This window comes from Sapajus apella, unplaced genomic scaffold (genome assembly GCF_009761245.1).
Source record: "Sapajus apella isolate SASKATOON/1434 unplaced genomic scaffold, GSC_monkey_1.0 scaffold9, whole genome shotgun sequence".
In the NCBI taxonomy this organism is placed as follows: Eukaryota; Metazoa; Chordata; class Mammalia; order Primates; family Cebidae; genus Sapajus; species Sapajus apella.
Genome location: NW_022436949.1, coordinates 2,098,394 through 2,170,482, shown reverse-complemented (window position 1 = coordinate 2,170,482; position 72,089 = coordinate 2,098,394). Strand labels below are relative to the sequence as shown.

General features: G+C 36.1%; 1 long non-coding RNA gene across 1 annotated transcript; it reads left to right on the top strand.

The window, feature by feature from the left end:
• The first annotated feature begins 39,971 nt into the window (after positions 1 to 39,971).
• LOC116551184 lies at positions 39,972 to 69,218 on the top strand. Its single transcript, XR_004268756.1, has 4 exons — positions 39,972 to 40,109; positions 56,092 to 56,158; positions 68,796 to 68,906; positions 69,094 to 69,218. It is a non-coding gene; the product is annotated as an uncharacterized LOC116551184 (long non-coding RNA).
• Positions 69,219 to 72,089: the final 2,871 nt, after the last annotated feature.

Genomic DNA, 72,089 nt, shown 5'->3' with positions numbered 1-72,089 from the left:
ACTGAATATAAATTATACCCCATTGGATTGTACTTTATTTTAAAATACTAAATTTATGAAATGTTAATTCTACCTCAATATCCTGTCTCATATAATTAGAATGAATGAAGAAAGAAGAGGAGGAGAAAGAGGAAAAGGGAGAAGGAAGAGGAAAAGGAAACAAGGAAGAGGAAGAGAAAATGTGATAAACATTGAAGTATGGAAAGTAAGAGCCAACATATGAATAATAGGTTGTTTTAAGGAAGGAACCCAAAGTAATAAAATGAGTACTAAAAAAAAAATAGTAATTCAAGAGAGCTTTCAGAGTAGAGTAGAAACTACATATTGAAAGATGGCAATGTGTACCTGAAAATACTGAACCAGAAAAATCCTTACCAAGAAATATGCTAGTGAAATTACTGGATATTAAAGTGATATTTTATAAAATCAACTGTACATCCAGGAAAAAATAGTATTCAACTTTTAATTCAAATAAAGTATTTTATCCTCAGACTTTATGAAAACAGTTTAAGATCAGAATGAATTGAATATACATATATAAGTTACCCAGGGGGAAAATTGTGAGCCAACAATTTTATGCATAAAAAAGAAATGACTTACAGGTATAAGGGTAAAGACAAACTGCTATTAATGTGTAAGGAATCAGGGAATATTGCTCCTATGAGCTCCTCCTGAGACTTTTACCAGTGTGAGATCTTTAGATAACATGACAAGATAATGAGCATTAAAATTAAAGTTATTTGTGAAACTAAGACTAAATAAGGGATTAAAAAGGACAGAATATAGTATATAATGGCTATATGTTCTAATAATGTACAGCTATAAAAAACCGAGTGGACAATACAAAGAACATATGCAAAAAATATTCAACTCTTCTCAGTAATTCTGTTGGGAAAATCATGTTAAGTTTTATCTGTCTAATACTATTGTGCAATATTACAGAAAAAAGTAGTAATTATAGGACATTCTATCTGTGCCATCTTTTCTGTCCTTGAGAGACAGAATGTATAGTGTGGAATAATGGGGAAATAGATGGAATACAAAAGTGGTTGTTGTAATGAGCTTGGTAGTTCTAACAGTATACTGTAGATTGGGTAGATGAAACAATTTAAGGTTACTTCTCACAGTTCTAGAGTCTCAGAAGTCTAAGATCAAGATATAAGTAGGTCCAGTGTCTGGCGAGGGTATTTTTCCTGGTTTGCAGATGGTCCTCTATTTGTTGTGTCTTTACAGGGCAAAGAGTAAAGTGAGAACACCCTAGTCTGTTGGTCTTCTTATAAGGACACTAATCCCATTGATGAGGACTTGACCTTCATGATCTAACTGCTTCTCAAAGGCCCAACCTCCAAATGCCATAACATTGGGGATTAAGCTTCAAATTACAAATTTTGAGGGGAAACAAACATTCTGTTTATAGGCCCAATTAAACAAAAACCTAATAGTCCTAACTGTGAATGGGAAGTTACCAAATAAACTCGAGGTATTTTAACATATATAAAATACATATAAATAAATATAGCAATATTATATGTGTAATTAACATCTCTATGCATGTTTATTTACATATACTGTTTTATCATATATAATATATATTATAGATCCCAACTTTCTTAAACAAAAAGTACAACAAACAATGCCGACAGAGCAATTAGACTGTGATTTCAAAACATCAATTTCAATCAAAAGCACTCCAGAATTTCTAGAAAAAATACTGACTTCATAACTGAAGCTGGAAATATACAATTTGAACCTGGACCATCATGTCATCATAACAAATAGGAAGTCATCAGAACTATCAGGTTATGTCAAAAGGACTTGAGAGCCAACATGATGAATCCAGAATTAGTCAGAAATGGGACCACCTGAGCTTCAGAACACATACAATTACAATTGATTAAAACGTATAAAATATGTTTAAATCAATACGTTTATAATTATACCTCTAAAAATTTTGGATAGTATTAGGGAGTAATTCATTATCTTAACTGGTAAATAAAGGGTAATTATTAAGCACTTATTCTTCCTTTCTTATATGAAGTATACATCCAATCTTAAGTGACTCACATTGAAGAAACACATCACCTATATGACTTCCAAAGAGATTAAACCCCAGTTCAGGAGTCAGTTGCCAGCACCTAGGAAATACAGATGTCAGTAGAACATATTGAAGCAGGTAAAGAGTGTGAAATCAGCAAGCCCCAGACTGTGAGACACTCTGCAGGTCCAAGAGCCTAGGTTCTTCAGCAGATAAACTATGGTGAGAAGAGTAGGATAAAGGAGGAAAGTATAAGCAAAGAGACTCAAAAGCTCTATCATGTATTATGGGGACAACTGAGTTACAGGTCTAGAGTTGCACACTTGACAGATAAAACAAAAACACACAGAGAATTATTTACTACAGAAGTTCAGAGAGGTGGCTACCCTTTTTCGAAGAGAGAGGATTATAATTGGGATGGGATACATGGAAAAAGTTCTGGGGTTGTTAGCAAATTCTTTTCTCCTTATCTGGTTAAAAAGATATTTGCCTTACAGAACTCAATAATCTTTACAGCTGTTTGGTTTGCTTTACTGGATCTATGTATTATCTTTTAAAAGAAGAAATAAAAATGCCTAAGATATATCTATCATAATTAATAACTCCATAAAAATATTACATTCTTCCTGGTATTTCGGTTACCCACTTATCCTACTCTGCTCCCTAGTAAATATAGTTCACAAGATCAAGTGCTGAGCTGTATGCTGCAGACCATACCCTGGTGTTATATTCTCTTGAGTAGAATTGCAAGATATTACACCAAAGTGTCACACTGAAACTATCTAATGACAAACTGAAAAGGCACCATAGTTTCCAAATATTTTTTTCTTGGTTTCTTCACCTATTTGGAAACAAATATTTATCTTTTTTACACAGCAACAGACCATCTATATTACTTTTGGCTGCTTAATCCTTTTTGTGAACTCTAAAAGAGAATTAAAACACCTTTTCAGCTCTTTCCACCAGTGGGCTAATATTCATTGAAAGCTATGTTAGCCCACAAATAAATTTAAAAATTAGAAAATTGTCCAACCTCAAGAGCAAAGTAAAACAGTCAAAGAGATACAAAAATGCAATATGCCTGACAAATTCTAACCTCTATTGAGAACCCATAATGAAAACTGATTTTAGCTTTAAGCTGCTTTAAACAGAAGCTACATCAAGTGTAACTGTATGTCAGAATTCCTTTAAATTTAATTTTTTTCTTTAAATATAATGTTTCACTACAAACTATACAACCATAAGGATGAATGCAAACAGAAAGTACTATTTTAGACTGATATATATCCATAATAATATTCTGCATAAAATGTCCAAGATACTCAATACTGTGATTATTTGGATAATAGTAAGCACATTTATGGCAATAAGTTATTAGGTCTATAGTGAACGATTCTTATTTGGTTTCAAAATTTACAGATACCGGAAAAGATTCCTTTCCCTAAGAAGTCTTTATAGTACTAAGTGAGGGGTGGGAGGACATACTTCATAACAGAAATTGTCTTATGTTCTTAAATTACATTCACTTGTGCAATATAATCAAATGGACATATTAAATGTATTAAAAATGTCAATTAAATATCACAATAGACTGAATTCTGAAGAATTAATTATAAAACAATTCAAATTACAAAACCAAAGTGTGTATTTCTCACCCCAAACTATTTTTATGCTAAACTAGTAACTCATTTATAGCTAGTTATAAGGAGAAAAAAAGAGCTGTCAGTGTTTTGTAGGTGCCATTTCCTTAAGGGATTAAATTTAGTGCAAAGAAGTTGGTTTGCTAAAATTTCTAATTTAAACACTTGAACAACCATATTGTTGTTAGCACAACTTTGCCTTTTACCATTTCCATCTGCAATGTTAATCACAATTCTGGGACCCTTATCAGTTAAACATGCCAAGTTCTATCAATTTGTGAAGAAATTGAGGATTGCAGCAAGATTTTCTCAGAAAGAGAGATGAATTGGAATTTTCTAAAATCTTATGAAATTTAACATGTATCTCAACTGAAATATCTCACATATGCAGCAAAATGTAGACATATATGATATTTAGATTTCATGAGATAATAGCATAAAAAAGCACTATCCCAATATACATGCCCACAATCAAATCAGCAACAATTAAAGAATATAATCTCTCCACAGGAATTACAATAAATTAAATCCTTAATTTTGACATTTTTTCTAAGTATCAAAATGCCTCTGTACATTTTCAAAGAAAGATAAACATGTATTTGTGCTTTATGTCTCTATAATAAAGATCTTCAAAAATAGGCTAATACTGCATACCTTTTTTTCACTGTATCTTAAGATTTCATCATTTCTCAGTGGTATTTTATATTTATGATGAAAGTTTATATTTAAGTTTCCATGATCCAATGTTCTGTTAGTGTCCAAATATACTATATACCAAGTCTGAGGTCCATTTGAAAAATGATGAAAATATTGCAGTAAGAATAGCGGAATTCAATTTCCCTGGGCGGTCTCCATATCTAAATATCAGTTCAAATGAATGAAAGCAACAGCAAGCACTATAAATCAGTTAGGCTAATGATGAGTTAAAGAAAAGTTTCAGTGAAGAAAAATGTACATACACCATCATTTCTACCAAGGTCAAAGATTCATTCAAACTTCAATTCTTACTTAAAGCACCAATATTACAGTGAATTTTGGAAGACAGTTTTGTCTTTTAGAAAAACCTTAGATTGGCAAATAAAGGAAACAATAAACTAAAAAATTTATATCCAAATGCCCTGTAGCCTTGCTATTACATGACCTATTATAACATGAATTTCTGTCTGAGGCATTACTGTCTTAGGCTTCCTCCAGGAGGATTCATTAGAGTAAGTAGCACAAGAATATAGTTGTAACATGTTTTAACCTATAACAGACTAATGTGATGTTGACCATGTTATATACTCCAGTGTCCTTTTTGAAAAAGAAAATATCAGATCAAGGAGCAGTGTAAAGTTACACTCAAAATAATTATGAGTGTCATGTAAGATGTATTTGTTCATTAATTTATTCCTTTCCAACTAGTCAAATGATACATTTTTAGTTGCTACACATACTTTGAAAAACATGAAAAATTCTAATAAGGATTCTTAATGAAGGGATACTGATTTACAAAATAAAATATAAAATGAAAAAACATCCATCTTTTATAAACACAGATCTAGTTTTCTCTAATCTTCAATGAATGTAATGAATTTATACTGTGTCATATGAACTATTATCCCTGCAATATTGAGAATTAGCAAAAAGTATTTATTGAAAACCCCAATAATGAATATAGTACATATTAGTCCCTGAGATAGTTATAGGAATAGAACACAAGAAACATTAAAATATTATATGTGAAGCACAAAAAAAAAATGGTAAATAACTGTTTACATTGACAGATAACAGAAAGACAAATACACATGTAGATTGTGCAAGGTGGTCTGCCTAAACCCACAAACAAATCATTTAACAAGATGAAAATGCTTTTTTTTCAGGCTGGGTGAGGTGGCTCACTCCTGTAATCCCAGCACTTTGGGAGGCCAAGGCAGGTGGATCACCTGAGGTCAGAAGTTCAAGACCAGTCTGGCCAACAAGGTGAAACCCCATCTCTACTAAAAATACAAAAATTAGCTGGGTGTGGTGGCAAACACCTTTAATTCCAGCTACTCTACTCGGGAGGCTGAGGCAGGAGAATTGCTTGAACCCCAGGAGGTGGAGGTTGCAATGAGCTGAGATTGCACCACTACACTCCAGCACGGGCAACAGAGTGAGACTTTGTCTCAAAACAAAAAAAAAAAAAGGAAAGAAAATGTTCTTTTTCCATTCCTTTGTTACAAAGTAGTATTAAAGATTATTAATTCTTTTCTGATAAAAAGTTCACAGATTCACACAACCCTGCCCAGTAGCGCCTGTTTGTCTTTTAGTACATTGCCTTTAATTGTATAGCCACTCGACTCCACACTATATTAAAAAGTATGTGATTACTTTCAAATTTCTGACTCCATAAAAAAAGTTATTATTCTGCACCTGTTCCCTAGATTTTATAGTTTTGTCATTCTTCTGTAACAATCAAGTAAAATCTTACCTGTTTCATTTATTTGCAAGAGATTTCATGACACCATCACAGAAAAAGCATTGTATCATGACTTATGACACTTTCAGGATAAAATGCATTAATTGGTGGATATTTTTTCATGTTTTTCATACCTGAGACACTACCAGATGTTACTGTGCTAGTCTCAGGTTAATCATTACGTGAGAGAACTGGGCTCACAGCCAGACCCAACACACTGTTGACAGCGAAAACAATGTAATGCTGAACCATACCTAGAAATCACAAGTGGCACTTTTGTACTTTAAACAGACATCTGCTTTCACATGTCATGTTTATCTGATATGCACATTTCAAATATTATAAGTATTAGCATATATAGATGTCAGCTATTCCTACTTCTCATACACACATAAATATATACATTAGAATTTTTAAAAATTTAGGCATTTTTCTGTGCTCTCCTTCTATGTTTTTTCTCCTACAACTTCCCTGATCTTTCCTGAGGGTGCTGTTATTGTACTTACCCAGGAAAGTTCCCAGCTTAACAAAGTCATCAGCTACACACAGTGCCTGGGTGAACTCCCTGCTTTTTCTGAGAGAGGATTCTTCTATTTGTTTTGGGAACAACAGCCACAGATATATTTTCTCATTTGATTTTTTTTTAAGTACAAATGTTTGTATTTCTTTTGATAAGCAAAAAGAAAGCCTAGTTTTCTCCTACCTTTCTTCTCTTTGCTTTTATCTTTGTGTGTGTGTGTGCGTGTTTTTTTTTTTTTTTTTTTTTGCCAATATTCTCAACAGCATCTCTGCTTCTTTTTACTTATATATGTAATCATTCCATTTACTGTAATTGTCTTCCAAATAGCAAAGCCCCAGCTAACTTGAATTTCCAGTACCAGAGCAGCTAGCAACACTGCCCTAATGAGAAACGAAGGTGAGCTGGTTATGGGTGTTTACAGATTGCCTTTCATGAGATACTTCTTTTACCTGGGGGAGGGCCAGGTAATTTGCTTATTTGTATAAATAAATAATAAATGTTACATATTTGCTTATTTGTATAAAGAAATAATATATAATTATTTACATATAAAGAAATAAAATTTGCTAATTTGTATAAGCCAATACCTAGTTGCCCAACTTTCAACCAGTGACCCCCACACAGAAAACTTGGTTACACTGGCCAGTGCTCTTGTGGCTCTTGTCTGACCTGTGTCTGACCATCACTCTGGTGCTGCAAGGCTGACCTTGGGTTTCCCCTCCCCGCATCCACATCCTCCAGAATATCTGGCCTTGGGCAGCCCTTAGTATTTCCCATGAAAGTTGCAGATTCAATATACTACCACAATAGAAAACAAGCTCAAAGACTTTTACTTACAGGTCCTGGGCGAGAAGGGTGCAGTGAGTCAGCAGGATAGTCCTCTATCCCCAGTCACAGGAGCGCAGAGAGAAAGAGAGAAAGAGAGAAGAAAGAGAATGTGACAATTAGCAATACGTATAAGTGAACTCGATGCAAGTCACTTTAAGTTCCCGGGCAAATGCTTGAAAGGTCCCTTTGAAGAAAGCAGAAGGAAAGGCTGGAGCACGGTGTGCTAGACAGGAGAGATGCTGCTAATTTCTTATCTCTGGCCACTGGCTTGAGCCATTTATGTGTGGTGTGTGGTGCAGACCTGGAAATGTGTCAAGGGTGGCTGAATCTTGTTTCTTATATAAGAAAGTTAAGCTTGTATGCAAAACAGATGCCAAGACAACATAAAATTTTAAGAATTCATTATAATCTTCTAGTCTCTCTTGAATTTTTGATCATCAATAACACAACTGTGAGAACACGGTTAGTGTTTCAGATAATAACTGCTAGGCAGATTTTATAGCTCAGGGAAGACATTTAACAAGAATGAAAGTATCACCAGAGAATTTTAGCTTCATTTTGACTAGTTTATTATGTAGAGCTCCTTTTCTTTGGAAAATATTACACAAATGATTTGATTAACTTGGTAAAACTTAAACCTCTCAATTACAAATATTCTTAATTACCCTCGTAAGCTCAGTTTTATAACTAGAACAAATCAGAAAAACATATATTATTAGAGTTTTACAGGGGGCACAAAAATAATTATCAGTAATAAAGACAATATTAACATGATAGCTTAAGTATGACTTAAAAAGGTAATTAATCTTTAGGTAAGCACAATCTGTTCCAAAGACGTTAAGCTTATAAGGGCTGATTGCAAGAGCAAATAAGCTAGGCTTGTTTCTCAGGATCTCTGTTTTTATTAGCTTTTACTTTGTGTAGTTTACCTTAACAGGTGTATTTTACTTGCAAATGTATATATTATGTGCATGTCTTATCATATATTTGCATATACTAAATTATACATATGTGTGTGTATGTATATACGCATGTATATTACAAAGTATATGTACATACTATTCCAGCCACTTGGAATTTTTATTTATGTGATTAGGAGTAGAAAATACACCCCTCCCTCTCTCTCTCTCTCTATGTATATACACACACACACACACACACACACATATATATATATATACACACATATATACATACAGAGAGAGAGAGAAGGAGGGATGTATATATGTACATACAGAGAGAGAGGGATGTATATATATACTACAGATATATATATATGTGTATATGTGTGTATGTATATATATACTACAGATATATATATATGTGTATAGTGTGTATGTATATATATACTACAGATATATATATGTGTATATGTATATATATGTTACACACACATATATATACATATGTATATATGTGTATATGTGTGTATGTATATATATATATGTCACACACATTTATATACATATGTACATATATGTGTATGTGTGTGTGTGTGTATATATATATATATACACACACACACATATACACATATATATGCCCCCCTACACACATATAAGTAAATGCTTTATACATGTAGATGACTTTTTTATGGAGGTAATTTAAAAGTTTTTTATCATAGAAAACGCATTTAACATGAGATCTACCTTCTTAAGAAATTTGTAAGTGGGCCGGGCGCGGTGGCTCACGCCTGTAATCCCAGCACTTTGGGAGGCCGAGGCGGGTGGATCACAAGGTCAAGAGATGGAGACCATCCTGGTCAACATGGTGAAACCCCGTCTCTACTAAAAAAAAATACAAAAATTCAGCTGGGCATGGTGGCGTGTGCCTGTAATCCCAGCTACTCAGGAGGCTGAGGCAGGAGAATTGCCTGAACCCAGGAGGCGGAGGTTGCGGTGAGCCGAGATCGCGCCATTGCACTCCAGCCTGGGCAACAAGAGCGAAACTCCGTCTCAAAAAAAAAAAAAAAAAAAAAAAGAAATTTGTAAGTGAACAATATACTACTGTTAAGTATAAGCCTACTAGATAGGCTCTTAAAATTAATCTTACATGTACACTGTCTGAAAATTTCACTTATCACAGCTAAGATTTAACTTTTACAATTAGCTAATGAAGTTCTTTTCAGTAAATAAAATTTTCATTAGCTTCAAGATGTAAAATTGGAATAGTAAATCTTAAAATGCAAAAAAAAAAAAGTAGAAACTCGGCCTTTATGATGGAATTGTCATTCGCAGACTTCTTTTACTGTTCCTTTTGCAAAAATCTGAAAAGTAGTTCCTAATTTCTTAGGTTCAAAGTGAAGGAATAACAGTAGAACTCAATATAAACAGCAATGAAAGCATACATTGTGTCTCATCAAGAGGACTACAGATCTCTAAAATATAAAATTCTAACCACTTGGTCAGATCTATCTTTCTTTCTAAACCGATGTCTAAGGCTACTACTACTAGGCTATCCAGTACATCATTTTTTGGGGGAATTAGTATTTATTCCCACTAAATCTAAATCTGATTGTTTCTGTGTTATTACTTCTAGGGAAATAAAATACAAATGTTTAACTGTTGGGGAAAAGTGGTTATTTATGTGTTGATAAGTTTCAACACTAAATGATAGCAAAGAAAATGACATATTATCTTCTAAATGTACTTGAAGCAATGAAACCCATGCTTAGAAATCATGTGCAAACAGTAGGTTCCAGGAAATATTTTCCATTAAATGCCAAGTTAACTTTGTACTAGAAAGAAATAAGCGTTGGGCCTGTCTTCTTAGATTGCTAGTAATAAATAATAAACAATAATGATTGCTAATAATAATAGCAACTATAGGTAGATTTACGAAAATTAGTAGCAAGTCAGATTTCCCTGTTTTATTCTGTGGGTTTAGACTGGAGACAAGATGGAAAGTCAAGGAAGAATACACTGAAAGATCAAACAACAGAAAAGAGGAAGCAGCAATGCAACCTCAAAATCCTTTGATGGACAGGCCTGGATAAAGTCATCTAGATTCAAAGATTCTGTGGTTTTATTTTCAGGTTTTTTTTTCCCAAATGCTATTACAATATTAATACCATACTTCTTAGGATCATAGAAGCTAAGAATTTGTATATCTTAGATGAGATATAAATATTTTCTAGGCAATTAAAATAAAATTCCGAGAGGTCTCCAGGGTTCTAAGTCAGCTACTGACAGAGCTTGTTTAGGCCCAGAATACAAATTTAGGGTCTTTTTCATTATGACAGAGTCTTTTCAAATAATTCTAGCTTATTTTAATAAAAAATAAAATCTATATTTCAATCTATCTGTAATAGAGTAATTTCTAATGAAATAATAAATTTAGTTTTAGATATCCTCATGGTGCTGTTTGTATGCAGAAATAATATAGGAAGTTAGAAATATCATTTTAATTTCAGAATTGAGGTCTGGCACCAAAGATATAAACATACATAATATTGGAAACATACATAATATTGGAAACCACAGACACAAATAAGGGGGTCTGGAAACGGAGATAGTGTAAGGAGAAAGATTACAACAGACCCTTTAAAAAAACCTCTTCATTATTACCTTTTGCCTCTGAATCCATAGAACCTGCATGAGTGATAAACCAATGGATTAAATAAATGTAATTTGTTGGAGGAGGAAGTAGCAACAAATGAAGGTAAGTAAGAAGACAGAGATGGTAAAAAATACCGGAAAAACCTAGTGCCAAAGAATCCAAAGGAAGGAAAGATTTTCAAGAGTGAATCAGTAGGATAGGATGCTACCGATATCAAAGTTGGTAAAGTTGAACAAATTGCACTGGATATGTGGTTCTCTTATATCCTAAGTAATATAGGTTTGAGTAAAATGTAGGAGATAAAAACAAGATTATAGAAAGAAGTCTTAATCCTCCTTTGAAGGTATCCGTAGTGTAACAGGGGAGGGGAAAGAAGACAGAAAAATAAATAAATCACAATAGACTGAAATAATGCTACAACAGAAAAAACAAGGGTGCTATGGAATTCCATATGTTATCCACATATGTCAGCCACATAGAGCTTTCTGGAGGAAGTAATCCCTGAGCCAAGTCTTAAGAATTAGAGAAGTAGATTACATAGAACAGCCACAGTTATGAAAGAGCAATGAGGATTGTTACTGTATTTCAGTTAGAAGAGTTACACATACAGAAACAGAAATGAGAAGGTAGTTTTAGTGAATGTGATCAAGTAGTTCCATAAGATTCTAATTCGTATAATCAACCATAATGCCAGGAACTGCCTGGCTTCCTGTCTTTGCTCCTCACTAATTCAGTCTAATCTAATGTATTTAACTTAAAATAGAAATGTAGCTTTATTACTAAAGTTTCTAACTGAGCAGGAGTTAATTCTTTTAACAGATCCAAATTAACATTCCCTTTATATAGAAAGGAAATGACATCAAAGCAGGATCAGTATCTTTCTCAACCAATAAAAATAAGTGGAAAGGAAGACATACGGTTTTCCGCATCTTAGTATATAGACATATAAAGTCAAGCAAAGATAATAGTCACAATGGTAGAAAAGAAATGCACACTAACGTAACAGTTATACATTTTAGGAATAGCTTCCCTGAAAATTACAGTGTTTTTTCTCATCTACTAGAATTTATGGTAAAATGTTTTCCCATCAGCTTATAGTAACTGGCTAAAAAAAGAAAATTTGAGAATGACTCACAGTTATGAGAAAGAGAGCTATCTTCGTAATGGTATCATTATTATAGAATTGTGGGGATGCAACAGTAAAATGATCTTGCATTTATTTTGTGGGGAGATAGTGAATAAAATTCATATTAAATTTTAAGTTGTTAATGTGTACAGAAAAATGAACAAATATATCACTAATGGAAAAATAACACAAATGTAAGTGCTACTTGGGAACCTATTCAGCAAATACCATTGAAGAAGGGTACTTATAAAAATATATAGCTTGCCCAAAATATGTGTTTTAAAGCTTAAAGTCTTCTAGATATATTCAAGTTTTTCTTCATATACTGAAATTGACATCAAAATTACTTATCACTAAGACTTTGAATACAGTATACTTTACATAAATTCAATAAGTATATCTAACTTTTCTGTCCATGCAATGTGCATGGAATAAGGAAGATAAATATTCATTTGTATTTACAAAAGAAAACTGTGAAATTTAAAAGATAAACCGGAATTACATGTCTCTGAGCATCTCAGCACAGAAATGAAAAATTATACAATTCATGTTCTAATTCAGTCACAAATTACTATATTATTTTCCACTCTGATCTGACATTTATCAAAATTCAATATTCTAGGACCAAACATTTATTTTAGAATACCTGATGTATACAGCACTTTATAAAGCAATTTCTTGAAAGTCAAACTCTATCTCAAAGAAATTTGCATGTTACCAATGCAAGAGAACTCTCATTTCTGATAGACATGGTTTCTACAGTTAATAACTTTCAAATTTTGAAAGATGAATGAAAGCTTTAAAACTTAGAAATATTTGATGGAGAATGAAAGAAAATTAAACAGAAAGTTATATCATTATAAAAACCAAGAACAAAAAGTACATTTTGGTGAATTTAAAGTGTTATATTTAATATTTTTAAAAAATGTTAAACATATAATGAAAAGACATTTAAAAAGCCTTCAAATTTAGTTAACTATGAATAACATAGTGGTGAATTCAAAAACCACTAAAAATGCCATACAGTCACATTAACTTTATGGCAGTGAAACAAATTATGTACTTGAGATTTTGAGGTAGAGAATTATACCATACGGTTGACAGATCTCAAATGGAGTCTACTTCTAGGCAACAGATTTTTAAAATGACTGTAAGTAATATAAAAGTATTAATAATTGAATTCAATAATTCATTTGAGTGATCTGCTTTTCATTTGATTAGGTTCATCTGACTAGCTACAAAGATATATAAAACAGAATCGTCATCTGTAATTTTCAGTATGTGATAATACAAGTCCATAGACAAGTAACTCCTAAGAATGTGAGAAACAATATAAAGTATATATACACTGAAACTGAATGTAATTGACATGGAAAAGCACACTGCACACATTGTATTTGAAGGCCTTACTGTTACAGACTCATGCTGGTACCATTACGGGAGCAGCCAATGGGTACACATCTTACCCCACTTAAAGAAATAACTTTTGGCCAGGTGCTGTGGCTCATACCAGTAATCACTTTGGGAGCCCAAAGTGGGTGGATCATCTAAGGTTAGGAGTTCAAGGCTAGCCTGGCCAACATGGTGAAACCCCATCTCTACTAAAAATACAAAAATCAGTTGGATGTGGTTGGGCGAGGGGGTGCTGTAAGTCTCAGTTTCTTGGGAGGCTAAGGCAGGAGAATCTCTTGAACCCAGGAGGCAGAGTTGCAGTGAGATGAGATTGTGCCATTACACTCCAGCCTGGGCAAAAGCATGAGATTCTGTCTCAAAAAAAGAAAAGAAAACGAAAAGAAATAACTTTCATAGATAATTACATCTATGTGTTTAGAGAAGACTGCATTACCTTTCTCAATTCAAACTACTTATTTTTCATCAAAATTAAAACCCACTTATTTTTAAAAATTCAAAAGTGATTAGACGTGGTCTTACAAATGCAAGCTTTGTCTTTAGTTTGGAACTGTTTATTCACAATAACTTCACTTAGTCAGGTAATTTATAATTTTGTGGGATCTTTCTATCTTGAAGCATATCACCTAACCATGAGAATTTTAAAAATCCTTATTGTTCAAATCTTGTCATGAAAACTATCATCCCCAAAGAATTTCATTAAACAATCTTGACTTAATATAACTATATACATGGTATAAAGGTATTTAAAATAAAAAGGAAATGCAAAAAGATAAGTGATACCTGCACTATATGAGAGAAGTAGAGAGAAATAGACTAGAGGCTAATCAGACAAAGTACATAAATTCTGTCTGCTTAGCTGGGTGTCCAGTGTAGTCCATTCTTACTCCACCTGCATGTCCTTATTTTAGATTATTTGCCAGTTGAAAAATCTGTGAATATTTAAATTATGAAATGCTTAGTCACAACTTGGTATTTGCTCTCAAATATTTGAAGATGTCCTTCTAAAAGGGTATGCCGGTGTATTTTATGATAGCATATAGACCAAACCAGGATGGATATAAATAGGTAGATGGATGATAAATAGATAGATAGATCATGTAAATATCTATAGAGAGAGTTTAGTAATAGATATTGATTTTTATAAGGTAGAACATAATAATGCTTGCAAAATAAATAACATTTATTATAATGTATTATTGTATTTATCACAATGTATTATAATGTATTACAGTAATTATACATATATAATTGCAATAATGATTGCTAATGTATAATAATGATTAGATTTCTCTTTTTTTTTCCTCAGAACTAATGAACACCTTTTCACTGGATGTATTCAATCTCAAGTGGTATGCTTATATTTCAGAGTGGTTTAGAAAATATTTCCAAATTTGAGGGGAAAGGCAAACAGACTTTAGTGTCTCACGTAGAAAATCTATAATTCTTGAAAATGGATATAAGAAATAAAGCGATGAATTTATTTTTAAAATTTAGCAGTTCCTCACTATTTTTAGAAATGTATTCACAGTTATCTGTTGTTTTTCTATTTAACTATAATGAAAGAGTAAAATTTTGCTAGTTCAGCTTGATCAGAGTTTGTTTCAAGTCAGTGAGGATGGTCTAAAAATTATGTACAACAGATGAAGAAATGGTTTTTACAGAAAATTAATGAACTCACAAACTGCAAGGGAATTGCCATATCATTGGAGGAGCTTATTTCTCTCAAGGGTGCCATCGTAGCTGTTAGTACCACGGTCATAGAAAAAGTCCTCGACTCTGCCCATTAACCAGTTAAGAGATCTTGAACAAGCTTCATAGTCTCTGTAGGGCTCAGTTCTTTCATCTGTAGCTGAAAGGATTTAGTCCAAATGATCCCTAGAATTATTCCCATTTCTATGGTTTTATTATTACAGCTACCACATGGAACCATATCAAGAGGGGAAAATTATTTATTGAGTTTCGTAGGATTACCATAAATAGTGACTTACATTAAAAAGTATCTTCTCTGGCAGTAATTTCTTTTTTCATATTATGAAAACAAATTAAATAAAAATACCACTTTAAGAATGATGTTTTTCAGTTTTATTTATAAACGTTTGTGGAGAAAATTATGTTTCATGGCAAGAGATTATAAGTAATACTGTCATTTAAATATTTTGATATTTTCCATGCAACTTCGACTATAAATTTTTTACCTGCTTGAAATTAAATCTTTTAAAAAATAAATGTTGTAGACTATTTAATGCTTCCACAGTCTATGTTTATAACTTATGAGAAGTTAAAATGTTTTTATTTCGTAATCATGCCAAATCATTATTGGTTTTGAACCAGATTTTTCAAAACAAAATTTATGTTACTTATTGTCCAGCCCAATGTTGTAATTTTTAAATAAAGACTAAAAATATATTTTATCCCTATCACCTCCTAGATAATAGGGATGATAGCTGGAACCACTGCTCTTAAAGGTCTGAGGCACCCCATGAGGGTCCCACTGCTCTGAGGGACTTGCTATTTTGCCATACTGGAGAGGTTGTTATCTGTAGAGATTGTTCTTGATGATTCAAGGTGAAGTTGGCCTTCCAGCCATTCCAATGAACCGTCATGTGACAGAAATAGTTTTGTACTTTTCATTCCAACCCATCTGTCAGCTGAATACCCTTGAATGATCAGTCAACACTACATGAAAGAGAGCAATTAACCATTTGGATGCTGCTGAATTATTGATTCACAAAATTATAAGATAAAATAAATTTATTGTTGTTTTAGTTCAGTTTGGGTAGGTTTTTTAAAATGCATGAATAGATAAACACAGTGTAGTACCTTGCAATGTGGTGCCACCATTACAAAATTTAAACTGTGGCTTTGTTTGGGAACAGGTATTGGGTAAAAATCTGATAAGCACTGAAGTGACTAGTATGAAAAGATTAAAGGCGATTGAAATAAAAAGAAAATACTGGGAGCTGGCATAAAGTTCATAATACTGTCACCTGAAGTAACCTAGAAAATATAAAAGGTACTTAATGAACTTGATAATCTAGTTAAGATGATTTCTGGGCAAAGTGTTGAAGATGCCACCTGGTTTCTTCCAGCTGTCTATGATAAAATGAGAAAAAAAGAGAAATGAGCTAAGTAATTAACCGTTTGATCTAGTACAATGTGGAGTAAATGTAAGGGGCTTAAAAGAAACTTTCCAACCAAGGAGTCATTCTCAAATAAGAGATGGCCTCAGGGTAAAGATCAAATAACTACTGGGCATTGCCAGTGGAGCACAGCCTTAATGAATGCAGGCTATGGCTATGAGATCTTTTGTTATGACTTCTGAAGGATCTAATGCTGTATCTCATATACATTGGCAGTTATCAAAAGAAAAAGAGGCCTCTAAGAGCATGTCACTTGAATGCTTTAGGATAGACGATAGATCTTTAGATTCTTCAGGGCATAAACAACAATCTCATAGGGAAAGCAAGACAAAGAAGGGTGTATTTCAAAAAGATTTGTCCATGCATTTTGTCAAATGGACTAGATTGGGAATTGACATGCAAGAAGCTCATGAAGCTTTTTAAAAAATTATAGTAACATAAACTGAAAGAGACAGAAAGAGTAAACAATATTTAAGGAGGCCATTAGATATTCCAAAATCTATAGGCAGTTAGTAGTCTAAGAAAACTGGACGTTAAGGGAAATGTGTTTATGAAAAAGGTACACTATATGGAAAAGGAAGTTTTCAGAGGGCAAGAAAAAAGCCAAGAATTACACATAGGATCAGGACCGAGCCCGAATCAAGGCAATGTAAACATGTGCCAGGACATATTTAAGAATTGCCATGGGACAGTGATGGCTGTGTGTTTTTCATTTTTCCCTTATGGAAGAAGAGTGTTTACTTTGGTTATCCTATGCTTTTCTCATCTTTGGACGTGGGGGTGGGAGGGTTTGTCTCTTCAGTTCACTGGTGTTCAGAATAAAAGCAGCTTTATTCTTGAGGAAAAGAATGCAAGGCATTTCTTATGAAGCTAGATCTGATTTTGCTGATGAGATGCTGAACCTTGAATCTAAGCCTCATATAATAGTAGAGAGACTTTTTATGTTTTTTGCACAATAAAGGAATACCAATAATTTTGTGACCAGGGCAACAAACCCTAGTGGTTTTAAGCATGGTAGTGAATTATTTGAAACTCCTTTTATGGATATTCATGTCTATACCCTCTGCACTTGAATAGGTGCATGGCTGGGACTACTTAAACCAAATAGAGTATGGCATAAGTGATGCTAGCTTATAAAATGTCACACAACATTCACCTTGTTCACTGAAACAATTATGCTTGGCTCCTTGACCTAATATGTAAGCTTACCTGACTACCTTGTGACTGCCATACTGAAAGGGCCACATTCAGGTATTGTTGACAATCCCAGCTGGGCTCAATCCATTATGCTACACGGAACAGTAAAAATATCCAGCTGAGCTCTGCTGGAAGTCCTGACTCACAATGTTTGTCAGATACAGCAGAATTGTAGGATTTTTACCACTAAGTTTTATGGTTTGTTCCACAGCCTCTCTTTTAAAAATACCAGCCTCTCTTTTAAAAGGTAAATCTTTAACAGATAAAGTTATGAAAAGGACAAATGAAGTGATATGCACAAAATTGTGCAATTATATCTGGGGGGAGCTGGGGTACAAAGTTAGAACCCACATCTTCTTACCTCCACTACACGTCATTGTCCTGATAGGGTATATTTTATATAGTGTTGTAATGTTTAGAAATTAAACATTACAAACATTAACTTACATATTTGTTTTAGTATTGCTATAAAGAAATACTTGCGACTGGGTACTTTATGAAGAAAAGAGGTTTAATTGGCTCATGGTTCTGCAGGCTGTACAGGAAGCAAGCTGTACAGCATCTGCTCTGCTTGGCTTTTGGGGAGGCCTCAGGAAATTTACAATCACAGCCGCAGGCAAAGCAGGAGCCAGCATTTCACATGGCCCAGAGCAGGAGCAAGAGACAGAGCAGGGAGGTGCTATATACTTTTAAATGACTAGGTCTCAGGAGAACTTACTATCATGAGAGGAGCACCTGGGGACATGGTGTTTAAACCATTAGAAATTTCCCTCATGATCCAATCACCTCCACCAGGCCCCACCTCCAACACTGAGTATTAAAACTGAACATAAGATTTGAGTGGGAACGCAGATCCAAACCATATCAACTTATGAATATTAACAATGTTTTTGTTAGTTCTTCCTTCTGTTTATTTCCTTTTATCTCATTTTCTTCTACTAGTTAGCTAACAATTTTAGATTCTGCTCACATATGAAGATAATAAACAAATTAGAATAAGTAAATTCTAATTCTTAGTGGACTTTGAAATGAAAAATGTATTATTTCTATGATGGAGATTTAAAGTCCTACATTTTATCTGCCATCATTTAGTCTCATTCCATAAAGCTGTAACAAGAAACAATTTCATACTATCTTCCCCAGTAGGGTAAATCCAGCTCCAGGATCAAGATTCTAGCCATACAGAATTTTAATGTTCCAATTCAACAAATCAGCATTTCCACACTGAGGTAACTTTTTGCCAATTGGTTTTTCTCTCGTAGTCATATTCTGTTTCTTGATTTTGTTTATTGAGATAAAGCCATTCACCTCGTTCACTGAAACAATTACTCTTGGCACCTTGATGCAACATGTAAGCTTATCTGACTACTTTTTGGGCTGCCTTACTAAAGGGACCAAATTCAGGTATTTTGTTGTCAACCCCAGCTGGATTCAATCTTTTGGATATACCTAATGAGTGACCAGATGTATGAGTATGCCATTTCCACACTTCAATCCAGACTATGTAACAGCTGAATTTTATAAAGTGACATCCATTTTATTGCATGGACCAGTAAAATTATCTGTCTGAGTTATGTTGGATAATAGGTAGTTATTGCTGATTCCATTCTTTTCTTGCAGTCATAGTCTCCTTCCTGATTTTGTTTATTGAGATAAAGCCATGCTATCGTCTATATAAAACATCTCTTTGTCTGTCTGTCTCTCTCTCTCTCTCTCTCATTGAATTTCATGCCTAGATCTTGGTTTAGATTTCCTGTACATTTCTCCCATTCTTTCAGGATTTTAGTGCCACCGTCTTCTTAAGGAGTATTTTCTAATCTGTCTTGAAGTCAGAATTATGATACTTTTCTCCAAGTTTCTTGGCACTCTTGTAATCCTCTCCAGAATCTTTGCTTTGGCACTTACTTTTTTTTTGTTTGTTTTTTTTTGTTTTTTGTTTTTTGAGACGGAGTTTCGCTCTTGTTACCCGGGCTGGAGCGCAATGGCGCGATCTCGGCTCACCGCAACCTCCACCTCCTGGGTTCAGGCAATTCTCCTGCCTCAGCCTCCTGAGTAGCTGGGATTACAGGCACACACCACCATGCCCAGCTGAATTTTTGTATTTTTAGTAGAGACGGGGTTTCACCATGCTGACCAGGATGGTCTCGATCTCTTGACCTCGTGATCCACCCACCTTGGCCTCCCAAAGTGCTGGGATTACAGGCGTGAGCCACCGCGCCCGGCCGGCACTTACTTTTAAGTTACTTACCCTCTTGCTGGATTTCCCTGATACCACTAAGATGCCTGCCTATCTGTCTGCCCGTCTTGATCCATTATTGTCCAGTATTTATACTTGTATTCTCTAGATACAGTGCTTTGACTGTGTAGCCAGATTTTCATCATTGGATTCTTATTCAATTTCCAAGAGCTGACTTTATCTCAGTGTTGGTTTTTAGTCTCCCACATCTATCCAACTTATATTCTTTTTGCCACTTCCAAGTCTTAGATTGATTAGAGAGCAAGTGCTATGTGATAGCTAATAGAGAGGCAATTATGTCACTCTGATAAAGAAAAAATGCATTGTAAATCAATTGTACTGATAAAATTTTAAGAAAAATTTACCTCTATTCATACATTGAACAAAAATTGTGCTGTACTTTCTGCTTAGTCTCTGATTAGAATAATATCTGAAGGCTATAAATTTAGAAATCAAGTCTCAATGTTTTTCATATGCACATATTTACAAAGGCTCTCACTTTTGATTCATTACTATTCAAGTGAAAGTAGTTTTTATGCTTGAGTCTAAATAACATTCTTCTTATAGTAGGAAAGTATGACATACCATTTATATTTAAAGTCAAAGCTTTTCTTTGTGATGCAATGAAATAAAATATATTGTCACTATGTGTATGATTTTATTCCACCTGGAGAAAAAAAGTTTGTAATACTGAACAGGATTCCTGATCTAGGACTTAACATAACTTAAAAAAAATGCATGTCGCTGGGCATGGTGGCTCACGCCTCTAATCACAGCACTTTGGGAGGCTGAGGTCAATGGATCACGAGGTCAGGAGTTCGAGATCAACATGACCAACATGGTGAAACACCATCTCTACTAAAAATACAAAAATTAGCCAGGCATGGTGGTACACGCCTGTAATCCCAGCTACTCAGGAGGCTGGGCAGGAGAATGAATTGAACCCAGGAGGCATAAGTTTCAGTGAGCCGAGATTGTGCCACTGCACTCCAGCCTGGGTGACAGAGTGAGACTCTGTCTCAAAAAAAAAAAAAAAAAAATGCATGTCAGCTATTATAGTCATTTATGTCATTAAAAAATTGTCACAAATTGAAAAAGTGTTCTTCATTACATTGTATATGGACAATGTATTTGTCTGGGTCAAACCAGGAGACAGAGCCACATAGTCATTTAAATAAAGAATATTTTAGATAAAAATGTACTAAGCTATGGTAGAATTTTACCATAAAGATAAAAAGAGGACTCAAGTATACTCTAAAATATTGCTCTACCTTTTCCTAGGACTAAGAAAAAGTACCGAAGGAAGTACATACTTAGCAGGGCCTCCCACAGCCCCCAGCACCCTGCCAAGATAAGGCTAAGACCTAGTTGTCCAGTGAAGAAATTCATTAGGTTGTGTGGGACAAAGCTAGCCTACAGTTTTCAAGCAAGCAGGGGAAAATAAGTCCTCCAGGCTGGGGCTACATGATCACCAATATGTGTTCTGGGTGCACAAATGAACCAGTTCAATACCAGACTCAATAGCTATAAACAATAGACTTAGCCCAGATGATTTAGAATAGTTGATGCCTCTCTAATCTTTACCATAGCTATATTTTGCCCCCAAAATACACACATACATGCTAATCTTTTGCTGGTTAAAGAAATTGATGAGACCATTTATAATATTCTAATATATATCTCCTAAACGGTTTTTTTTTTTTTTTTCATTTTTTCTTGGAAGGCATGACAGATTTTTTGTTCTAAGTACTTTACGGCTTAAAATCCACAGTGGCACAGGCCAGAAGAGTATTTACCACTTTGCTGAATGCAAACTCCTTTGACTTTCTTATATTAACATCAGTATGATAGCTAATTTAATGTAGTTTTTGTCTCATGGAACATTAAGGAGTTATTTATAATAGGGATCATTAGCATAATTACATTTCAAAATCAAAGCTGTGTTTCTAAAGATTTCTTCTCCCAAGAGCAACTGAAACTCATCCTAAAATTTGTGTTCCTCATATGCATACAAAATAATTGTTTTTGTTCTAGAAGGTTAGTCACATTGTTAGCTTAGTTTGCTGGTTCTAGGTGTGAGGTCTGGAGAAAAGATTTTGAATTGTGCAATTGAATTTTAGATTCATCTATTTATTTAGCCACTTACTCTTTTAAATAATATTTACTGAATATAAGACATTGTGCTATATAATGAGGATATAGCAATGAGCAAGGCAGATTCAGCCCCTGCCCTCATAGTACTTACATTCTAGCCAGAAAAGACACAAATTAGATAAGTAAATAGTAACCGAGTTATTGGAAATTCTAGTAGGCACTTTGAAAAGGCATATAGAGTAGTCTGAGAGATAAGATGTGGTCTAATCTCTCTTGCATGTTAGGCAAGTCTTGCCTGGGAAAATTACAAGTAACTTCAGGTCTAAATAATGACTAGAAATTAATCAAGGTAGGCATAGTGCAGTTAGGTGAGTTGTCCAGGTTGAGGGAGAAGCCCTTGAGGCCTGGAATAACCTGGAGTGGTAGAGAACTTAAAAGAAAATTAATGTTCTCAGGAGAACATGCTGTGAGAAGAAGTTGCTGCGGAGCCAGGGGCTTCATCATGCATCACTTCAGATTCTTTGTGAAGTTATTTGGAGAAACAAACCTATGAACCTCATTTCTCTCTCCTGTAAATGAAGAAAACAATGCCTCTGTTTCAGAAATGTCATAAATATTGAATAAGAGAATGTTTAGCAAGTCTCTGGCGCAGAGTCTTGCCACACTAAGCCCTCTGTAAAGTATTTCCAAGAGCACAAAAAATGCATTTTATTTCTATTATTTTTCTAATCTATAGTTTTTGCATAATTACAACTCTAAGCATAATCATCAAGGATGGTGCTTGTATACTTTAGATTTTAAATTAGTATTGTTATTATTTATATATTTAGAAATGATTAAGTATTAGAGAGATGAGGAAGGCACTACTTAAATATGAACAAGCGGGTTTATTTTTAAATATATGGGTACTAGAAGGTATATATTTTGGAAACTAGATGTGTAAGTATTTCAGTAAATTTAGATTCTAATTTGAAGAATTTCAATTTTAGGTATCTTCTTATTAATATATTTTCATATTTTTCTTGGAAACACGGTAAACGGGATTAGCCACGTGGCATTTGTTTTATCTTTTTTCCTTGGGTGAGAGTAAAATTATTTGTCTCTTAAGGTGCTTTCCAATATTCAATCAAACAACCTTTCAGGTACAATAAACAGCAGTGCTCCTTCTTGTACCATTTTAAAAAGAACACTGGGCTTGGTTGTCATGGATAGCTTGACCTCATTTTCAAATCCATGGATGTATCATGGTGTTCAATAGTTCCTTAGTAAGCATTTCATTATTTAAGTGTTGTCCGATTCAAATTTGAAGTGGCTATATTGTACTTCTCTTTTACATGTTTTTAATAAAAATTAGAAAAATACTTTTAAACACCAATTCTTATGCTTCTGTAATTTGTAGTTTTCCCTCAGGGAGCATTTAAATGACATGTTAAGGAGCATTCCCTTTCCCTCATTTAGATTCCTTCCTCTAGGGTATTCTTTCCAGTTGTGTTTTACACAACTAACTGACAGTCCTGGACTTGTTAAAAGGATACATTGTCTATTTTTCTCTGATAAAAATAACTCCACCAATATTCCATCACCTTTGGATTTTTCCTCTTTACCTCTGCTGCTTCTTGGTTGCAATATGCACCCTCTTTCCCCAATGACCTATAAGAAAATACATGTATGACAATAAAGAAACATATCAGAAGCATAAAAAGCAGGTGCTATGGTTCTGGCCCATGCTACCATGAAATTCTAACCCCTCGTGTTCTTAGAACCAAAAAACCAAAAGGAAAAAAAAAAAGCACCTTCCAAGAAAGATTATAAAGGAAAACATTTAAAAAATATGTATTGGAATATTAAGAATGGTTTCATCAATTTCTTTGAGGATACCAGCAAAAGGTTAGCTTATGTGTATACTGTGGGGGCAAAATCTAGTTCTGAATAAGACCAAATAGCCAAATATCAGAAATTATCTGGAGTAACTCTGTTTTTTATAGTTGTTGAGTGATAAATACAACAGTACACTCAGTGGTTGAGCTGAAGAAGTGCCTAGCCTCTGACACCGTGGAGTAATCTTTCCCTGATCTGGCCATGGTTGCCTCATTTAAGAAAACAACTCCCCTGTTTGCCTTTTAGGCTTTGTTGCTGTTGCTGTTGTTAATTTTGTCTTCATTTTTATAGGGGTGTCCTCTATGGCAGTACTGTACTTAAAGGAAAATGAGTGAATTTTGAAGGAAACACCAAATTATAATAAATTCATGAAGACTGTCTTTTCCTCATAATATTCCTGTGAAATTATGAAATGCTATGGGAACGACTGTATGGATAAATAAAAACACAGGGGTTTAATTTTTCCAGTTGAAAATAAAAGAAGAGAATCCCTTTCCCAATTTCTTAGAGCTTTCAAGTTAGAAAACCGGTAACTGTATACTGTATACACTTTCCTCTTTCTCAAATATATATAAATCCTTTCAAAATTTAGATAGGTCTTTGTCAGCTTTAAAACGTAGGAATGCTTTTCTTAAGGATTTGAGAGTCACCCATTTGAAATGTTAAAATCAAAGTAGATACACCCATATATCCCAGTTGCTGGGGGAGAGTGAGAAACTAACTTTAGCTAGGCTGATAGTGGTAGGAGGCAGATAAATGCCTAGGCAGCTAGGGGCAAGTCCCCAGTAAAACTCCAACTTCAAAGACAGTTTGAAGCCTGAAGGCCAAGCTACAAGTCTCAGATAAACCATGGACCAGATTGAGAATCTCTCTTCCCATTTGGCATGCTTTCCTGTGATTGATCCTCACCCTTCACCTATTTTATATATACCTACCCTCTACAATTGGTTTTTTACACTGTCATGCCCACCTTTGAGTGGTACCTTTGTTTTAGCCTTTTTTGCGTACTCATAAACCAATCAGCATGCACTCCTCATTCTGAGCTCATAAAAGCCCCGGGCCCAGCCACACTGGAAGAGAGACCACCTGACTTTGGATGGGAACCATCCTTGCATTCACTCTCCACTGAGAGCTGTTTCATCGCTCAATAAAATTCTTCTCCACCCTCCACACCCTTCAGTTGTCAGTGTAACCTCATTCTTCTTGGATGCAGGATAAGAACTTGGGACCTACTGAGTTCAAAGAAGACTGTAACTGTGTCCTCTGACCATCACCGGCAGAGGGAAGCTGCCCCACACAATGGGAAGCAGCAGGGCCAAGCCAGCCCTGGAGTCATAGGCCATGGTGAAGCAAGGGACTAACGGAGCTGTTAATGCACTGCCATTTGTCAGGCTGCAGATGGCAGGAATAAAAGAGCTAATTAGCATGTTGTAACACCCACTCTGGAGCTTCAGAGTCATGGGCACCCCTGCCTGGAACCCACTGCATTCCCCTCACCTGGACACCAGAGTCCGCTGTGAGAGTTGCTTGTGACATGCCTGGTCCAGTTGCAAGCCCTGCATAAGTCCCATCTTGTGCTGGTGCTTGGAATGGCTGGCCAGACCCCACACTTGCTCACTCACACACCCCCTCCAGCTAGGGGCTGAATGTGTGGTTGTAGCAGCCAAGGGATCCATGCTGGAGTGTAAGCTAGGTGTAGCCTAGCAGCCGAGTAGACAGGGCATCTCCTGCGGTGAACTCAAGCCCAAGCAAGGCCTGGGAAGGGGCGTCGCCAGCCAGAGGTCTCCAGCTGGCAAAGTGACTGAGAAAAATCCTGTGTCACTAAAAGTTGCAAAATTATTTCCTCTAATAAAGATATGAGAAGTTCATTTTTCCTCTAGATAAAACTAGTTAATACAGATGGTCACTCCAATTACTAAGTAAAGTTACAATGTACTATGTGTGACAAATAGTGCTATCAAGTTTCTTACTTGAAGACGAGTTATTGTTTATCTTGAGGACATATATACAGTTTGTAGTATATGCTTCACAATATAAGTGAGTGAACATTCTTTCTGCTCTTGAAATCTCTTAGTACAGCAGTCCCTAACCTTTTTGGCATCAGGGACCAGTTTCATGGAAGGCAATTTTTCCATGGATGGGGGTCAGACAGTGGTTTTGGGATAAAACTATTCCACCTCAGATTATCAGAGTATCTACCTCAGAGAATCAGGTTCGATTCTTAAAAGGCACGCACAACCTAGACCCCTTGCATGCATAGTTCATAGTAGGGTCCATACACCTCTGAGAATCTAATGCTTCTGCTGATCTGGCAGGAGGCAGTGCTCAGGCGGTAATGTGAATGAACAATGGGGAGAAGCTATAAATACAGATGAATCTTCTCTCACTGCCTGCCACTTACATCCTGCTGTGCAGCCTAGTTCCTAACAGGCCAGTAGCAGTCCATGGCCTGGTGTCTGGGAGCCCCGTCTTAGTAGATGCCCAGTGATGCATATCACATTCTGATTCAACACTTATTCAATAATAAAAGTGTTTTCTTTCTCTTCTACCTTTGTAGAGAAGATTTGGAGTTTAGGAGAAAATTTTGCTTTTAATTCTATTTCTCAAACACAATCCAGTTTAAAATAAATAGATACCTCTTGAAATGGGTATGTGTCTACCAGGAAAAAACATTATAGACCCATATGTCTCCTATCTAAAATAATTTTACTATTTGTATATTTATATAACATTTAAAAGTCATGTCTATAGGCAAGGAAGAGTTTGTATAGAAGTGGGAAATCTAATCTATAGCATCAAGAAAGTTGCTGAGACAGATAGAAAGTATTTGTCTTCATCATGATTTCTGGAACCAGTCATCATAGTTGGATCCATTATGAATAAAAAATAAATGCAGTTGGTGATAACAGAAAAAGCATTTTGACCATTAACCAGAAATAAATTTTTCTATTCTATTTTCAGGGTGTAATTCAATATTACATTTCAAGGGAGTCATTAAATATCTCCTAAAACATATTCCTGACTGCAAAAAGCTTCTGAGAAATAAGAACTGTGTCAATAAAAACATAACAAAAGGTTTGTTAAAATTTATTATATCAGACCATTTATGAATCAATTTTTTTATCACTATACTCATGAAATGATGTTCACACTCCCTCTCTAGTTAGAAACTTAGTGGTGGGTTTCAGCAATAATTTGGTTAGATGCTTATTTGACTACATTTTATTTTTGATATAAACAGAAACTACTTAATCCAATGAAATAGAAGCTTATGAACTGGTAACTATGAAATCCCAAATAGTTGCAATGTAGCCAGGGAAGTGAGAAATCAGAAGCACAAGGATTACAAAAGGGATATTTGTCTAAAACGATGCACTTACATTGGAAACTTTGCATGTTGGACTCTCTTGAGCAAAGTTTATCTTTCTCACCAAAACCAGTAGTGAAACAATAACTGCATATAATGCCCCCATTGATTTGGAATAGGGAAAATTAGGGGATCAGAAATATAAACATGCTTCTTTTTATAATCAGGGTATAAGTACTTAACATATTTCTCTATAGTCATTAAAAGGTCATTTGTAATATCTTCTTATTTAAAATTTTTCTATAAGTTATTGGGGATACAGGTGGTGTTTGGGTTATTTAAGTTCTTTAGTGGTAATTTGTGATATTTTAGTGCACCCGTCACCTAAGCAGTATACACTGCACCCTATTTGTAGTCTTTTATTCCTCACCTCCCACCAACTCTTCGCTTTCAATCACCAAAGTCCATCATATCATTCTTATGCCTTTGCATCCTCATAGCTTAGCTCCCACACATAAGTGAGAACATACTGGTCTCAAACTCCTAACCTCATGATCTGCCCGCCTCAGCCTCCCAAAGTACTTTTAGTTCAAACAATTTTTGAACTATTGTTGTTTAGTTGAAATAATTTTTAAATTTTCATCTTGATTCATTTTTGACCCAATGATTATTTTAAAGCAGCTTATTTAATTTCCATGTGTTTGCATGGTTTTGAAAGCTCCTTTTGGAATTGATTTCCAGTTTTATTCCATTGTGATCTGAGAGAGTCCTTAAAATAATTTCAATTTTCTTAAATTTATTAAGGCTCATTTTGTGGCCTGTCATGTGGTCTATCTTGGAGAAAGTTCCATGCACTGTTGAATAGAATGTGTATTCTGTGGTTATAAGATGGAATCCTTTATGTATATCGGTTAAGTCCATTTGTTCCGAGGTACAGTTTAAATCCACTGTTTCTTTGTGGACTTTCTGTCTTGATGACTGTGCTGTCAGGGGAGTATTGAAGTCCCCTACTATTATTGCATTGCTCTCTATTCCATTCATTATGTCTACTAGTAATTGTTTTATAAACTTGGGAGCTCCAATATTAGGTGCATATATGTTTATGATTGTGACATTTTCCAGTTGGACAAGGATTTTTAGCATTATATAATGTTGTTCTTTGTCTTTTTTAACTGCTGTTGCTTTGAAGTTTGTTTTGTCTAATATAAGAGTAGCTACTCCTGCTTGCTTTGGGTGTCCATTTGCAGGAAATGCCTTTTTCTACCTCTTTAAGTTTCTGTGACTACTTATGTGTTAGTACTGAAGTACAGAAACTTGAAGGCAGCAGATAGTTAGTTGGTAAATTCTTATCTATTCTGCAGTTCTGTATATTTTAAGCGGAGCATTTGTGCAATTTACATTTAATGTTAGTATTGAGATGTTACTTACAATTCCATTCATCATGCTATTTGTTGCCTGTATACCTTGGTTTTTTGCATTTGCTTTTTAAATTGTATTTTTGTTTTATAGATCTTGTGAGATTTATGCTTTAAAAAGCATAAATCTGTTTTCATGTGTTTCCAGAATTTGTTTCAAAATTTAGAGTGCCTTTTGGCAGTTCTTTTAGTGGAAGCTTGGCAGTGGCAAATTCTCTCAGCATTTGTCTGAAAAAGACTGTATCTTCCCTTCATATATGATGCTTAATTTCACTAGATACAAAATGCTTGGCTGATATGTCTTGTTTGAGGAGGCTGAACATAGGGCCCCAATTCCTTCTAGCTTGTAAGGTTTATGCTGAGAAATCTGCTGTTAGTCTGACAGGTTTTCTTCTATAAATTACCTTGTCCGTTTGTCTCACAGCTCTTAAGATTCTTTCCTTCATCTTAACTTTAGATAACCTGATGACAATGTGCCCAGGTGATGATCTTTTTGCAATACATTTCCCAAGTGTTCTTTGTGCTTCTTGTATTTGTATATCTAGGTCTCTGGCAAGGCTGGGGAAGTTTTCTTCAGTTATTCCCCGTAATATGTTCTTCAAACTTCTAGATTTCTCTTCTTCCTCAGGAACAACGATTATTCTTAGGTTTAGTCATTTAACATAATCCCAGACTTCTTGGAGGCTTTTTTCATATTTTCTTTTTTTTTTTTTTCTTTGCCTTTGTTGAATTGGGTTAAATCGAAGACCTTGTCTTTGAGCTTTGAATTTCTTTCTTACACTTGTTTAATTCTTTTGTTGAGACTTTCCAGAGCATCTTGCATTTCTGTAAGCATACCCAATGTCTCCTGAAGTTTTCGTTTGTTTGTTCTTTATGCTATCTATTTCCTTGACTATTTCTCCCTTCACTTCTTGTATTGTTTTTTGGATTTCCTTGCTTTGGGCTTCACCTTTCTCTGGTGCCTCCCTGATTAGCTTAATAACTAACCTCCTGAATTCTTTTTCATGTAACTCAGGGATTTCTTTTTGGTTTGGATCCATTGCTGGTGAGCTGATTTTTGGGGGGTGTTAAAGAGGCTTGTTTTGTCATAGTACTAGAGTTGGTTTTCTGGTTCCTTCTCATTAGGGTAGGCTCTGTCAGAGGGAAGGTCTAGGGCTGAAGGCTTTCGTTGCTTTTGTTCAGGTTCTTTTATCCCATGGGGCATTCCCTAGGTGTAGTACTTTCCCTGTTTTCCTGTGGATGTGGTTTCCTGTGAGCCGAGCTGCAGTGATTGTTATTTCTCTTCTGCATCTAGCCATCTAGCAAGTCTACCAGGCTCTGGGTGGTACTTGGGGTTTTCTGCATAGAGTCCTGGGATGTGAGCTATCTATGGGTCTCTCAGCCCTGGATACTAGCACTTGTTCTGGTAGAGGTGGCAGGGGGGTGAAATGGACTCTGTGAGTGTTCTTAGTTTTGGTGGTTTAATGTTCTATTTTTGTGCTGGTTGGCCTCCCGCTGGGAGGAGGTGCTTTTCAGAGAGCATCAGCTATGGTAGTGTGGAAAGGAACTGTTGGTGGGCAATGGCCCTAGAACTCCCAGGAGTATATGCCTTTTGTCTTCAGCTACCAGAGTGGGTAAAGAAAGACCATCAGGTGGGGGAAGTGCCACGTGTGTTTGAGCTCAGACTCTCCTTGGGTGGGTCTTGCTGTGGCTGCTATGGGGGATGGGATGAGGTTCCCAGATCAATGGAGTTGTGTACCTAAGAGGTTTATGGCTGCCTCTGCTGAGGCATGCCGGTTGTCAGGGAAGTGGGGTAAAGCCTGCAGTCGCAGGCCTCACCCAGCTCCCATACAATCCCAAGGGCCAGTCTCATTCCCACTGTGCCCCCCTCATAGCAGTGAGTCTATTTCCAGGCAGTGGGCAAGCATGGCTGAGAACTTGCCCCAGGCTATCTGCCTCCCAGCTGTGAAAGGGAAAGGCTTAGTTCCTCCCCGGCCTGTGGAGTCTGCTTGTCAGATTTGTGCCCTCCCCCAAGTTCTGATCAGGAGGCTTCTCGACCAGTTCAAATTGTTACAAAGTTCAGTTGGGGACTTCCTTCTCCCTGTGGAATTTTCCCTGCACCTCTGGCTGCCCTCCGAAAGGATCCCAGTGGTGCCAGGCAGGCAGCAATGGTCTGCTTGTGGACTCAGAGAGCTTCCAGGGCCTTTCTCACTGCTTCCTCTACCCCTTTATTTCACTGGGTTCTCTAAATTGACTCAGCTCCAGGTAAGATAGGACTCTTCTTCCACATACTGGATCTTCAGCTTCCCCAGTTGGGGGTGGGGCGGTGTCTGTCAGTAGAGGTCCTCCCTTTCCCCCTTCCAGTTTGGGCACTCACTGTTTTTGAGGTGTCTCCTGGGATATGTAGGAGCATTCTGCTTCCTTCAGAGGGTCTGTAGGTCCTCCTCGGATTCCTGATTTATTACTGGAGTCATTCTGCAGCTAAAATTCACAATGTGAGCTTCCACGCACAGCTCTGTCTGTCTGAGTCAGAGCTGCAATCTAGTCCTGCCTTCCCTCCACCACGTAGTTATTATATCTTTTTGCGTAAATGATTCTGTAAAATGGGCACTGTCAATGGGTAGTCTTCTGGTCTAAAACTGCTATTTACAGATGGTGAGGGAGTGGAGCTTAAACAATACCCAAGCTTTCTGTCATCATAGAAAATCTTGGAGGAATCACAGACTGAAAATTATAATTGTCAATGCAGGGAATAGTAAATTCCCCAAAATGAGGGCTCTTGTGTTCTACCTTAGTCCGTATTGAACTGACCAAAAAGTTCAGCAGAATTCAAGAGGACCAAAAGAAAAGCTATTTAGAGCTAACAATTAGACACACACTTAAAGTATACTAGGAGTTCCCAGAATAAGGCACCATCTGTAACAGACTTGTATTGTCTGCCTCGCTACCTATCCTGGGTCAAATGTCTAGGATTCTAGATTGGACATCTGTGTCTACTGTCCTAAATATTCATACCAGGTATGGAGCTGCCTCATCCCTCTATCTAATAGTTTACACTATTTAGTCTAGTGTAAACATTCCCTATGGCCTAGCCTTCCTGGTATCCCTTGCAGGCATCTGAGGAGTATGCTTGTATACATTTGAATAGCCCTCAGTACAGTTTCCAAGTGAAACTCCCAGGTTTTTCCACTTTCTCAGCAACTTCAGAATTGGTGTCATATCTGCCTGCATCACATCCTTTTCACCCAGTGAGGACATTCTGAGTGCCAGTTTTGTTTCTTGGCTTAATTTTTCTCTAAATGTAGTGACCCATGAATCATAGACTGATGTTGGAAGAGAAGGCAATTTTGCACCCTGGCTTATATATAGGTACCCGGGCCTTGCTCATAGTTGGTTATGGGTCATTGGATTCGGCACTAAAGTTCAAAGATCCTAGGTATCTGAGAATATGACCCATATCACAGGCCCCTTGTTTTTCTGCCCCTCAAGGTGCATCTCTAGTACTTCTAGGGTATTGCTGTGGACCAAATGTTTGTGTTGTATAAAATTTTGTTATACAACATACAAACATACAAGATTTTGTATGCTGAAATCTTAATCACTGATACAATGGTACTAGAAGGTGACTAGGTCATGAAGGAGGAGCTCTCATAATTAGTGCCCTTATAAAAGAGACCTCAGAGAGCTCCCTTGCTGCGTCTACCATGTGAGGGCAGGGCAAAACGTGGCAACCTATAAGCCAGAAAGAAGGCCCTCACCAGACATGAAATCTGTCAGTACCTTACTCTTGGGGTTCCCGACACCTAGAGCTGTGAGAATAAATTTATGTTGTTTATAAAACACCCAATTTATGATACTCTTTCACAGTAAACAAAATGGACTAATATACATATAGAAAACTTACCAGAGGGACCACACTGTTTCTTCAGCCTAATCAGCCTTTTTGGCTCATAGTGAAGGAATGAAAAATGCCTGTCAATTGGCCATGGAGACACAGGAGGTATTAGGTATCTTTGCTCCTTCCCCTATCTGGGATACCTTCTCACCTTTTATTCTGCAGTGAAAATCACACTTCACTCCGAGGAAGTTTGAATGTTAGGCAGGATCCATTGAAGTTGCTTCTATTCAACCGGTTCCCTTTGATTCAACATAGTTCTTCACAGACGTATTCAGGCAGGTGTCTCAAAGTCTTATAGATCTGGAAGGAAAGAAAAGAAATTGTGGCCTTTGGTAAGAATAATAGTGTAGATGAATGGCAGGAACATATCTACATTCTGGGTTGCAATTGGTTGTTTCCTAAAATATCTGAAATCGATGGAAGTCATTTGCTACATCAAAGGAATACAATGTTTCTTGATTGCACCTCTGGTCTCCCAAACCATGAGAAAATAATAAATTATGTTATTTTAAGCAACCTAGTTTGTGGTAATTTGTTATGGGAACCCTGACAAACCAATATAAGAGGCTACAACAAATGTCCAAGTGAAGCGTAATGGAGGTCTGAACAAGAGAGGGAAGAGGTAGAAGCAGAAAGGAACATATATGGATGTGGGATGTGGGATTTACAATAAAGCTTACGTGCTGCAGACTCCCACTTGTACAACTCTCCTCCAAAGCCTGTACCGAATTATGTATAATTTGAAATTCTTTCATTCAAATAAAGTCCCCATTATATAAATTGCTGATTGAATAGAGCTTACACCAGCCCCTATCACATGCCTTGACAACTAACCTACTCAGGTAAATTTTAGAATAAAAGAAAATCAAACATTTCCAGCCTGACAATCTCAGAGAGTGGTGGTATTAGAAATTGATTAGATATGAAATTTCTTCATCAGAAATTTGAATTCAGACACTTTTTTTGAAAGTAAAAACAATTCATGTTTTCTAAGTATTTGTGACCTACTTATCCTTCAGCACTCAGCTCATTGGTGGGCAGGCAGTATGTAGTTTACTGACTCCAGTATAAACAAACAATTACAGTCATGGGCTGCATAAAAACATTGTGATCAACAACAAATGCATATAAGATGGTGATCCTTTAAAATTATAATGGAGCTGAAATATTCCTGTTGCCTAGTGATGTCTTTGCTGTTGTGACTTCATGGTACAAATGCATCATTACTCATGTGTTTCTGGTAATGCTGGTATAAGCAGATCTACTGTATTGCCAGTCATATGAAAGTATAGCATATACAATTATGTATGGTACACAATACTTGATAATGATAATAAAATATATTACTGGTTTATGCATTTACTATACTACTCTTTTTGTCATTAAAGTGTATTCCTTCTATTTATGAAAAAACTTGACTCTAAAATACCCTCTGGCAAATCCTACAGGAGGCACCCAGAAGAAGACATTGTTATCACCGGACATGACAGCCCCATGCATGTTAATGCCCTTGAAGACCTTTCAGTGGTACAAGATGTAAAGGTGGAAAACAGTGATGGTCATGATCCTGACTCTGTGTAGGCCTAGGCCAAAATGTGTGTTTGTGCCTTAGTTTTTAACAAAATATTTTTAAAAGACAAAGAAACCTTAAAATGAAATCTTATAGAATAAGAATAAAAAGAAAGAAAATATTTTTGTGTTTGTGGTTTAAGATAAGTGTTATTATAAAAGAATAAAAATGTTTAAAAAAACATACAAAGTGTGGGTTTTGTTTTTCAGAGTTTCGCTCTTGTTGCCCAGGCTGGGGTGCCATGGCGTGAACTCGGCTCACTGCAATCTTTGCCTCCTGGGTTCAAGTGATTCCCCTGCCTCAACCTCCCAAGTAGCTGGGATTACAGGCATGTGCCACCATGCCCGGCTAATTTTGTATTTTTAGTAGAGACAGGATTTCTCCATGTTGGTCAGGCTAGTCTCGAACTCCTGACCTCAGATGATTTGCCTGCCTCGGCCTCCCAAAGTGCTGGGATTACAGGCATGAGCCACCACGCCCGGCCAAAAATGAAAAAGTTTTAAAGTAAACTAATGTCATAAAGTTTATAGAGTAAATTAAGTTTAATTTATTATTGAAGAGAGAACATTTAAAAAATAAATTTAGCATAGCCCAAGTGTGTAGTGTCTATAAAGTCTACCGTGGTTTCCAGTAATGTCCCAGGCCTTTACATTCACTCACCACTCATTCATTCACTGGCTCACCCAGAGAACCTTCTAGTCCTCTTAGCTTCATTCATAAGTGCCCTATACAGGTGTACCTTTTTTAAAAAATATTTCATAGCATATTTTTATTTTGCTTTCTCTATATTTAGTTATACCTATTTTTACCATTGTGTTATAGTTGACTACAGTATTTGGTATAATAATGTGTTGCATGGGTTACTAGACTTGGAGCAAAAGGCTATACATATAGCCTAGCTGTGGAGTAAGCTACCCCATCTAGGTTTGTGTAAGCATACTCCATGATGTTCGCTTGACAAAACTGCTTAAAAATGCATTTCTCAGAACGTGTCCCTGTAGTTAAGTAACACATGACTGTATAAAGAAGTGTGATGGGTAGTATAATAGGGGTGTGAGTATGACGCAAAATGGACACAGAGGGGGAAAGCAGCTTACTACCACTGTATACCGGGGGTACTACTCAGGGTTCCCTAGAGGGAGAGAACTGTGTATAAAGGGGAGTTTACTAAGTATTAACATACATGATCACAAGGTCCCACAATAGGCTGTCTACAAGCTTGACCAGCAAGAAGAGCCAGTATGAGTCTCAAAACTGAAGAACTTGGAGTCTGATGTTTGAGGGCAGGAAGCATCCAGCATGGGAGAAAAATGTAGACTGGGAGGCTAGGCCAGTCTAGACTTTTCACATTTTTACACCTGCTTTATATTTGCTGGCAGCTGATTAGACGGTGTCCACCAGATTAAGGGTGGGTCTGTCTTCCGCAGCCCACTGATTCAAATGTTAATCTCCTTTGGCAGCATCCTCACAAATCCAGGATCAATACTTTGCATCCTTCAATCCAATTAAGTTGACACTCGGTATTAACCATCACACTGGGAAACCTTTTTTCAGCTTCTATCGTGAATTGAGTCTAACTGGCCTTTTTTTTTTCCAGACCAAGTCTCTCCCTATCGCCCAGGCTGGAGTGCAGTGGCGTGATCTCGGCTCACAGCAACCTCTGCCTCCCAGGTTCAAATGATTCTCCTGCCTCAGCCTCCCGATTAGCTAGGACTACAGGTGTGTACCACCATGCCCGGCTACTTTTTTTTTTTTTTTTTTGTCTTTTTAGTAGAGACACCATATTGGCCAGGCTGGTCTCAAACTCCTGACCTCTTGATCTGCCCACCTCGGCCTCCCAAAGTGCTGGAATTACAGGTGTGAGCCACTGTGCCCAGCGTAATTGGCCTTTAAAGAAAAGTTTGTTGACCTGTTGTTTAAGCCACAAAATACTCAAAAAAAGGGAGGCTCAGTAGGTTTTTTTTTTTGTGTCCACTGTGATGTACAGAACACATCAAATAGTAGCTGCAGATGCACCTTTAAAAATGGTAGCCTGAGTCTTGTGTAGTAATAGACTATCCAAACAGGCATATAAAGCAGGTGATAAAAAAATATGAGTCCTGATCTAGGACAAATATCAGGGCTGGAAACGTGGAATTAGATAATTAACAGAGAGATAATTGCTGAATCTCTGGAATTGACAGAGAGCCTTGAGAGGGAGTATACAGAAAGGAAGAGACATAAGGTTGAGCCTTGACTGACAGGAGCACCATGTTAGTTTTTGTGATGAATACAGGAAAGCATTTTTAACTGTAATGATTGTGGCGCCAAAGAGATACTTTAAATAAATATATTCAATAAACTGGTGAAATTAAACTGTATTGTAACCCTGACTTTCTCTGGCTTTTTCTTGTTTGGCCCATCACTTACAGGAAATGTCAAGTGATTCCAAAGACCACCTGGAATTGCTTTAACTTCAATCCCCTGAGAAGCCTTAAAAGGTCAAGTATCATCCCCTACTGCTTCTCAGATTCCTTTACATCGTCCTGCCTTCCTAGTTAATCTTCCTTATTCCTGTAAAATTCACATGTGCCAGTGCTGTAGATAGAAATGATATACATTTTTTCAATTTTGGAAAGAGCTTTTTCTCATAGACTCAAGGGGATAATCCTACATTTTAAAGATAGATTTTTTAAATTTTGAAAGCCATAAAGATCAAAAGATTAAAATAACTCTTTTAAAATTATCTAAAAGCACCTTATGCAATAATAATGTACATTGTTTTAAAATATATAAATTTAAATCTAAAAAATAAATAATTGCCAGTGATTTTAGAAATACATATTAATCACGCTATTGGAGTGTATAAAAGTACGTGCACACATATGAATGTACACATAAGGGAACCTAAGTGGACACATAAACAAGTACATGTGCATTGATTACTAATCATGAGAGAATGTGTTCTCTTTCCGGGTCCACAAGGGGGCGCAGTTGTAAGGGCAAGAACCTCCTAGCGCCATGACCCCCTCCCATCTCTCTCCATCCGGGAGATTTAACGGTTTATGTTTGAATTTTGTGGACATGGGAAGAAACTAAGAGTCAATCACTCCAGCGGAAGTTCTAAGGAACTCCTTTGATTAGCCTGGGGTCTTAGAGAAGGTGGGGGTTCCTCCCAGGTTAAAAGACCCCTTCTTCCACACCCCTTCAGACCCCATGTTTGGATCCCCTTCCATGAACACTCCCTTTGTGGAAGCTGTTTTTCTCTATCCTGGATTTTCCCTCTGGAGTCCCCTTCCACACTCTCTCATGGAAGCCTGTCTTCCCCTCCTAACTCCATCTCTCTCTATTCCCTTTCACTGAGTGTGGAAGCTGCTTTCCTCTCCGGGACTCCATCTTTCTGGATTCTCTCACTCAGTGTGAGAGTTAGCTGTTCCTTTCTCTCTCCTTCTCCTGTTTCTGTCTCTCTCAATAAATCACTTTCTACAAACACTTTTGAGTCCGGCATTTACTGCACACTGCACGGTCCCGTCTCTCATTCTTGAGAGGGCAGGAGGCCAAGAACCTGAAGAAACGTCCTCTCCGGGGAGCTGAGGGAACCCTGAACCCCTGAACCCCAATATTACCTTTTGGCAAGCCAGCCATGAGAGGGGTACACCAGAAAGAGGGGTGCAGCCAGGAGAAAAAGACTTCAAAATCGTGAGTAAAACCGGCCCCATTGTGTCCTGTCTCTTTAAGAACACCAAAGCCGCGGTGCCGAGCTTCCTCCGGGCTGGGGGAATTAAAAGTGCAGTTTTTTCCTGTGGGAGCCTGTGGGGCGGAGTGGGGGAGCACTGCCCCCAGGGCCTTTCGCTCCTTGTCTTCGGGGAGCAGCCCAGCGGGAGAGCGCTGGGGTCAGCTGGAGAAAACAGCGGGAGTGGGGAGGTGCCCCCACCCGAGACTGCAAAGGACCAGGGAGCACGCAGCATGGCACTTAGTTCTGGCAGGCCTCTCTGGCGGTCTTCTGTCCCAGGCAGCATGGTAAAAAGGCTCCCCAGGACGTTGGCCTACTGGCCACGAGTCTCTGTTTGGGCAGCAGCTGGGAGAGTGACCCAGGCTGGAGACGTGGTCCTGGCAACATGGCCGACGGGATGCCGCAGGGGTGGGGGCGGGCTTTCCCCTCAGGCTCGGAGCAGGGCGGCGCCAGGCCTGGCCTTTCTCCTTTGCCAGTGCGGCTGAGGTAAAGGAAGCGGCCGTTGGCCGTCAGCCCCAGCCCCGCCCGGCTTTTAGGCAGGCCGCACCCCCTCACGGTGCAGCATATTCATTCAAAGTAGCACGTAAGAAAGCTTTCTGCCTTCCTTTAATGCCAGTGGCTTGTTTGCACGGTTGGTTGAGGTGTAGTGCCTGTGACTGCAAGGTTGCTGGTTCAAATTTCCAGTGGAGTCAGTCTGGAATTGGAACCTGAAGAAATGTCCTCTCAGGGGAGCTGAGGGCACCCTGAACCCCAGTATTACAATCATAACTCAATAGTGTAATGAGAGCTTTAAGATACCACTGTAAGCAAAAATGAATTAAATCACTCTAAATATTACCTTTACCTTAAATTCTTCTTCTCAACAATGGAATGAAGTAGAAAAAAAATATTTAATAAATTTTCCAACTACAGCTTTACAGCCAACACATATGTAATCCTAAAGTAGGCAAGAGAAGACAAAGCATATTTTAATTTAATTCAAAAAACTTGTTTATTGGATGTCTTTTATCTTCCAGTCAATGTGCCACATGCTTAGACAAAATTCCTACATTTGCCATAGAAAAAGATATATTAATGCAGTTTTGAACATCAAAGAAGTTACTTGCCCCCAAGCTAAATACCAGTCTTTTTTCAGAAGTACAAAGGAGAGGTTCCAGTTTGTAAACTATAAATAAGTAAATAATAAATGTTGACAGCCAGTTACCAGTGGAGCACTGTTATTTTTTTCCTAATTTTTATCTTTTCCCTTTTCTTTGCCTTCTTCTTCATCTTCTTGCTGACTCTTATAACTTGTCCCATCTTTTCCACTTCAAATATTCCTTGGTTTACTTCAAAATGGAGTCAAAAGAGGCATGGAAATATTCAAATTTCTTACCTTTTATTCCCTAAGATATACTCTTAAGTCTTGTTTAATTTTGAAATCTGGCTGCTAATATCTTTGAAAATAAAATAGATGGGAGATAATAAAAACTAACACAGGGGAATACAAAATAATAGTAACAACATTCTTCAATATATTTTCCTAGTTCTATCAAAGGTGGTAATTGGAGGGCTCATTAGAATTATACTCCTGTGTATATTAGAGAGCTTACTAAGAACTGTCTACAGTATATAACACATCTGTTCTTAGGGTATAGGTTTGAAAAATCAGTGAAAGATACAAAAAAAAAAAAGATAATTTTCAACTTTGAGGAATTTAAGTTTGAGTAACATTTTATTCCCCTGAAATATAGTAGATGAATACATTGAAACATTTTCTCATACTATATGTTCAATTTTTTTGATGGAAATAATTATATGAGTGTTATTACATCAAAAACAAGAGTCCTGATTCTGTTCACTGCTTCATATGCATTAATGCTTTATGATATACACTAATGTTTAGCAAACCCTGGGTATTCAAAGTAAGATTGAGCCTGTTCCACCAAAGAACATACAATTAAATTTGGGAAACAAAAACAGTTGAGCATTCTGCAGTTCATTCATTCAATGTAGTTCATTCATTCAAATGTTTGATTGAGCCTCATCAAGTACTTGGTACTTTTCTAGGTGCTGGAGACACAGCAGTGAACATAAGGGCCCCCAGATGAGATTGGAAGTCTGAGAGCAACACCTTCAACGAGGTATTACTTAACAGCAAATAGAAGTTAACTCCAGGAGAAGAGTCTGAAGCAGGACCCCTCTCCTTAAGTGCAGAGGAACAATATGTGTGAAGGAATCTGGGAAGGAGATGGCATACTGACTTGGGCATAGATTTTGTTTATTTGTTTGCTCTTCTGTGTTTAGAAGAATTTAATGAAATTGAGCATTTAATTAAAGTTAGCTTAAAGCAATAAACGAGACTCGTGAAGGGCCTTACATACTAAATTAAGAAGATTGGACTTGACCCTAAAAACTGTTAGAAATATTAAACAACTTTATAGAGGGTTAATATAGCCTAGATTTATGTTTTAATAAACAGTAATTACATATTTATTTTGCCCTTATGATGTGTAAAACAAAATACTAGCTCTATTTAACCACTGTCTAATTTATTTTTTGAGGTCAAAAGAGCTGTCAAATGAAGATATTATTATCATTCCCATTTAAGAGATAAGAAAACAGATACAGAGAAGTTAGGAAACAAAGCATAACGTCTCACAGCTTAAGGTCAGCATTCGAAGGGAGGAAACCTGACTGAAAACTGTCTGCTTTTCTATCTCAGCAAAGTAATTCTGCTTTCTTAGAAAGATCACACTTACTTCATCAATGTTAAATTTACTCACTGTATTAGTCTGTTCTCACGTTGCTATAAAGAAATTCACGAGAAAGGGTAATTTATGAGAAGAGAGGTTTAATTGGCTTATGGTTCCGCAGGCTGTACAGGAAGTGTAGAGTCATCTGCTTCTGGGGAGCCCTCAGGAAGCTTCCAATCATGGTGAAAGGCAAAGGGGGAGCAGGCACAACACATGGCAAAAGTGGGAGGAATAGAGTGAGGAGGGAGGTGCCACAAACTTTTAAAAGCTCATATCTCCCAAGAATTCTCTCACTATTGTGAGGACAGTATCAAGAAGATGGTACAAAACCATTCATGAGAAATCTACCCCCCTGACCCAATCACCCTCTACCAGACCCCACCTCTAACACTGGGGATTATATTTCAATATGAGATTTGGGCAGGGACACATGTTCAAACTATATTACTCACCAAACATTTATCGAGTAGGGCAGGGCAATTTGCCATCTTCTACAGTTACGTTGATGAATAGATATTCTTTGTGCTTCCAGCATACATCTATAGCAATATGAAAACCTCAGAAGTTTCATTGGGAGTTCTTTTTCTTATTTGATTTCAGGCAGTAGTGTTGAGGATATGAATGTGGGCACCATAAGCATTAAAAAGGATCAGTTACAACACTACTGCATAGCCAAAGGAGACTGGAGGAGGGCCTGAAGTAGGGCATGACCTGATTGTCTCATACCATGTGCTTCAATTTTTTGTTTGGAAAGTAGGATAGAAATGCTGTTGCAGAAACAAACGAACCAAATCCTGGTTTTGTCCTCTGCTTCATATGCATTAGTGTTTTATTCACTGTGTGCAAGAAAGCTTAGCAAATCCTGAGTATTCAAAGATGAGAGTATTAGTTGGGGTTTTCCAGAGACACAGAACCAATAGGTAAAAGACTTATAAGGAGTTGGCTCCTATGATTTTGGTGACTGGGAGGTTTTCATGATTTGCCGCTGCAAGCTGCAGAACCAGAAAAGGCTATGGTGTAATTCAGTCCGAGTCCAAAGAACTAAGCACCAGGAAGCTGATGGTATAAATCATAGTCCGAGGCCAGCACAAGATGAGATCAGATGTTCCAACTCATGCAGTGAGGCAGGAGAAAAGGGGGGAAATTCCTCTTTCCTTTGCCTTTTGTTCTATTCAGGCCTTCAATAGATTGAATGGTGCCCTCCCATATTAAGAAGAATACTGGACTTTACTGAGTCCATTGATTCAAATGCTAATCTCATCTAGATACACCCACCCAGACAGACCCAGAAATAATGTTTCATCTGAGCATACCTTAGCCCAGTCAAGTTGACACATAAAATTGACCATCACAATGAGTAAGACTGACACTGTTTCCCAGAGAACATATGGCCTAATGTGGGAGACAAATAAGCAGATGATCATACTGCTATTTATTAACTTATTAGAAGTCAGGGTGAAGAAGAGAAATTAAGGGATGACTCCTGAAAACTGAGCATAATGTTGACTTTCACCAGAGATGGTAGAATATGGTAGAGGAGCACAGAGAGAAAGGAAAATGACAAGTTCAAAAATGTGAAAGACAAAATACACACTGTGTGAAACATTTAAGATAATTTTGCAAAGACAATGTATCTAGAAGATTACTAGATCAATCAGTTGATAGCTATAGAAGCGATCAAAGCTAAAGATAAAGGCTTCCATGTCATCTTAATGTACTGGGAAAACATTATGCCACAAGGGAGAATAAAAAGAATTTAAAAACACAATAAAACAAAACTTTGTGTGGGTTTGCAAAATAATGAGCAACTGGTTTAGGATCCATAATGAACTTTAATATGAAACTTTGCTTTTTTGGTTCCCAATTTGCTCTTCAGTAAAATTAAGAACTAAGTCTAAGCATTTTTCTAACACTAACATCTATTCTGGATAAATTCCATTTCTTTCCCCCATCTGCGCTCATCCCTCTGCCTTTACCAAATCTTAAGAATATTCTTACACACATAATAATAAAATCAGCAATATAATGGGGGTAATTTTTTTGTCAGTTTGCTATTGAATTTCTCATAAATGGATCATTCTACTGGAAAAAGTCATCAATAAATAACCAAAAAAAAAGTGTTTCAGGCCAGGCATGGTGGCTTATGCCTGCAATCCCAGCACTTTGGCAGGCTGAGATGGGTGGACCACCTGAGGTCAGGAGTTTGAGACCAGCCTGGCCAACATGGCAAAACTCCATCTCTACTAAACATACAAAAATTAGCCAGGCATGGTGGTGCATGCTTATCATCCCAGCTATTAGAAGGCTGAGGCAGGAAGAGCACTTGAACCTGGGAGCAGAGGTTGCAGTGAGCCAAGATCATGCCACTGCATTCCAGCCTGAGCAAGAGAGCAAGACTCTGTCAAACAACAAACAAAAACTGTTCCTTCCTTTTTGCAAGAGTCTTCCTCTGTTGCCCAGGCTGGAGTGCATTGGTGTAATCACTGCTTACTACAGTCTTCACCTATGAGGTGAAGCAATCCTGGGACCACACAGGCACACCACCACACCTGGCTAATTTTATTATATTTTTTGGTAAAGACAAGGACTTAATATATTGCCCCAACTGGTCTTGAACCCCTGGGCTCAAGTGATCTGTCCACCTGAAGTTCCAAAAGTGTTGGGATTATAGGCATGAGCCACCATACTTTGCCAAAAAAAAAAAAAAAAAAAAAAAAACTCCCTTTTTTTCACTGGAAAATCCACCTTGTTTCTTTTTTCCCCTACAACTGGGCAACATCTGTGTTGTTTGAAACCCAAAGGACAGCCCCCATGGAAGCCCCATGATAGCTGTACTGGAAGCTGCTCTGCATTCCCATCCAAGAGCTATCAAGTTAGGTTTCCTCCATAAGAGTAGCCATTAGTTTCTAGCACAAATAAAAGCATTTAGTTCTGATAACATATTACTCGGTCTTACACAGAATAGGTGCAAGTAAAATTTTTAAAAATAAGAGTGCCAGAGATCTTCCGGGTGTTGCTCATATCATTTTTTTATTTGGACAGTAAACACTCTAAGATTGAGTAAGAACTTTGGATAAATATTAATCAGGAAAAGGACAACAAGTATTTAGCATCTTTTGATCAAATTTTAAAAATAAGATAGCATGGGTCACTGACTAAAAATGTATATTAAATTAATATGATTCCCATCTTCTAACTGTAGTATAAGACCTGGTTGCCAATTCAGAATAATGAATTTTAGGGTATGGCAATGGATTATAATAGGAAAAGATAGGCCAACTCAAATTTGAAACTAAGTACAGTGAAGCTGAATATAGGTGAACTTTTTTGAATGAGATGGATGAACATCTCTGAATGAAATATTCAAGGCTATGCAACAAACTGCCTCCCAAGGGAAATGAGAAAATTCAATTTCACGGGTAAATTAAAATTATAATAAAAAGCCTCTAAAACACAAATACCACACATATATATGCCCTAATATTTGTCTTTTGCAGGAACAAGTAGATCACTAGTTGAGCTAATAGATTTTTTTCAACTATACATTTTGCTTTTTTCCAATAAATAATTGTAATCCTTGTTACAAATATTATTCTGAACCAAGATTGATTTATTTTCTTTAAAATTCAGATATCCTGTTTTTTTTTACCTCCTTCAATCCTAAAGTAAATGTAGACATTGTATATTTTTGAATAATTTATCACTTTGAGAAGCTGCACAAGTATAAGTAACAGATTTCAAACCGCAGTTGACAGAGAGGGCACTTGGCAATGTCAGGCTCCGGAGTCCAGAATTTTAAGTTTTATTCACTTCTAGAAACCTTGTTTCCCTTCCTACTTTTCCAACTAAATAAAGCTTATTTAAACAAATTTCCTCATTTTTTTAATATTGCTAACCCTAATTAAGTCACTCTAAAGTGAGAAAACTCTGTACTATGAAGCTTATGTATCTTCTGTGATCCCACCACATTTTTATAATATAAATATTATTATGGTCTCTATGTTAAATATTAAGAAGCTGAGATTTAGAGAATAAGTAAGGGACATAGCCAGGTTTACAAAGCTAACAAATAGTAAGGCTAACATTGAAAATTGACTCTAAAGCCCAACGCTTAATCACTACTCCAAATTCTTAAATGCTTCAAACATTAAATATGAAATCATTTGAATAAATCATATAAGCTTTCCCCAAAATGGTAGGAGATTTTCATGAAAGATACCCAAATGTGGCAGAAGATTGTGGTGAGTTTACATCATTTTCAGGGTAATACATTCTAATAAGAAAACTAGAAAATTTAGAAAAAAATTACAATCAATATGCACAATAAACAATGTTAATGAAGAATAATCGTCTACCTTTAGCCAGTGACAAAGGCCAAACTTTAGTGAGCCTTCTTTTTTGACTAGGCCTTAACCTTTGTTCCTGTCCTTCTGGGGCCTGCATTGCCCAGGATTAGTAAAAATCCTTCTTAGGTAAGTCTGTAGAGAACTCCTTACCCTTGATATCTGATAATCTTCATATCCCATCATATTCCTTACCTCCTCAATCTCTCATGTGATATCAGATCACCCTGGTCTGCCTTCAGCAAGAATTGAATTAGGTCAACTTAATAGGAATCTCCCTATTTTTGATGTCTTCCATTAGTAACGTTGCATATACCAATGCCCTTCCCCAATCCTTGGCTATAAATCCATACTTGTTCTTGTTATATTCAGAGTTGAGTCCAGATCTGTACTGAGGTACCTATTGGACAATTTCCTGGATAAAATCTGGCTTTGCTACCTTCCTGTCAGATTTTGATCACTTTTTTTGTTGTTGTTGTTAACACTGTACACATGCAAGGAAAAGAAACATGAGGAAAGGAATGTGTTTTGAATATGGTGATATTTTACACCCCATCATTTTTTTCTGCCTGTATTTAGAGGACAGTTTGCATAGAAGTTTTTAGAATATGATCATTTAGTTCAAACAGTTGTGGGAAAGTCATCTTTATTTGCTCTGGCAATATTTCTAAACTCGAGAGGGGAGCATGATTGTTTACTTAACTTCTTCAAAATATCAACTATGACAGACAGTGATAGACTGCATCTTTTAATCTACAAGTGGGCACTATCCTACTGAAAAATTATAGAATCAACCTGAAGCATGCTTTGGAGCTACTCTCTCCCACCAGTACTTTGCTGCTTTGATTAGGATTTACTGTAGCTAAAATAATACCCTTATCTTCCTGTTTGCCAGCCTTTATGAGCAGGAAATATCCCTGGAGAAGAAAAAAACAGTTTGATCCCCAATCCCTTCTCCACAGGGTAAACCATTGTTATCATTGATAGTGTTCTTATGGGGTGAGATTCTATTGTTCAAAACTGCATTTCATGAAGCAGTCATAAAAGATTTTCAAATATCATCAAGTGAGCACTTTCAATAGTAGAATAACAAAGGCAGAGTTTATCTTTCATTTGATAACAAGTCTTTTGTGATTTCTCCTGTATACTAAAGAAACCATTTACATTAACTGCAGTAAAACAACAACAACAAAATGCCATTTAGCAGCAGGTATTGGATAGACACATTTTCACCAGCAAATTTAGCCCTTTTCAAAAGAAAATGTATAACTTTCACTTTATAGTTTTTGAATTTTTATCATGTATGATTAAATTATAACTTTCACAGGTCAGAAAAACTTGGAAAGCCCCATTTACTCCTACCAAAATGTTCTTAAAATAAGTCCCTGTTTTTTTCCAAGAACATGATTATGAAATGTATTCCATTGCCCAAGGTCCTACAACAGACAATTTCCCATTATTTTCCACAAGATCCAAAAGAGCATTCTTGATTTCAATCAGGTCAGACACCCTGTCAGAGTCCAATCTTGACACATCAATGACAAGGCATATCAGAGCAGTCAAAAGTTTACAACATGTAATAAAAACTGAACTAAAGTCAAGCATGCTATCCTCTTGCATGCCCAGGGAGACTCTAGGCAACTAGTGATTTGTAGGCTCCATTACATCCCAAATGTTCGATGTATCTAGCCCTTGGCAGGGTGTCAAGGACAAGAAATAATCAGTCTTTAGAGATCACTTTTGAAATGCTATGCCCTCTGCTTCTTTCAGGTGAATCATTCTTTCTGTGTTGTCAGGATCCACTGATGAAAGCTGACTACTTTCAATAGCCTGTGACAAGTGAGGCATCCCCCCTCCATATGTGGAGAAAATGATATTGTGCACGCAGCTTTCACCAGGCATGCTGTGAGTGATGAGCTACTGCACGACGTCATCCTAGAGAACTTCTTTTCCAGAGTGAAAAGTAAAACTCAGAAGGAGGTACATGACCTTGTACACAGGAACATAATGGTTGCCAGAATAGATGGAAGGAGATTTTAAAATTTATTAACAGATGTTTTATGTCTAGAAACCAAATTGTGTCTTCATGCTGAATCTCTAGATTTAAAATGGTAGACTAATAATGGGTGTCTGAAAACAATGTGGAAGTAGATGATGCAACGTGGTTGCAGTGTTTACATTGCAATACTACTAAATAAGCATTCTTGTCTTAGTATGACTTTTAGTCCCCTTTACAGCTAGTATATGCTGATTAAAGTACCACTATCAAAGAGACAAAGCAAACTAACCAAATAAGTCAAAGACTTATGTTAGTTTAATTCCTAGATAACTATAAAAATAGCTTACTACCATTCACTTGACATTTAGAATGGATGGCATGGTGTAGAAGATGGTATTATAATTCCAGGTAATTGCAAAACTTTTCTTACTGAGAGTCCCACAGCACCCAATTCAACACACTGACAAAAATGACTGAGGTCTCTGATTTAGGGATGTCAAATAATGAATCTTTTATATTCTGGGTATTCTAAAGGTCTTATATTTTAAAACAATTACACATATTTGTCCATATATCTGTAAACAGAATTGTTATTGATTTTCAAATAGCAACTTTTTTTCTCATGATAGGTTTAGATCTTTTTCACTCACTAGAATTCCAACTATTTAAACATGAAACCACAACAGATAAAGTTTTTCTTATCAATACCCTATAGCTATTATACTTATTGACAAATACTAATGCTTAAAAACTGATCATGTCTTTTTTAGTTAAAGAGTTAGTTTCAGATTTTCCTTTCACATGTAGTCCAGACTTAGTTAATTTACTGTAATTTGAGATTAGCAATTAGATAATGAAATTAAGGATAAAGAAAAGTAGAAATACTCAATATTTCTATTTTGGAGAAAACATGTAAAACAATACAGAGAGATAGAAACCAAGAATTCAAATATAATATCAATTACTTGAGGAATCTACTAGATGAATTTTGGTTTTACCTTAACGCATTGTGCTAATGTGGGAACATGACGCTTTGATTTCCCAAGTATTCTAATTTTCAAAAATTGCATAGACTGGGAAATACTGATTATGAAACTTAATCAATAATTGAATCTTAAATATATCCCCAATAACATAAAAAGGTACAAGTATATAGGAATACATAATCTCACATAAAATATTTTATGTTTTTACAATAAAAATTTGGTAAACATTTTATTAAATATAGCAAATTGTTACACTGTTTTGCATTCTATAATAGAAACAAATTTTAAAGTGTAAAAGCCAGTTTCAAAAGTAAACAATTTCCAAATTACAGATAATTCTTCCTATGAATTATTTTTAATTACTTTACCATTTATTATTTCTTCTTTCTTTTTTTTTAGACGGAGTCTCACTCTGTCACCAGGCGGAGTGCAGTGGTTTAATCTCAGCTCACTGTAACCTCTACCTCCTGGGTTCAGTTCACGCAATTCTCCTGCCTCACCCCCTGAATAGCTGGGACTACAGGTGTATGCCACCACACCCAGCTAATTTTTGTATTTTTAGTAGAGATGGAGTTTCACCATGTTGGCCAAGATGGTCTCAATCTCTTGACATTGTGATCTGCCTGCCTTGGCCTCCCAAAGTGCTGGGATTACAAGAGTGAGCCACTGCACCCAGCCTGTTCTTTCTTTCTAAGTGCTGACTTCTTTTTGTTTGTTAAATGTTTTCTTCATGTCTTTTAATATTCTAGTTCAAATAATATTGGGTCTTTATATTACTATTTGAAATACATATGAACTTTAATTTTAAAATTTTTTGTTGTATATGGCATTCTTTTAAAAAACTTATATAACTATATAAGTTTTTTGTACATATAAAATATCTATATTTGTATTTAAATATATCTATCTACATATTGATATAAAGTTATCTGTACTACAGAAATTTTCAGGAAATCTGCAAAGTTTTCCTTTTGGATTAATTACTATATGTATATTTATACTGTAAAGGAGAAATTGTTTTCAAGCATCCAGTCTCCCAGGCCCGTAGAAATGTTACCTATATTTATATTCTAGTCCCAGCCTCACATTTTTTTTTAGGGAGTTTCCCTTTTTTCTCTTATGTTTCTAATCCCCCTCTGCACAACCACACACACACACACACACACACACACACACACACAGAGTGGGAGTGGGAATATTCCAATTTCCCCTCTACTTTAAATACATATGTGTGTGTGTCTGTCTGTCTTTCTGTCTCTGTGCATGGTAAACTGAAAAGAAAATCCTAAGCTCCCTCAACTGACTCTGAGCCAAGGGAAACCTGAACATCTGAATCTCCTACTATGCCAGAAAAGGAGGTCAGACATGCCTTGCTATATCCTCTCTGTCTTGGAGTTTAGGTACAACTGACCAGCCATAAGACTGGCAAAACAGACTCTTTGGCAATAAGATATTAAAGTTCAACGTGACTCTGGTATGGCCTTACACGACAAATAGATCTCCCGGACGGAAATCTAAATATTTTACCCCAATATATGTTTTCGACATAGTTCCAAATGGCCCTGCAAAACCATTTTGTGGGGGAATTTTCATATCTGTAGAGAATCTCCATTGCTGCAGCTAGGCCTTTCCCACATCTAGAAGACATTAAATAACCAACCATCTGACACGTTTTCAGGTCTAAAAAATGACATTTGTGATCTATTCTCTCTGAAGCCTGCTATCTGGAGGACTCATCTACATTGCAAGAACTGTGGCTTTCACAAACCCCCTTAACTCAAGCATTTTCTTCTGCTAACTTCAAGTCTTTAGTTTAGCTCTTTCAACCATTGTCAATACGAAAATCTTTGAATGACCTATGACCTATAAATACCACCCGCAACTTCCAAGATGTCTGATTGTTGTTGGTGGGCAGGTGCAGGTTCTTGACTTCACTGCACAAAAGAGTTTGAGGGCAAGCCCAAAGTGAAAGTAGGTAAAGAAATTTATTATTGCAAAGGGAAAGTATACTCTGATAGCTGGGTCAGAGGGGACTGCTGAAGAATGAGACAGTGCCATTGGGCACTGAGGCACTTCCCTTTATGGGAGATTTACATTATTTATTCATAAAGGAGTGGGAAGAGGTGTTGCTGTTAAGCATGTTGTGGGTGGTTTCCCAAGCCTGCATGCCTAGTGGTTGTACATGCTAGTGCATATATAACCTGTTACTAGCATCTTAAATCTCCACCCAGGGATGTTTGTTACTATTATAATGAGCATAAGTCAGCCCAAGGACACAAATATGTGTTTCTCCACTTGTGTGAATTTGGGGATTTTTCCTTCTGCACTTTTACCTCCTTGCTGCAGAAACACAAAATGTGTTCTGTGTGCTGTTGGATGGTTTGTTCTGTCCATCTATTTGGCAAGTTTGTTTCCCTTTAAGAGAGGCTATGGCCACCTTATTTAACCTACCTCACCACCTTTCTGGGCTGAACCAATGTGTACCTTACATGTATTGATTTATGTTTGTGCCTGTAACTTCCATCTTCCTAAAATGTGTAAAACCAAACTATAACCTGACTGTATTACTCTGTTTTCAAGCTGCTAACAGAGACGTACTAGAGACTGGGTAATTTATAAAGGGAGGAGGTTTAATTAGCTCATAGTTTCATGTTGCTGGGGAGGCCTCACAATAATGGTGGAAGGTAAAAAGGAAGCAAGACACATCTCACATAACAGCAGGCAAGAGAGTGTGTGCAAAGGGACTGCCCTTTTATAAAATCATCAGATCTTGTGAGACTTACTCACTACCATGAGAACAGCATGGAAAAATCCTGCCCTGTGATTCAATTACCTCACACGAGATCCCTCCCACAACACATGGAATTTATTAAGATTCACGATAAGATTTGATTGGGGAGAAAGCCAAACCGTTATCACTGACTGCGGGCATACTCTTAGGACCTCCTGATACTGTTCCTCAGACCAGAGTCACTCAAATATTTTACAGAGTTTGGTTTGTGTGTGTGTGTGTTTGTGTGTATAAATTCCTTACAATTGCATCCTACTCATCCAAGCTGAATAATTCCAAAACAAATCTATATGTTTGAAATAAAGAGTTGTGGTAGATATTTAGGTTAACAGCCTATCTTAACATGAAAATTCAAATGGGAAATGATTTTTGAATGAGTTATGCAATTTATGTTAATTTGAATTCAAGTATCATCAATTGAATATATGTGCTTATATATGATCTTCAAATTTACAAGAAACAGTTACAAATTTTAAAACATATACATCCATCAATTTTTTAAAAAGGAGAAAATGTATAAATATATATATAAACATATATATATGTATATGTATGTGTGTGTGTATATATATATATATACATATATATATATATATATCTGATTTAGCACATGTGGAAAAGATGATACCTTCACGAACATTGAGAACCAACAAGAATCTGACCTGGGCAAGGCTCAGGAATTTAACAGCTGGCTCTAAATGCAAGTCTTTAGAAGAAGCAGTTTGATCCCTAAAAGCCTGGAGCCTTCGTATCCAGGCAACTTCCTCAACCTAATAATGAGGAAAAACAGGACGTTATTCATCTGGAGATATTTAAGTGGAAAGATTCTGTACTTTGGATATCAGGACAAAGTTGAGAGTAAAGTGAGGTTTAGTTCTCCTATTAGCCTGTTTTCATGCTGGTGTTAAAGACGTAAGACATACCGGAGACTGGGCAATTTATAAAAGAAAGAGGCTTAATGGACTTACAGTTCCAATTGGCTGGGAAGACCCCACAGTCATGGCAGAAAGCAAAAAGGCACATCTCACATGGCAGCAGACAAGAGAATGAGAGCCAAACAAAAGGGGTTTCCCCTTATAAAACCATCAGACTTCGTGAGACTTACTCACTACTACAAGCACACTATGGGGGAATCACCCCATGATTCAGTTATCTTTCACTTGGTCCCTCCCACAACATGAGGAAATTATGGGAGCTATAATTCAAGATGAGATTTGAGTGGGGAAACAGCCAAACCATATTAGTTCTCAATATAGCAAATTAAGGCAGAAGTCTCCATATTTACTTTTAACCCACTGCCCCAACCAAGAGTATTAGAGAGTCTAAGAGAAAACATTTATAGATTCCTTCATTTAGGAAAAGGCCTAACAATACTAAGTCTCTGATATCACACTACATTGAGGACTGTTAGTAGACAAACCTTGTTTATTCACCAACTGTTCAAAATCACCTTTTCAGTACCTTCCTTAGATATAAATGGCACATAATAATCAGCATAGATCTGAGGTGAGCCAGAGATATGAAAAATGAGTCCAACAAATGAAAAGGCAAAGAGCATGGGAGCAAACAGATAAACAAAGAGCAATTTCAAGGAAACAGGGAATGTGTAGGGAGTCGCAGAACTTCAAAATGCCTATTAATCTTCGGAGAACCAAGACATGACTGTATACAAATGTTACCAAAAAATTAAAACATCAAAAACACTGCAGGAAAAGAAATTTAGACAATAAGAAAGAACTCCTGGAGACTATAACAGAAGGGCAAAAATTCAGAAACAACCACCATCACCAGTACAACAGAACAAGAGAAAAATGGAGGACAGACTTGGAGATATGCTTCAGAACGTTAGAAAAATAACAGTAAAAGTGAGATGGATACCTAGAAAGAAAAAAGACTAAAAAAAAAATTCATAAGTTTGAATATTCGACTAATACAGAAGTGGACAAGAATAAAAATAAGAATGGGAAGAATCACCAAATAGATAATATAAGGGCATTTCCTTGAACTGAAGAATAAGATATGTAGTTTTTCAAAAGCCACTCTGGGAACTTAGCACAATAAATTAAAGGAGATCAACACAAAAACATATTTTTAATAAAACTTCAGTATTATAGAAGGTAAAATAAGACTATAATCTTACAAAGAAAAAAAGATTCAAAATGAGAATAACATCTGAATTCTTTAATAGTATTGCAATTGAAGTTAATGGAACAATGCCTTGTTAATAAATGAGGAAAAATGACTTTCAACCTAGAATTCTACATCAGTACAAACTGTCATTCAAGGATAAGACATAATGTTTCAAAAAGGTTTCAAAAGATCAGCAAAGTCTCCTACTGACCAAGACAACCTTAGTAATTCCCTTGGCTACACTAAATTTAAGACCATCTTCCTTACTCCAGATCCCTGATCTCTCTTCTGTTAGAGCATTTACTTTAGAATAGTTGCGATTATAAATTATTTCTCTGCCCCTTTGAGGTGTCAATTTTCTTTCTTTCTTTCTTTCTTTTTTGAGATGGAGTTTCACTCTTATTACCCAGGCTGGAGTGCAATGGGGCGATCTCGGCTCACCGCAACCTCCACCTCCTGGGTTCAGGCAATTCTCCTGCCTCAGCCTCCTGAATAGCTGGGATTACAGGCACGTGCCACCATCCCTAGCTAATTTTTTTTTTTTTTTTTGTATTTTTAGTAGAGACAGGGTTTCACCATGTTGACCAGGATGGTCTCGACCTCTTGACCTCGTGGTCCACCCGCCTCGGCCTCCCTAAGTGCTGGGATTACAGGCTTGAGCCACCGCGCCCGGCCCGAGGTGTCAATTTTCTAAAAAGACTTGGCAGTTTTACAGCCCAGGAATCTCTTTCTCAAGGACCTGGGAGCCATCCCTTTGAAGTGTAATCATCAAGGAAGATAGAGCCCCTATCTCCCAGTTTTCCTGGAAGGATAAGAGACTAACTTTAGCAGGTGTCTTCCACCAAATTGTAAAACCATCTCCTGTCATAAAATATGAGGAGTTTATTTTCATTTGAATAAAGCCAATTAACAAGCGCAGATGGCCTGTGATCCAGATCCACCCACTCCAGTTCTTAAAAACTCCCGAGCCCCTTGCTTCAGTAGATAGAAGCTCAGACTGTGTTTTGCCCTTGTTCCTGTATTACAAGAGCCTTTAATTATTTCTTGCCTGTTTAAATTTGTCCAGTTAAATTTTTGCTTTAACACAACTATAGGTTGTGCTTTAAAAGGTGTAAGAGATAGGTTCCAAGGTAGGATTATGTAACAGGAAAGTGATGAATAGGATCTCCAAGCTGATCATATGAGAAATCCTGAAGAGCTGTCAGAGGTTGAGAGCATCAGAATACATTGGAAGAGAAAGATGATATCTTAGTCAGCTCAGGCTGCTGTAACAAAATAACCACAGACTGTGCTGCTTAAATAATAGGTAATTGTTTCTTACAGCTCTAGAGACTGGGAAGTTCAGGATCAGGGTACTGTAGGTTCGTTGTGAGAACCTGCATTCTGGCCGGTAGGCAGCCACCTTCCTGCAGTGTGTTCACGTGGGCTTCCCTTGGTGCATGCGCATAGAGAGAGAGATAGCTCTCTGTCTTCCTCTTCTAATAAGATTAATAATCCCATCAAGAGCATCCCACCCTCTATTTTAAACCTAGTTACCTCTCAAAGGCTGCACTCCAATACCATCACATTGGGGGCCAGAACTTCAATGTACGAATGTGGGAAAACAAAATAACACACATAAAGTTCGAGAAGAAATATCGGAGAAATGAAACTAGTAAATTTGCGGATAGCTTTCGTCATATGGAGACATACAATTCTATCAGAGAATTTTGTCTTGAATCTGTGTTAGAATATAATCATAATTTAACCAATGAAGTATCTCAACAATTATTAACTCCAGTGAAAATAATAAATTACATAAGAAAGGGAAGAAAAACATGACACCCTACTTGTCTCACTTTTGAATTATATTTACACAGTCGACATATTATAAATCTTAAATAAATGTGGATAGGACCAATATTACCATACAATTATGGTAGAAGGAAGGGGAGTAGAGAATGTACCAGAGAGTAATTAAGCACAGAAAAGCAAAATCTTCAACTGCCTTATTAGGAGTACAAAGTTGTGTCTAAAGCTTAAATAGATAAATACTGCAAGCAATGGTTCAAACAGTTGAATAAATTGTTTGGACTTGGGGTAAAATGGGTAAGGCTAGAAAAGAGTTGTTTTTCCTTGTAGTCTTAAAATACTATCCAATTTTTTAAAAGGCAAATACGTAAAATTGAAATATAATAGAAGCCGAGTCTATAAGAGAAAGAAACATATATTCTTGCTGAAAATGAACATGAAGAAAAAAATGATAAGGGACAAGGGGAGGGAGCAGAAGGAAGAAAAAGAAAAGAAAGGAAAACTTGCATTTTTCATACCTAATCATCTTTCATGGGCTATTATCTCTGAATAAACTTGTGAATGATCATTGGCCTTAATGAATATTGTATTAGCGAAGAGCAACTTGACTAAAACGCGAATCAGAACCTCAACAAACTACACTGACTTATGAATCACAGCTAAATCTGAACTCCTTAGCATTTCGTGATTTACAGTCTTCTACCACTACCACCAACTACGATAGTTCTTATTCTGCTTTTTTTTTTTTTTTTTTTTTTTAGACTGAGTCTCGCCTGTCACCCAGGATGTACTACAGTGGCACAATCTCAGCTCACTGCAAACTTTGCCTCCCGGGTTCAAGCACTTTTCCTGCCTCAGCCTCCTGAGTAGCTGGGATTACAGGTGTGTGCCATCACACCTGGCTAATTTTTGTATTTTTAGTAGAGACGGGCTTTCACCATTTTGGCCAGACTGGTTTTGAACTCCTGACCTTAACTGATCTGCCCACCTCATCCTCCCAAAGTGCTGGGATTACAGGTGTGGGCCACCCTGCCTGGCCCTATAGTTCTGATTAAGTATATTGCAGAATTACTATGAGGTCTTCAACATTGCTCTGGACTCATTTACCTATCAACACTTTTTGTCCCAAATGAGATCTTTTAAAAATTCACCATCCTATTTAAGTCCATTAACCCCCTCCATGCCATCTTTATTCTCAGCAATTAACCTTACATTTTACCTTACAGAGAAATTAGACAAGATCAGATCTCATCTCTTTCTCATTCTTAAATGCTATATCTTCAAATATATCCTAATTTTCACCTATACATTCTCCTTTCTCTCTTTGCAGGAGTGTTTGAAAACCGGAATTTTTGCTTCACTTCGTGGTGATCTCTGTGAAGCTTCTGGCTAAAGTAGTGAGTACCAAGACCAGTTCAACTCTGTTGATTGTGTGAAACCTGCTAGTGTCCGGCAACATGTAATGAAACACTTCTAGCCCAGCTGTTAGAAAAGCTATTAGAAATATTTCTATAGGTATTTATATTATTTAAACAACTTCCCATGTTGTAAATGTTCTCCAATTCATGCAGTCCAATATCATCCTTCACCTCCACTATGAAGTGATGCTGCCAAAGAGAAAAATGGGACAGATTTTTATTTTGCACATAAAGATACTATATTCTTGAGGATACCTGCCATCTTTCATATATATTGCCAGCAAATCTTGGAGGTGGCTTAGTTCACAAATTATTTTGGTATCAGGGATACTTTATTAGTTCATAATCATTCCTTGCAACAAATCCATTTTCTGGATCTTATCCCTTTAATTTTTATGGATCTCACTCAGGTTTGTTTTTAATCTGTTCATCTTCACTGCTCTTTTCTCTTAACATGCATATATGCTCATGTTTCTCCCAAGATAAAACATAGCATTTCCATACTTTCTGCTAGAAATTTTCCTTTCATCAATAAATCCTGCATATTTTACCTCATTAATACATCTTCATTCTCTCCTCTCACCCATATCCTCATCACTACTGGCCCTTCCTACTAATCATTGTAGTTGCTGCATTAATCTCTGATTATTTTCCTGATCAGTCATTTTCCTCCAGCTCTATTTCCCAAATATCTCTCCTTTGAGCTCAAACCCACAGGTCCAATTGTTCATTAGTACATAATCACTGAAACTCACGATGTCCAATCCTGAAATCAGTTCTCCCTCTTATTTGTGTTCTTTCTTTCTGCCCTAAATCACTGCAAATACTTGTTCCAAAAGATTTCCTGTTACCACTGTACATTGTTGTCTAAACAGCTTTCTGCTTATTTTTATTTTATTTCCTCCTATACTCTCTACACAGTCACATTCTCTTTAACAGTCATCAGATTGTAAAAATTCTATTTGGAAAATATCTCACAAATCTAGTCACATTCCTCAATTCCCACTGGCATTCTCCTTATTTAGATAATGATTATTTCCATCTGGATTTCCAAAACAACCACATGGCTGATATTTCTGCCATCATATTTGATCCTCATCTGCCCAATCTCCTCAGAAGAATATATTTGTAGTGATTTTTATAAATATACATGATTCTATGCTCTCCTGGTTCAAGACTATCGTTTACTCCCTGTTGCCCTAAGAGTAAAGTTCTAACATCCTTAACTTGGCTTTTAAGCGCCTTAATATCCAGTTCCCATATTCCTCATTAGCTTAGTCTCTTGATCTTCCACTTCAATATTTCTTCTTAAAACAATTATTTTTGTTATGCAGGTACAAAGTATTCTTCCTCTCTTCTAGAACTTTGCTCACCTTTCATTTTCCTTGAAATACTCTCTTGCTTTGCAAATTATTATCTTCAACATTCCTTAGGTTTGAGTTAGAAAATCTAACTACATTAAGGAGGGTGTCGATGTTAATAATATGTAATTTTAACTTTAACTATGTTAAAATATTCATTTTTGTAGGCAAAACACAATATACATATCTTTTAAAATTTAGTAAATTTTATGCATATTCTTCATTTCTCTTCAGTTCTACAGACACTTGTCATTTGTACTTTTTTTTTCCTCATCCACTTTTCAGCTTATTTAAAACTCTTGAATATGCTTTTGAAATGCAACTCCATGTATAAGCTAAGCAATTCATTGTTAGATAAGCTACTCATAATTGACTTAATCTTATCACAAATTCTAGCTTAAAATAATATCAAAAGGAACTCCTCAAAATTATTACTTTTGCAGCAGTGTGAACTTTTGCACAAAGGGACCGACCCATTTAATGCTGATGGATTTTATACAATTGTTTTAATGAGAAAACATATACTTACATATAGCTTGTTTGCTGAACATTCAAAACGCAGTATGAATGAATTTTTAAATTTAAATCAAAAACCATACTTTGTTTTTCTTTAAAGCATACTCGTTTCATTGATTTCTACTTTTATTAATGAATTGTTTTTCTCTACAACTAGCTAAGACTGCATCAAAAGTATACATTGTTCTGACATCACATTTCCCTGGTTTTATATACAATGTCACACAAAGCCTTGTTTTTTGTTCCTCTCTATCGTCTTCCATTTCCTTACTATGCCTACTGCTGTGAGGAATAGTCAGCTCACAGCCTGATTCAGTAAGTCTCAGCAACATGAAGCAACATATTCAAGTTTGGATTTGGGGCATATTTATGTAATTTCTCTACCTGAAATATTGTGATATACCTGCTGCTAAAATTAGAACATTCTTTGAAGAGAAGTAATACTTTAGTGGGAAAAAAATAACCAGAAATCACTGTTTTAATTTTCAGTTATTAAACATTGAATGATTCTTTTTTACATTTCCCCTAAGTCTACATTTTAAAAGATATTTTAAACTTTTATCATACTACAATATATTTTGTAGAAAGCAGTTCTAAAATATAAAATACTTGAATTCTGGCAAGATCAGCTTACTGCTTCTCCAGTTAAGGAAAAACATAGGTAGAAGAATGTATATAAATATTCTTATGTTTCATAGATTGGAAATAATCAATAATTACCAATAACTACCAGACAATATGATACATTGTTTAGTTTAAAAATAATAAATTTTTATTTATAGCTAAATTATTTATAGCTACAACTGATTGATCATTTCCTAGAATAATTTGATTTTGCCAATAATGAGGGCAAGGTATTTTATTGATACTACATGGGCTTCTTTGCAGCTGATCTTCTCTGCCTACTTAAAATCCATAGAATTTTGTGGGTTCAATTTTTAAGTCTCTAACAATTATTTTAGTCTAGGTCTATGGTTAGTTTGTCCATATAATTTCTCAAACAGAGACTAAAAATCTGTAAAATTAAAATCTCTTTCTGAGAGATTATATGGACAAACTATCTGTCAATTACTTTCTCATCTATTTGATTTCAGTGATACTCTTGACAACAGACACACTAAAAACTATGAGCTGAAAAAATGAGAAATCAAGAAGTACTAAGATTATTGCTAAATTTAATTGGGGTAACTTAAGCCTACCATGCTTCCACAAGAAAGGAATGCCTTTTTTTTTTCTCTTTTCCCTAAACTATATTTTTCCAACTGAAGGAATTTTCTGGGTACATTATAGCCATTGAAAAGTTTTAAAATGGGTGTTATAACTATATCCTAATATTGACCCTTAAACCAGCATTTTATGTGGCCTCTTAAGAAATTATTATTCAACTGTTTTGTTAGTTTTGTATATTACATTATAAGTGGAGATGAGTACCACCTAAACTTCCAGCTCAGAAAGCCATCCAACTCTGTATTCTCTCTACTTTCTTTAAAGTCTGCTTGCAAAACAGTCTGTTCTTTTCTGAGCTCATCTCTCTTACATTATCCTAGTAAGTTCAACCAACAACAAAAAACCTAACATTGTTTTAAAACCTTTTAAAGATAAAACTTATTAGGTACAATATTTCTCTCTTAAGTTATCATAGATAATATATTTCTAAATATTTTCGCCACTGCATGATGTGTGTTACTATTCTTCCAGCCTCTAATAAGAATTTTCTTGCCACCAAATACTTAGCCTCAGACCCAGTGTCATATATTTTATTTAGGTTGTCTGTTAAGGGAGCATCTCAACCCAGTACTAATTTGTCTAATAGTCATCATTGTCATAATTATTCTGTGGAAAACAGCAACTTGGAAATCTTAGTGTCTGAAAACAATGATGTCTATGTCTTCTTGTTCTTGAGATGTGGTACTGCATATGTCACCAGAGGGGCTCTTTTTCAGACTAATAGAGATTCCATTCTAACCCATTAGCAGAGTCATAAGAAAAATGAGAGAGCATGGTAAATGAAGTGTTAACTCTGAAAACTTAAGCCTCAAATCACACAGCACACTTTTTTGCTCTCATTTTATTGAGCAAAGCAAGTAACATAATGTGCTGGGTTACATAGTATCTGCCCAAAATTTATGCCCACCTGGCACATCAGAATGTGTGACCTTATTTGAAAATAGGGCTTTTCCAGATGGAATTAGCTAAGATGAGGTCATATTGGATTAGAGTATCCCCTAAATCCAATGACTGACATTCTTACAAATAGGCTAAATGAAGACACACAGACATAGACATGAACAGAAGGAGGCTATGTGAAAACATGAGCAGACAGCGTACTGATGCAATTACAAGCCCAGGAACACCAAGGATTGCCAGCAGCGAAGAGAAGGTGAGAGAAAGGCATGGGACAGTTTCTCCTTCAGAGTCTCTAGAAAGGGCAAAACCCAATGACTCAATGATTTCAGACTTCTGGCCTCCTAAACTGTGAGAGAATAAATTTATGATGATTTTAGATACCCAGTTTATGGTAATTCATGGTGGCAGCCCTAGGTAATTAATACACATGGGATACTTTAATTTGAGAGGTTGCAGATGTATAATCTTCCTATATGTAGGACATTGAATATAACACAAGTTCTAAACATAGATTATTTCCATACAAATGTGACTACAACTACAAGAATTTTAAAACTAGGTTTTCAAATTTAGGCATTTATTTTGAAGTGATGGTCTTAATACTTCTTGGTCACTTATTACAGAAAAAAACTGAATTAAGCCCTGTTGATCCAAAGTGATGGTCTATTAGACATAAATAAATGGAATTCACAAAGCAAAATGACAAAATAGTTTTGTTTTTGTAGTTTTTATTTTTTTTAACATAGCAAAATAAATGCCTTTTTTTGTTTGGGGTGCCATAACAAAATGTTTTCGACCAGGTGGCCTATAAACAACAAAAATGTATTTCTCACACTTTTAGAAGCTGTGAAGTTGAAGATCAAGATGCCAACTAATATGGTATCTAGTGAGGGCCCACTTCCTCATAGATGGCTCATTCCTCACAGGGTGGAAGGAGCAAGGGAACTCTCTGTGGTTTTTTTTTTTTTTGATAAGGACATTAATTTTATTCATGAAAATGCTGTCCTCATTAATTAATCACCTCCCCAATTCCCCCCCCACCTTCTAACCCCATCATATTGGGCATTAAGGATTAAGATATAAATTGCAGGGTGACACAGACATTTAGACTGTAGCATCAAGCATTCTGAGATTAAATAAACTCAACAAATAAGCTTGATTTTAACCCTTTTATTCTATGTGTTATTAGGAAGTTACATATGAAAACCAAATTATCTGTAGTTTTTTTACTAAAATATATTTTTTAAAATATTTTTATAATACTCGTTTACTTTTATAATACTTGTTCTTATCAAAGCATTAGTATCTAATATTTTTCTGTAAAAAACACAACTTAAAAGACAATGGAGACCTCAAACCCTAAAGATGGAGAAATCAATACCAATAAGAATTTTAGCAGAGTTTAAACAGCCAACTTTAATCAGACTTTAATTCTCCTGTTAGTAGATCAAAAGCTATTATTCTGGGGGCAAAATACCTTATGAGCATTATTGCTTTGGAACAGAAATAAAGCGAGTATTGTATCACCTAGTGTTCACACTTAACTTGGTAAAGTACTGTATTGGGAAATTAGTACATTTATCCCTCATTTTTCTATTAGTTGGGGTTTATATTACCCCAATGGAAGTGGTGCTTAGAAAATTCAATTATAGAATGTAATGTTTCTCATTAATGTCAGCATCCAGTATATAATCTAGCAAATCAGTCACATTAATCCTGAAGGGCCAGATGTGCCATATAGACCTTGATATGAGAAGTCAGCAAGAAAGGCTTCAGTGATAGAGTGAAGATAATTCTTTTTAACTTGTCTGCAGATAGGGCATAGTAAAAGAATAGTGTACTGAGGTATAGTCTAGAAGATAGATGGTTCAAGGAAAAAAGGAAGGGTAGTACATATTATGGAAACAGTATTTGCTTAAAAAAAAAAGCGTTAGCCAAAAAAAAAAAAAGTTTGACTCATATATTGGGAAATACTTTAAGGTAATAATCAGAATTTGGGAGGGCAAGTACATTTGTGATACAAATAAAGGTTATCCAAAGTCTATGCGGTAGACCCATGAAATGTTGTATTTGTGAAAAGAGAAATCAATTAGAGAGTTTTGGGACATGGAATAGAAGGATCTTAGGGTCAATGATGAAAATGACTTAGAGATGGAATATAAAACTGCAATTTTTGTATTGGGGGGACTGAAGGGAAAAAAAGGAAAACACATTATCAAATGATGGATAGGGTAGCTCTAATGCTCTCTTCACTAGTGTTCATTCTGTAGACAGGCTGTGATTTCCATTTCAGGATGAGCTGTTGGCTTTGGTTCCCATTGGCTTGGGTTGCACTTGAGTGACACCTGCTCTCCCTTCAGCTTATGTGCCAAGAGTTGCTCAGCTGGGTTAGGCTTGATTAGGCTCAATTTCAGTAAACAAGATAAGATTTTGGGGGAAATTTGTTTAAGATATTTTTGAAGAAGAAGTAGAGACCAAATGCCCTGGATAAATGAAGAATGATAGAACTTTGAAAGACCATCTTAGGTACAAATTGCTTTAAGAAGTATTGGCCTCCATGATTTGCTTCACTGAACAGATGGCATTGATAATGATTTTCATACATAAAATTATGTGTTATTCGGTTCTTGAACTAGGATGATGGATTGAAGAGAATAGGGAATTCTATTTCCAGAAAATCAAAGTTTTGATACAAGGAGAACTAGTAACTGAAAAGAGAAGGAGAAATAGGAGCAAAATGTTATGTGTAGGTTTCTGGTTTGGGTAGTTGGATCCATGTGATTTTTGTAAGCAATGTAAGGTGGTAGAAGATAAGAAACACAGGCACTGAGGGGTTTTGTTTGAGAGAAGGGTAATGTAGAAAATAAATTAGTTTGTATATAATAATTCTGCAACCAGTGGATAATAACTGGGTAAATTACACAGAGAAGTAGAAAAAAATCTTGTGTTAACCCTGGAGTAACATCAGGAATTACAGAATATGCAGAGGTAAAGAATCTCTCAAAGAAATCTAAGCAGAAATGTTGAGACAGAGAGAGAGAGGAGGAAGAAAAGAGGGATAGAGAGGGAAGAAGATTATTACATAATGAAAACCAAGGGCAAAGCATTTCAGGAGTTAGAGATAGGTCAACAACACTAAATGCTTCCAAAGTTTAAGTAAGGTAAAGACACTTCAATATTTAATAAATGTAGCAATAAAGAGATAATTTTCATGTTCCAGTTTAATTAAAGTGACATGAAAGAACTTAAGACTGCAGCTGATTGTAGAGTGAAGAGAAGTTGAGGAAATGGGGACAGCATTTGAAACAAATGTTTTCAATAAAATTTGCCGTGATGGGAAGAACAAAACTAGGGCAGTAGCTAGTAGTCATATGGGAATGTGTGTTCAAGGAGGGGATTGGGAGTTTTTCAAGATGAGGAGTCAAACAGTTAAATGCTGACAAAATGGAAATAGCATTTGCAGCACAGAAGAGAAGGGGTGAGAGACAGCAGTAGAGAGTAATTAGAAGTCTCTAAGAAGATGTGAGGGGAGAGAAAGTAAAGCTCACTGGAGAATTTACCAACACAGAATCCACCTATTTGTCTGTTAGAGTTGTCATTTCTTTTTTTTTTTCTTTGATCCCAGAAGTCTGGAACACAGAGAGAGATACCCTGATAAAGATATCAAAAGCTATCCTGCTATGCATGATGTACCAGTCATCTTGATCATCTTACTGTTAAAATGCTATGTTTAAGAAAATTATAGCTTATTATTTTTTATTTTCCTAAATGTATTTTAGTCACTAAGAGCTTTTCACAAACTTATGCATGTAAGTAACTCAGTCACACTGATCTTATATTAGTACCTTATTATGTTTTATCAGCACTCTGTCCCAGTACAATGTAGGATGTCCACATTATATGGTTTGGTGTAGGTCGGTATGCTCTTAAATTCTTTTTTCATGTATTTATTTTCTTCAAAGCTTTCAAAGTAGCTCATTTAGTAATGAGTACTTTAAAACTCCAATGTTTTAGTTAATCTACTTAGTATATTCATACTATGAAAAGAAGCCAATATACATTTTAGTTATTAGTTGAATCATAATAACAAAGGATTTCTATTGTTTTTGTGGAAGTCACATGATGGGAAATGTGGGTATGAGGTGGTCTTCGAGTGATAAAAACTGTCCCTAAAATCCATAGAGATTATTTGATGTGGACTTTCCGGGCATCAGAATTCACTGGCCCTGGTACAGAATGAGTTCATTCAGTCAAGGCATTTGCATTTGGGTTTTGAGAGCCAACTTTATCCCAGTGTGGGAATAGTAGGTCTTGGAATAATAGGTCATGCTCATTTACATTTTCTTACTTTAACAAATATACTTTTACTTATTTCAGCTTTTATTTGAATGTATGTCAAAAGAAAAATAATCATTTGTGTTGTGGAAAATACAGTTGAATTGAACCTGATGATCTCTAAAGATTCATTCAGCTGCTGATTTTTTTATTTTAAAGTATAACTGTCAGGGTCCAATTAGGAAAACAAAAAACAATGTGTCTACAATATAGGGAATTTAATTTGGAAAATTAGTTTCATAGGTGAAAGAAAAAGCATCTGACTATCAGAGGTCAAAATGTGGTAACCCAGCACCTGAGAGTCAATCAAGGTACAGGACGGTAACCTAGAGAACAGCAACACCGGAAAACCGCTACTACCTTAGGCTCAAAGATTATTAAAAAAAGGGGAGAGCCCACTGTCCAAAGTCATCCAAAGTAAGCTGGTGACTTGAAAAGCTGCACAGAGGCAGCCACAATCAAGAGGAGACACAAGAGCAGAGCCTGTTGGAGAAACCACCCATGACAAAGAGGGAAAGGGCTAACCTAGTTTCTTTCCCTCTACCCCATAAAATACCATCAGTGCTTCCCCTTGGCTGACCTGAGCCCAAGGTAACATAATACAAAAGCCCTGCTATGATACCAAACAGAAAATAGAAGAGACTCTGAGAAGCCAGGACTGGCTCAGAAATAAAATACTTTTTTTGAGAGATAAAGACAAAAATTACAAAGTCTCTGAAGCATAAAATGAAAAACACAGATGTCATTGTCATCGTTATTATGTTATTCGTGAGCCAAATATTGTTGACTTGTTTACCTCATTTCCCTATCCAGTCTGTGCCAGGTTGTGTTGGTCACAGATGTCTTTATTTCCAATCTTTCAATCATGGTTAATGCTTTGAAATTTCAGGGAAGACTTATGTTGATCAAACGCTGACTCATTTAGTTATTTCTGGAAATGAGAAACCCAATGATCTCTTTTTTGGTGATTCAATTATATAAAAATAAATAATTTCTCTTCCAAAAAGATCAAGTTATATCTTACAGGATTTGCAAAGAGGCATTTTTTAGTTCTCACATTATCTCTTTCTCTGAATTTGGACTATGCTATGCTTTAAAATAATGTATCCACATTTCTATATATTAAACAATAATTTGTCACTAGTTTATTGTATCTACCAATATTTCTACTCTTTCTATTCTTCTTTCTTGATGCTTCAAAATTTTCCATGATTTTCATTTTGTTTCTGTAAGAACTTCTTTTAGCCTTTTATAAAGGCTAGAAGATCTGCTAGTGAAACATTCTTTTATTAGTTTTCCATCTTCTGATAATGTCATTATTTTCCATTTATTTCTAAAGGTATCAAATTAGCAGTTGACAGTTCTTTCAGAACTTTAGAGATGCTATGGCACACCTTTATGGCCTCCTTGGTTTCAGATGAGAAGTCTGCTATTTGAATAGCTATCCCTCTATAGGTAATTTTTCCCTGTCTTCTTTCAAGGTTATTCCATAGTCCTTTGTTTTCAGAAGTTTGATTATGATGTGTCTTGGTATGGATTTCTATGAGTTTATACGTTGGAGTTTGCTCAGTTTATTGAATATGTTGGCTTAATGCCTTTCAACAAACTTGGGAAGTTTTATTTGTTATTCCTTTGGATATGCTCAGCTCCACTTTCTCCTCTCCTTCTGAAATTCTGATGATACTAATGACGGATCTTTTGTTACTGTCCACAGGTCCCGGAGGCCCTGTGCTTTGCTTTTGTTTTTAGTCTATTTTCTCTAATTTGTTCAGGTTGGGTAAATTATATTAATCTTTCCTCAAGTTTACATATTCTATCTCCTATTATCTTTAATACTGCCAGGTGCCTTGTTGTGACAGGATATCATTGCTGTTATCTGGTGCCCCACCCTAGTTAGGTAATGTCTCCAAATGAAGTCCCATTGTGGAATGAGGACTCTTTCCCTGGCCTATTAGGGTCAGCATGGCATTTGGATCACTGATTCTCCTTGTTAGCTTTGTAGAATAACCTTGTATTTTTGAGTCTTGGCAAGGAATAAGCTTACCTTATCCACCTTTGGTTGCTTGATCAGGAGGTGGAAAGTATGGGGCTTGGGTTGTCGTCTTCTGTTGGATAGGGTTTTATAAGAGTTGTGCTTCTACATCATTCCCCCAGTCCTGGACTCCCTACCCTTTTCCTTCCTCTTACTAACCCTACTTATCCTTGGTTTTCTCTTAAGTCATTTAAGGGGTTGACAGTTGTACTGAGAGGAAACAAGCAAGCAGAAAAAATTCTACACCATCTTATTTCACCTGAAATTACTTTGTCTCTAATTAAAACCAGTAGCTCCCAACTCTAAGCAATTTAGCTCTCATGCTCAGTTGCCAATATCTGCAGACATTCCTAATTGTCACAACTTAGGGTAGTACTACCGGTGTCAAGTGAATAGAGGCTGAAAGTGCTGCTAAGCATTGTACAGTGCACAGAAGAGTCTCAAACAAGAAAAAATTACCCAGTCCAAATGTCAATAGTGCCGAAGCTGAGATAATTTAAACATTCTCCTGAGGAATAAAAAAAAATTTGGCTATTTTTCAAATCTGTTGCAGGGTTAGACATTGACATCATTTTTTTCCCTTCCTCATCATAACCACTAGTTTTGATGAAGAACTCTAGCTTTCTAATATGCAAAAAGCCTTTCTAAATATATGCCTGAGGACTTGTCATTTTTAATTTTTAAAAATGTCATTTGCTTTAATTTGATGCATTTATAAATCAAAAGGGTAGTTATTTTATCACATGGCCGTGATAATATCTACAGTACACTCAGTCAAGAAAATTTTTTAAAAGCTACTAACATTTGCTCCTCCCATTACATTTCACACAATTATATGCACAAAGTGGTTTGGGGCTTTGGGCTTCATTACCATATCTTTTATTTTGCTTGCTAAATATAATTTGGCATACACTTTAACATTTATTATTCTAGTATCATTTGATGTTCTAATTTACTCTCTGTGCCAGCATCTACTTTACCACTAATTTTTTTAAGAGTTGAGTAAAGATCCTGGAAACCTTGCTTTTTTAAACACTACTACAGATTTGGGAACTCCTAGAATCAAAGAACAACTTAGTGTGGCAGCTCATTACTGAACTGTGAGCTCTGGATATATTGAGTTACTGCCAAGAAATATTTGTACTTTATAGTCATAGACTTTATTCTTCCACCAGTGAGAACTAAAGTGGACTACCTGAATGAGGCTTACACCTCTTGATGATCTTCCTTTGCACAGAGGAATCTTTGTCAATCTCACTATAGCTCTGCCCTTTAGGAGTGGTATGCTGGGGCCAATAAGCAGGCGGGTACTGCTTCTGGGTAAACAGCTCATCAAAAGTCTGAGAACAGAAGGTTTCAAATGTATCAAAGCAATCGGCACAGTTGTTCACTTGTTAATTAGGAACACAAAGGCACTTTCATCAAGCTGCCCAGACCAGGGGGCCATCTGCATGACAGCATTGCCTTTCTGATGATAGTGGAAATAGAGCTTAGCCAGAACTCTCCAGGGAAGGCTCACTGACCTTCCTGCTTTAAAATATATATAAAGCATATGGATGAAATAAAAAAATTGAATATAATCATAGAATAAGCCCCATTTTTAGTGTTTAGTCTTCTGAAGAATTTCCTAGGGACTTACGTCCTGTTTGTTAGTTTTGATAATTGCCTTCTTTTACTGCTACATATTTCAGTAGTAGTTGTAATTATTCCCAGTCTATGGGTGTCAAGGCATTTCTAATGCAACAATGCATAATCTATTATAATTGCCATTTAAGTCTTCTGTCTTGTCCATTGTATGTAAGCTCTGTGAAGGGAGGAACCATGTCTATCTTGTTTAATTTTATGTTCCTGCTACCTAGTAGACTTGTGGAAAATAATGAAATAAGGTGATGTTAGTAAAGTTTTCTTTTTTTCTTTCTTTGAAATATAATGTGTTTAGTTTGCTCTGAATTCATGTATCTACATTTTTCTTTGTAAATAAGCATGTTAGTATATCAAATTGTGTTATATAACAGTGTTTTTGCCCCACACCACTTTTATATCTGAATGAGGTATAATGAGGTATATCTGAAAGCTATTGAAATGTCTTCTCTATTGTACTGATATGAAATGTTTAATATCACTTATCTCTGTTTATTCTATCCTGTTTTTTAAATATCTAAATTGCCGTCATCATAAACATCAGATGTTTATGCCAGAAAGATGCTGTATGAAGCCACTGTGTGTTTACTTTCCTTGTTTACAGTTCAATCACTGGCAATGAATGGAATCCCATTCCTAGGACTCTCCTAGCTCACTTATACATTTTCAAGAGACAAACAGAACCAATGCACTTGGATCATCACCTATTTTTCAGGTAACCTTTCTGCTTTCTTGGTAGAAGTAGATGCATCTTCTCTGTGTCTCCACAGTTTTTAATATTTTAGTGATAGTCCTATGCATTTGTATGTCTATTTGTCCAAATATATTTAGCTGACCCTTCACCAGTGGGTTAGAACTGCATGGGGCCCACTTATTGATAGATTTTTTTTTCCCCACAATAGAGTTGGCAGACCATATGGAGTTCTGCATCTGTAAACCCAGGTCTTTGGTAGGCCAAGGACGGAGGATCCAGATCACTTGAGGCCAGAAGTTCTAGACCAGCTGGGCAACAACATAGTAAGACCAGTCTCTATAAAACACATTTAAAAATTCTTCTTGTAGAGATATTTCACTTCCTAGGTTAGGTAAATTGCTAGGTATTTTATTTTTTTGGAGCTATTGTAAAAGGAATTGGGTCCTTAATTTGATTTATAGCTTGGTTGTTATTGGTTTATAGCAGCGCTATTGATTTGTGTAGATTGACTTTGTAGCCTAAGGCTTTACTGAATTCGTTTATCAAATCTAGGAGTATTTTGGAGGGGTATTCAGGATTTTCTAGGTATAGGATTATATCATTGGCACACAGCGGTAGTCTGAATTTCTCTTTTCCAATTTGGATGCCCTTTATTTCTTTCTCTTGCCTGATTCATTTTGATAGTACTTCTAGTGATAGGTTGAATAGAAGTGGTGAAAGTGAACATCCTTGTCTTGTTTCAGTTCTCAGTGGGAATGTTTCCAGCATTTTCTCATTCAGCATGATGTCTGTATGGGTTCATCATATACTGCTTTTATTACTTTGAGGTATTTCCCATCTATGCTTAGTCTGTTGAGGGTTTTCATCATAAAGGATGCTGGATTTTATTGAACGTTTTTCCTACATCTATTGAGATCATCATATGGTTTGAAAAAAATCATAGCACAAACAAATGAAAACACAACTCATGTTCACGTATTGGAAAAATTAATATCATGAAAATGACCATACTACCCAAATCAATCTACAGATTCAATGCAATTCCCATCCAAATTCCAACATCATTTTTCACAGAATTAGAAAATACAATCCTAAAATTCATGTGAAACAAAAAATAACTGACATAGCCAAAGCAAGACTAGGCAAAAAGAACAAATCTGGAGGCATCATATTACCTGACTTCAAGCTATACTACAAGGCTACATAAATCAAAACAGCATGGTACTGGTACAAAAACAGACACATAGACCAATGGAACAGAATAGAGAGCCAATAAATAATTCACAAATACAACAAACCGATCCATGAGAAAACATACAAAACATAAGCTGGGGAAAGGGCACACCACTTTTTTTTTGGTGCTGAGAAAATTGGTAAGCCACATGAAGAAGAATAAAACTGGAATAAACCTTATACAAAAATCTCCTCAAGGTAGATCAAAGACTCAAATCAAAGATGTGAAACTTGAAAAATTCTGAAAGAAAACCCAAGAAATACTCATCTGGACATTGCCTAGGAAAAGTATTCATGACTAGGACCTCAAAATCAAATGAAACAAAAATAAATATAAATAAATGGGACCTAATTAAACTAGAAAGCTTCTGTACAGCAAAATAAATAATCAGCAGAGTCAGCAGCTCACACAGCAGAAGAAAATATTTGCAAATTATGCATTCAACAAAGGACATATATCCAGAATCTACAAGGAACCCAAATCAGTAAAAATAATAATAATCCCATCAAAATGTGGCAAATGACATGAATATACATTTTTCAAAGGAAGATACACAAATGACCAACAAACATGTGAAAAATAATATTCAATAATTAATCATCAAGGACATGCAAATTAAAACCACAGTGAGATACCTACCACCTTACCCCTGCAAGAATGGTCATTATTAAAAGGACAACAATATCAAAAAACAATAGATGTTGGCATGGATGTGGTGAAAAGGGAATACTTATACACTGCTGGTGGGAATGTCAATTTGTACAACCTGTATAGAAAAGAGTATGGAGATTTCCTAAAGCACTAAAAGTTGACCTACCATTCGATTCAGCAATCTCACTACTGACTATCTACCCAACGGAAAAGAAGTCATTATATCAAAGAGACACCTGTACACATATGTTTATAGCAGCACAATTTACAATTGCAAAGATATGGAACCAACTAAATGCTCATCAAACAATAAGTGGCTAAAGAAAATGTGATGTGTGTATGTATATATATATATGTGTGTGTGTGTATATATATATGTATACATATACACACATATATACACACACATACTATGGAATATAACTCAGCTATTATATATATACACATTACACATGTATACAGACACACACACACACACACATTATGGAATACTACTCAGCTATTAAAAAGACTGAAATAATGTGTTTTGTGGTAACTTGGATGAAACTGCAGGTCATTATTCTAAGTGAAGTTACTCAGGAATGGAAACAAATACTGTATGTTCTCATTTACGAGTTGGAACTAAGCCATGGGTAAGCAAAGGCATGCAGGATGATTTAATGGGCATTAAATCAGTTTAATTGGAAACTCAGAAGGGAGAGGGAGTGAGGAAGATAAGGGTTAAAAAACTACATATTTGTTACAGTGTACACTACTTGGGTGATAGGAACACTAATATCTCAGACTTTACCACTATGTAATTAATCCATGTAACCAAAAACCACTTGTACTCCAAAAACTATAGAAATAAATATAATATTAAGAAAAAAATTAAACATTGTCTAGACATCATGGTGTGTACCGTAGTCCTAGATACTTGGAAGGCTAAGGTGTGAGGATCATTTGAAACCAGGAGTTCCTGGCTGCAGTAAGCTATAATCACACTACTGCACTCCAGCCTGAGTGACAGAGAGGGATCCTATGTTTAAAAAATAATAATAATAAAGTAAATATAGTCTTTTCAGAATGTGACTTCATGGATAAGAAGGGCCATTTTTTTCTGTAAGTGGGTTCCACAGGAAAAACTGTAGAACTTGATTATGAGTGGATTTTTGTATCTGACGTGTGTGTGTGTGTGTGTGTGTGTGTGTGTGTGTGTGTGTGTGTGTGTGTCTTACCTGTCTGTTCCTGTAAAGAACAAAGCAGGTTTTCTAGAACTAAATAGCTAATTAAAATAAACTCTAACTCAATCTCTTCAGTCGTATCAGCTGTTATCTTTT